The sequence below is a fragment of the Schistocerca americana genome, chromosome 2 (assembly GCF_021461395.2).
Source record: "Schistocerca americana isolate TAMUIC-IGC-003095 chromosome 2, iqSchAmer2.1, whole genome shotgun sequence".
Taxonomy (NCBI): Eukaryota; Metazoa; Arthropoda; class Insecta; order Orthoptera; family Acrididae; genus Schistocerca; species Schistocerca americana.
This window is the reverse complement of record NC_060120.1, coordinates 525,378,820-525,450,908: the sequence shown is the minus strand read 5'-3', so window position 1 is coordinate 525,450,908 and position 72,089 is coordinate 525,378,820. Positions and strand designations below refer to the sequence as shown.

Here is a 72,089-nt window from a genome sequence, read left to right as displayed (position 1 = left end):
ACAGCTATTCCACAGTTCCACTGTCGCTGTCTTCAGAAGCCAGGAAGCAGGTATATTGAAAGGTTGACTTAATTTCAGTTAAAAATTTGAAATGAAAGAGACATTCTGCTCAGCTTACTACCCGACAGCAACATCCTGCCCTCCATTCACCAAACACATTACAAGTCACATAGTAAGTTGACAGATCCGCTGTCACTGGAGAATACAAAAAGTATCGAGATGCAAAGATTAACTGTAGGAGGTAGAGACCTCATCAGTAATCACACAAAATCCTCTCTCGTGAATAGAAAAGACAACAACAGGCAAACATGATATACTGGTCCATTTGAAATAGGCATTCTTCTAAATGTTGGTGCTTACTTGTAAGTACATCCTGGATAAACAATATTAAAGACTATACACACACCACTATTTAATGAGCAGCATCTAAAATGGTTTTCAATGCTGATGTCCACATAATGAATTATGAATGAATTTAGATTCCACGTTTTGTAGATAAAAGTCCACGTAACTCGACGATTTACATTTAGTACGAAGCACATGTGTTCTTGGTACAAGTGTATGTATACGTAGAATAGTGTGTGTACATATGCATTATTAACCAGTTGCCATGTTGTGGAAGACACTTAGAATAATCTATAATGAGCTGTAAATACTTAGTGAAATTGAACTTTTATGTCACTTAATTAATTGTGTCCTGCGTACATGTAGGAATGGTTCCAGTCAAAAGGAGTCATCACACATATTAAGATGTTTATACCATTGTGTCAGCGGATGAACAGTTCCTGTTTCGTAAAATGTGGTCGGCCACTGACGAATTCACAAGCGCATTGTCAACTGTGCTTCCTTGACCGGCAGAAACGGACGTCTACACATGTTTTTCTTGAGGTAACCAAAGGTTCTGGCTGAACGGAGCATGTTGCAGTGTTCCTCAACCGAATTGTTGAAGATTAGGCTTAGTCCGATTGGCAGTGTGGGGGCTTGCGTTGCCGTGCAACAAGAGCTTTCCATCCGACTGTCCGAAGTCAAATGGAAAATCCTAGACTAGAAACCAACCACATCTTGTGATATCACACCTACATCATACCTGCCTCCAAGATCCTTTCCTCGGAGGAATGGAGGCTGCAGCTTTATCTATATGACATAATTAGTGGTGTGAGGTACCATTAGGTGATAGTGCCTTTTTGCGGTAAATATGGCAAAAAATTGTAGTCTCTCGATGTGATTGGCTGATGCATTCGAGGGCTGTGCCCTAAAACACCAGCTTCCTTTCAACAACACTTTTGGAAAGGTGCATTAAACTCATCTAACATTCTGGAATAAGTTTCTTTAAATAGAAGCTATCGCCTACTTCATTCGAACGTCGGAATTACAAGCATAACTAAAAACAAAAGGTAAACGAAAAGTAACTAAACGTGTTAATGTTTTGGGCCAATTTTATTTGAAGTTACAAGAGTAACATAGAAAAATCTATAATTTGAACAAAAGCAAGTAATCAGTAGTGTGTATTTTACCAAAGATTGGACCAAATATGCAAAAATAAGTGGAGGAGATGGTGATGGAATAGTTGATTATGTAAATTTTGATGTAACCTATATTTGTGTTTATCTCTTGGTAATGTCTTATCTTGCTGGAAGGTATAACAAAAATTTTGTTCATAGAGGAATAGAGTTTTACTGAAGAAACATTTCGTTAAGCTCATCCCTTCAGGAAGATTTAACGAAATGTGCGGCATATGTGAAGCCACCGTTAAAAATTAAATAAATTTTTCAATATTTTTTAACTTTGCTTTAGGGTACTGATACGTTGAAAGATCGATATTAGGTGCTATAGAGAGATGTAATGCGAGTCAGCAAATGAACGTGTAAAAGGGTTATGATTGTATGCAAAACTCTTTGACGTAAGCGAATTACTTCATACCCTATTGTAAATTAACGATAAGGAAAATGTTATCGCCATTCAATGAAAAAATTGTAATGACTGTTACTACCTCAGGGCTAATTTTCATGGTTACAATGATAAACAAATGTACAGAATAACATGAGGGGAAGTACAAAGGGTTTTATGTGACCAGTTGTGGAGGTGACGTTGGCAAGAGTAGCGCCGAGGGAAAAGATGGTGGAAAGAAAGGCAGATGCATGGGAGCCTTCACAGCGTGTGTAACGAGCTGTGATGGGTCCGCTAAGATGAGGCTTATTTGGTGCTGTTGTTGTTGTGGTCTTCGGTCCTGAGATCGGCACGATGCAGCCCTCCACGCTACCCTATCCTGTGCAAGCTTCTTCATCTCCCAGTACCTACTGCAGCCTACATCCTTCTGAATCTGCTTAGTGTATTCATCCCTTGGTCTCCCTCTACGATTTTTCCCTTCACGCTACCCTCCAATACTAAATTGGTGATCCCTCGATGTCTCAGAACATGTCCAACAAACCGATCCCTTCTTCTAGTCAACCTTTGCCACAAGTTCCTCTTCTCCCCAATTCTATTCAATACCTCCTCATTAGTTACGTGATCTACCCATCTAATCTTCAGCATTCTTCTGTAGCACCACATTTCGAAACCTTCTATTCTCTTCTTGCCCAAACTATTGATCGTCCATGTTTCACTTCCACACATGGCTACACTCCATACAAATACTTTCAGAAACGACTTCCTGACATTTAAATCTATACTCGATGTTAAAAAATTTTTCTTCTTCAGAAACGCTTTCCTTGCCATTGCCAGTCTACATTTTATATCCTCTCTACCTCGACCATCATCAGTTATTTCGCTCCCCAAATAGCAAAACTCCTTTACCACTTTAAGTGCCTCATTTCCTAATATAATTCCCTCAGCATTACCCGACATAATTCGACTACATTCCATTATCCTCGTTTTGCTTTTGTTGATGTTCATTTTATACCCTTCCTTCAAGACACTGTCCATTCCGTTCAACTGCTCTTCCAAGTCCTTTGCTGTCCCTGACAGAATTACAATGTCATTGGCAAACCTCAAAGTTTTCATTTCTTCTCCATGGATTTTAATACCTACTCCAAACTTTGCTTTTGTTTCCTGTATTGCTTGCTCAATATACAGATTGAATAACATCGGGGATAGGCTACAACCCTGTCTCGCTCCCTTCCCAACCACTGCTTCCCTTTCATATCCCTCGACTCCCATAACAGGCATCTGCTTTCTGTATAAATTGTAAATAGCCTTTCGCTCCCTGTATTTCACCCCTGCCACCTTCAGAATTTGAAAGAGAGAATTCCAATCAACATTGTCAAAAGCTTTCTCTAAGTCTACAAATACTACAAATGTAGGTTTGCCTTTCCTTAATCTATTTTCTAAGATGAGTCGTAGGGTCAGTATTGCCTCACGTGTTCCAAAATTTCTATGGATTCCAAACTGATCTTCCCTGAGGTCGACTTCAATCAGTTTTTCCATTCGTCTGTAAAGTATTCGCGTTAGTATTTTACAGCCGTGACTTATTAAATTGATAGTTCGGTAATTTTCACATCTGTCAACACCCGCTTTCTTTGGGATTGGAATTATTATATTCTTTATGAAGTCTGTGGGTATTTCGCCTGTCTCGTACATCTTCCTCACCAGATGGTAGAGTTTTGTCAGGACTGGCTCTCCCAAGGCCGTCAATAGTTCTAATGGAATGTTGTCTACTCCCGGGGCCTTGTTTCGACTCAGGTCTTTCAGTGCTCTGTCAAACTCTTCACGCAGTATCGTATCTCCCATTTCATCTTCATCTACATCCTCTTCCATTTCCACAATATTGTCCTCAAGTACATCGCCCTTGTAAAGACCCTCTATATACTCCTTCCCCCTTTCTGCTTTCCACTCTTTGCTTAGAACTGGTTTTCCATCTGAGCTCTTGATATTCATACCAGTCGTTCTCTTATCTCCAAAGGTCTCTTTAATTTTCCTTTAGGCTGTATCTAACTTACCCCTAGTGAGATAAGCCTCTACATCCTTACATTTGTCCTCTAGCCATCCCTGCTTAGCCATTTTGAACTTCCTGTCGATCTCATTTTTGAGACGTTTGTATTCCTTTTTGCCTGCTTCATTTACCGCATTTTTATATTTTCTCCTTTCATCAATTAAATTAAATATTTCTTCTGTTACCCAAGGGTTTCTACTAGCCCTCGTCTTTTTACCTATTTGATCCTCTGCTGCCTTCGCTATATCATCCCTCATAGCTACCCATTCTTGTTCTACTGTATTTCCTTCCCCCATTCCTGTCAATTGTTCTCTTATGCTCTCCCTGAAACTCTGTACAACCTCTTTCTCTTTCAGGTTATCTAGGTCTCATCTCCCTAAATTCCCACCTTTTTGCAGTTTCTTCAGTTTTAATCTACGGTTCATAACCAATAGGTTGTGGTCAGAGTCCACATCTGCCCCTGGAAATGTCTTACAATTTAAAACCTGGTTCCTAAATCTCCGTCTAACCATTATATAATCTATCTGATACCTTTTAGCATCTCCAGGGTTCTTCCATGTATACAACCTTCTTTCATGATTCTTAAACCACGAGTTAGCTATGATTAAGTTATGTACTGCGCAAAATTCTACCAGGCGGCTTCCTCTTTCATTCCTTAGCCCCAATCCATATTCACCTACTACGTTTTCTTCTCTCCCTTTTCCTACTCCCGAATTCCAGTCACCCATGACTATTAAATTTTCGTCTCCCTTCACTACCTGAATAATTTCTTTTATCTCATCATACATTTCATCAATTGCTTCGTCATCTGCGGAGCTAGTTGGCACATAAACTTGTACTACAGTAGTAAGCGTGGGGTTCGTGTCTATTTTGGCCACAATAATGCGTTCACTATACTGTTTGTAGTAGCTTACCCGTACTCCTATTTTTTTTTTCGTTATTAAACCGACTCCTGCATTACCCCTATTTGATTTTGTATTTATAGCCCTGTATTCACCTGACCAAAAGTCTTGTTCCTCCTGCCACCGAACTTCACTAATTCGCACAATATCTAACTTTAACCTATCCATTTCTCTTTTTAAATTTTCTAACCTACCTGCCTGATTAAGGGATCTTACATTCCACGCTCCGATCCGTAGAACGCCAGTTTTCTTTCTCCTGATAACAACGTCCTCTTGAGTAGTCCCCGCCCGGTGATCCGAATGGGGGACTATTTTACTTCCGGAATATTTTACCCAAGAGGACGCCATCATCATTTAATCATACAGTAAAGCTGCATGCCCTCGGGAAAAATTACGGCTGTAGTTGCCCCCTGCTTTCAGCCGTTCGCAGTACCAGAACAGCAAGGCCATTTTGGTTAGTGTTACAAGGCCAGATCAGTCAATCATCCAGACTGTTGCCCCTGCAACTACTGAAAAGACCGCTGCCCGTCTTCAGGAATCACACGTTTGTCTGGCCTCTCCCCTCCGTTGTGGTTGCACCTACGGTACGGCTATCTGTATCGTTGAGGCACGCAAGCCTCCCCACCAACGGCAAGGTCCATGGTTAATGGGGGGAGGGGGGGGGGGTATTTGGTGCTAAAGTTGTGAAAAAAGTGCTATCAAACATTCGGACGGCAGCGGCCTTTAAGCCCCAAAAACGTCTCCAGAATGCATCAGTTCGGAATTTTATGATGGAATTCGGCGTGTAAAGATGGAGAAAAGCAGCGGAAAGCTACCACAGAGACACTGTTAAAATTTTTCGCCCCGCTATCGAAGGGCGTTCACTCTAGTCTGGACAGCTGGCGTGGCACTTTCACTCAGCAGCAAACAACTTGCACCACCTGCCCGTGTTAAGCATAGGTCCCGAGTTCGAGTCTCGGTCCGGCACACAGTTTTAATCTGCCAGTGAGTTTCATATCAGCGCACACTTCGCTGCAGAGTGAAAATCTCCTTCTCAGCAAACAGCTAAGGTTATTATGTACACTGAAAATGTATTTATTTAAACAGAAATAGTAGAAAGAAATATGTAAGGAGAGACGTATGTAGCTAACAGTTTTTTTTTTCAGCTACGTTTTGTAAAGACAATACGATTTTGCTCGATTTCGTACGAGAATTATTTAATACTAAGAATCGGTCACACGCGGAATCGGCGGGTTCGGTCACATGACGACGGCCATCTTTGTGTTGGCACTACTGCTGACGGTGTGTGTGTTACCTTTGTGGACTTTCAGCGATAAAGGGATGAGTTGAAACGACAGATTCTGAGACATAAAGAGGCTCGGAGGGCTCCTTCAAACCGTAACATACACATCAACAACAACAACATCCACTGAGCAACACTTTTGTTTTGTAGCCGTTAGTAATTTCACTAATTGTTATTACATAATCTTGTTAGCTAACTTTCTTAAACAATATACGGGGTGACGAATAAATGCCAGCATGCGAATCTTTAACCAGATTCCAATCAAAAATTTATCTCTCATAATAAGATTGAGTGCGTTTAGAAAACTCATAGTTGGTGAAAACGAGGAGCTGTCAACACTGTCACATCTTGTAGGGCATCGCAATGTAAAGAGGACTGTGTGTCATCCCACATAACCGTGCCAGGCCTTGCAGGTCATTGAGTGGTCCGATGAAACAACAAACCTGCACCCCCACAGAGCAGTTGTTCAAATCCTTGTCAGGTTTCTTTTTCATTTCTTGGATTCCCGTTCCCTAGTTCTCATCGTTCGTAAGTTTGGCATCATTTCAACACAGGACTATGGACTATAAAATGATAGTGGCCTATGGCATTACAGTGGGATCCATTAAACTGCGTGTATGTGTCTACTGACTGCATAGTGGACAACCATGACTGCTCCTGTCAAGTTTATTTAGGGCAGCTCGAAAGAAGATTATCGTTAATGAAGTAAAATGTCCATGCAGCGGGCACCAAGTGAAAAGGTACTCCTTATGTTCCAGATCTAGACTGCAATAATAGAATGGGAAGGAACTGTTAATTAGAACTCAGGGAGAAGTTGTACTCTAATTGACATTCCATTTATTTATCTTAAACATGGCAAGACAACAAAATTATTAAAGAAACATTTCACAAACACTTCTATTTAACAAACGCCTTACTAACATTGGATCTATGGTGGACAGGTGATTTGCTGGGATCAACGCTTGACACTAACTTGAACACTAATCGCTCTGTCTGACTTCATACACGTGAATCCAGGTTATGGCACCAAACTATGCCAAAACCAAGTATCTATATTCTAACATACAAAAAAAAAAGAAAGATATGTTTTGAAAGAAAAGTGTGCTGAAAAATATATGTTATAGCCCTATGTCGCAGCAGTGAATACTCTATCCTCCTGCTGTTGAAAGCGCCACACCACGATGCGTTCGGCGACTGAAGTCATGGATGGCGGCAATCTGTTATTAAATGCACCTTCCCGAAAAATGCAAGTACACGGCCTCGAGTTCAGTTAATTCAGAGACACGGAAATTCAGATGGATTCCAATGTGCAGGTGGACCCATTTTCTGGTCTGCCAAACCAATTCGACTCCGTGCCACAACTGTGTGTGTTGCAATATGTCAAACGTTTAGACAGCCGACTCAAGACAAATAAGCACACGCACGCATCACTCGTTGTGACCATGATGATATAAGCAGTACCTCTGACGGTTCAGAAGGTGACGGGCACAGGCTCTAAGTTGCACACTAGCAATGGACGCAAGTCTCACTATTTAGGTAGAGACCTGCACTTCTTTACTACCGAAGCCCCAGTACAAGAGACTTGTACAAGAGTGATTCGTCTTCCTTTCTCTGCGCTTCCTGCTCAGCTCGGTTCGAAAAGCACATTTCTCATTGTTGACTTCCCCCACTTTCGTACAAGCCAATCATGACAATCAGAGACATTAAAGTTAATTGGCAGAAAACAGAAAAAAGATTCAGCTCCGCAGCCTCTTTCCCACATGTTTGCCATGTCACTCGCTAACAAAATACAGAGTGGAAACACAGCCATCCATAAACTGTTTGTCAACATCCCTGTTGCGTCCATTTCAAATTTTCTAAAGAATAGCCATAAACTCGCCAAAAGCCTCATGCTTTCACAAACAAGTTTGGAAGCAGAGTCTGGACATCTGGACGCCAGTTTCCCTGTCCCACGGAAATTCACAGAACGCTTACATTTCTTTTGGCGGCTTGGTCACTAACAGAAGCCCATTCCCTGCTTTATTCCCAGGCTACAATGCGCTGTCGACGACTCCTCGGCGCTCCCCCATATACCTGGACGCCAGCCTCCCATCTGGCACCAACGTAATGTGTTTTGCACAATGCGACCATAGCACGCAGCCGTCTGGAAGTGTCTCCTCACCATTCCCCAGAAAAACGCGCTTTGTCGGCCCACCAACGTCTTGCTTCCACTGCAGTCGTTTAAGTCGGCACCCTGTTCATTTGAACGCATGTAAAGGTTACCATATTACCTTCCCCAGAGCACGCAAACACGACTATTAACTACTGCCCTCCATTTCATAACGTATGGAGTCAAATCACACTAAATATCATATTCCCTATGAACACGAAGAGGCATAACACCGAATCAGAAGTGAGTATGCCCTGCAGTCTCTCAAGCTTCCTGAGGAAATGCAAAAAAGATAAATATCTTAACACGTTTTTGATGCTGAGTGTTTCCGATGAATGGCCTGCTGTGGCTCGTAGATATGGTACACATTACCACAGATGATGTCATCATGATGGGAACTGTTTTCGTCACTTCAAGCACAGCCTTTTGGGAAATGGGTAACCTTCGCATACAAGAAATGACCGCTGATAAGTGTGGTCGGATAGAAAGGGGGTGACTTACGTGTAAGCATGCAGAAAGAACTAGAAATTGTTTCGTTGACTTTACTGCATCCAAGTTAAACAGCGGGGCTTCCACTGATCCCACTGATGACGCCACATGGCGTTCATGAGTGGATCAGCATCAATACCAATGGTGAAACCTGCTGCATCGGCGTCCGCCAACCTGCTGTTGCAGACATAGCGCTCCTACTCACCTCACGGCTAAGGGGTCGCCGAGTATTTTGGCTGCATAGGTAGCTTGGGACGTGTCTGGCTGCTCCCTCAAACGCAACTTGTGGATACCACGTACAGCGCCAAAGGGAAAATATCTGGCCACCATAGTTACAGTAAGACTTAGCAGCCAGGGCATATTCGTGAGTGACCGCAGACTGCTCTTCACCCGGGAGGTCGCTAGTTGGCTCCTCTGACCCGCCCCAGCCAATGGCAGCTTGCAGTCCGCCGGACGATGTCACCAAGAGAGCGGAGGCTAGCGGTCCTCTCGCTTCTCGCGCCGGTGTAGCTCCAAGGTGCGGCCCGCCCCGCCACAGCTATAGCGCGTCCTTGCAGCGGAGGTTGGTAGTAGTTTCAGCAAGCCGGTTGGCCACCAAATTCATCACCAGAATCTCGTCGAGGTTGGTGTACAACGTAAACAATCGTTACTCACTCGGATTCTAAACATGGACACAGTGGCGACAAGACTACTCTGCATTTGAGCCTCCAGGCTACACCCATGACGTATTTTCTCTATAGTTACAACGTCAGGTCCACTCAGCCCTCGTCGGTCACTACACACAGTTCAATAGGTGCACTTCTATCTGCAATGTATCGGTTCTTCACAGCACGTCAGTTCTCTGTGCTGCCCTGAGTTCAACACACTTGTGTACAGCGCCCATCGTGCCTTGCCTTCACTCCTATGTGCAGTGTCATAAACCTGCGCCCCAGAATTATTTGCTAAATATCAACGTTACCCGAGAAAGCGATCTGATGTGACAGTCGGTATCTTAACTACCGTCTTCCAGCCACAGCTGCACGAAATTTAGAAGAAGTCTCAAAAAAACACACCTGCACGTGGCTTGTTTTTGTGGCGCAGCAACACAAATCTACAGGCTAGAATCGTGACAGAAGTGCTTTTGATCCCTTACCTATTACTGGAGAATTTGCATGTGCCCTTGCATCGTTAGTTCCTTTGCAATACATTCCATGATGCGTTCCAAAAGTTTCTCTCTGTGTTCAGTTACACCTTAGGTTTCGGAACGATGGTACACTGCCACACTATAGAATAGAAGCATTTCCAGGGAAGAGAATCGATCATGGATTTTCGATGTCCTGGACTCCACAATACCCGGACATTAATCCACTAGAGTCTAATTTCGTGTGTATGTCTGTGTGAGGGGAGCGGGAAGGGAAAGTTAACAAAAGTTGATGCAGACGTGTTTTGTATGGTCCAGCAATATATGATCCAGCTAGTTGCGTTGTCTTTGCAAATGCAAGGTAGTTGAACAACTTTCCTAAAGTGAAATTTGTTCTTGTGTCTACGTGCCAGCACTGTAAATATAAGCCTGGACGATGGATGTCTAGAATGGAAATATAATGTGTAACATAATGTGCAATTTAGTGTCCTCTACGTACTGCGTTTCTTTACCTCATAGGATACCCTCGATTTTATTGTGTGCACTACTATTTTCAACCGTTTTTAATTGTATCATAGACAAAGCAAAGCATACGTTTTGTATGTAAGAAGTATGTGTTACGTCTTTATGTTAAAAAGAAAAACACAACATACCACAATAGGAGGTGTCAACTGGATACTGTTTGATGCTTTAACTGAAAAAGAATGTTTGGCGCAAACTCAACTTGAACATCATTGAGTCTGAGTCTCCGATTCCCACGGCATTTTCTTGTCTCGCTGAGCTAACGGGAGAGCTCCACCTCAGCCAGAATTAGTGCTACTTGTTCTTAGCCCCGCTGCATGCAGTAACAGCATTACCAGAGCCTCATTTTCTGAATTGCATTTCTATTAACCAGTGAGTAGGACTAAGGTTAGGTATATACACTTTCGTCTTAAACTGGGCTGAGCAATCAAATGCCTACCGTGACGTGCGGCATTTTTTTTCATCGTGTATACTGTTGGCTACTTCTAACAAACAAATTACGTGTTTTGTGGCCATTTGGGATTTACATTTAATTTTAGTGCTGATTATGATTAATTTATGGTTTCCTTAATCGAACTGACAATAATTTTCTTACCCGTCTCGATTTATCTTTCTGCATGTGGATATAACACTATTTTGTATAATTAATTTGGTATTATGCTTTTTTCCTTGAATAACTGATGTACATAATAACTGATGTACATAGGGATCTGACGACAGCTGAGCGTGTCACCAAAGCTGGATGCATTCCAAAAAAGAGATTTAAACACAAGACTTCTGGTATTACCATAAATTCTCATACTCGTAAATTCATGTTTCTCTACTCAAAGAGTAATTGAACGGGTTGTACCAGACTTTAATCGACTACCAAAGAAAAGCAGTTTTCGGTAATCAATATTGGAATGTAAGACCGTGGTTACTAATAGATCATCGAACTTTCATATGTGTGAATAACAGTAATGTAACCGCTTAATCGTCTCGTGAGATAGGACGAAATTTGTCTGCTTTCCCGTGGAACTACACGGAAGGGAGCAGCAAAAGAAGAAATTAATCCATGGCACAATCTCAAATGCAAACAGATGAGTAGCAAGGTCAACATCGACGATGTTGCAAATTGTGTAATATATTCGTCCTCCAAATACGACTCTGTGAAAGGAACAATATTACTATTTCATGTCATAATACTTTAAATTACGGTAGTACTCAGTGTTGATGTACGCATAAAGAATTTAACGATAATCTTATCCTCTCATTCCTATATCAGTGAAAGATAATCACAATTCCCTCTGAAATAAAATATAACATATAATTTGGCAATGTGAAAGACAAACACAAAAAGAAAAACATTACCTTTTATTCAGAAAGTACAACCACAATGGCGATAGCTTTACTTACCTGGTAAACAATTTCTGTTAATACGTTAATACGGGATTCAGGATATTGTTTACCACTGTTAGCGATCGCATACGATTCCGTTAATGCTGTGAATGCATAATTTCATCTCTCTGTCGTTCTTCGCCTCCACTCGCTGGTTATAAGACTATAAAACTGAAATATAATAAGTTTTAATTCCCATTATATTGTTTTTGCTTCTTTCTTTGGCTTATTAAATTGACATATCTATTACCAAAATTCTTTGTTTCACTGAGTACCCTTGAGGTCATGAAGCCGCAAGTAATTTACAATGTTTTAATGAACAAACACGGAAACATAAATTAAAAACTGTTCTAGCATAAGGCATCATTATAATTGCAGAAATGCTGCATTCAAATGAAGAAAGGAAATTCATACAGCGCTCGTATTGACCCCAGCGTCCGTTAGTGAAAAGCTACACATAAATTTCGATGTTCTGTAAATATAAAACTGAACTGATCATGTCTAGATAAAACTTTCTTTGACGGAGAAAGTCATATGGTTTAAAACTAACAGTCATTAAAACAAAGGACTCTTTTTTACAGTTGACTTCTCTGGTACTAGGGAGGTTAAAATTGAAAGTATTTTTTCTTTCAATAAAAGACGTTACTAATTAAAATTCAAAAGTCAGAGTATATTAATAGGGAAATCATGTCATCCAATTGAATTAATAGTTATTGTGCAAAATGGCTTTGCATTTGATAAGGCGGCATGTATGTCTCCTAATTTTTCATTGTGTTAACAATGCAGGTTGGCCTATTACGCGTCGTGCATATTACTCGATTCCATAACGCATTTGCAACCCTCTGCCTATCGAGGGCTACGTACTGTAGCGTGTGACAAGGCGATGTGTGACGCAACCGTGACAGAGCTCGAGATACTCCTTGTTGTATTCCTTCAAGAAACCGAAAAGACGAATCGAAGAGTTCTTGCACAGATGGAGCTACCTTTCCTTCATCAAGACAACAACGCAGCATGCACAAGCGCTGCGACATGTGCAACAACCCGACACCTTGTACACGAGGCCACAGAGCATCTTCCATACACCCCGACTACGTCCCATCCGCCCGTCATCTCGTTCCAAAACACGAAGGAAACCTTTAGTGGGTTTCACTTTGATAGTGATGAAGCGGTGCAAGTAGAAGTATTGTGTTGGCCCCTTCAACTAAGTCAAACATTCTACAGTGAGGTTATCAGAAACTGTTCTCTCGTTTGGATGAACATCGTGACACGAAGAATAAGGGTGCAGAATGTTAATAAAGTTTATTTTATTCAAAAAGCTTTGTAAATTTTGACATATAAAAATTAAGAGACATTACTTTACAGTAAGCACTTCTACTTACCCTTCAATTGAGAAGATCTACTAATTGAGACGGTAAAGGTCAGTTTTACTACTTCGATAATGTGAACCCGCATCTTAGAGTAATATTTCAAAGTTTACTTTGCATAATAACTTGCAATAAATCCATATAGAACCGTGAGATATGCCATCATTTCCTCTGAATTACAAATGGTTCACGTATTTCTCAGGCCAGGTAAGGACCAGCCGTGGCGTCAGTCGTGAGTCCTTGCTGTGGCCGCCGGTGTCCACGTGGCAGTCAGTGTGTTACGATTGGAACTGGATATTGGGATTATAGGAGGTCAGCGTGAATAATGGATGAAATGCATTTGGTGATATTAATAATAAGCATTTATCTGTCAGTAGCCGGCCGGTGTGGCCAAGCGGTTAAAGGCGCTACAGTCTGGAACCGCGTGACCGCTACGGTCGCAGGTTCGAATCCTTCCTCGGGCATGGATGAGTGTGATGTCTTTAGGTTAGTTTGGTTTCAGTGGTTCTACGTTCTAGGGGACTGATGACCTTAGAAGTTAAGTCCCATAGTGCTCAGAGCCAATTGAACCATTTTTTGTTCGTCAGTATTTACGTGAACCTGTAGGTAGAGAAATATCTTTTGCTGGTTAAGTATAGGAGTTGACGTCATGAAACTACACTTTTATTGCGTCAGCATACAACTATTACAAAAACAACAGAAAGATAAAAAGAATACAAATGCAATGTTTTTAATACTGATCTTTACAGAAATGAAATTTACTGCATGTCGTGAAATAATCAGAAACTGACACAGAATAGGATGTGTAGATTCCATTGTTTATGTTTAAATAAATGTGTCAAGGTCTGACACTCTGGCAGTTTCTTTGCTCCTCTGGAAACAGCAGATGTCTTCAGTCAGCAGGTCAGCCATTTAGTCTCCACTCCCTCGCAGACGATTCAAGCTGAGGCAACGGACTGGCAATACTCCTAGTTCCTGGGACAATCTGACAGGTATGGTTTACACTGACTCTTTGGTTTCACCACGTAAACTGCAACGAAGAGAAATGCGCTTTACTAAAGATAGGAAGTACAAAAATAACATAGCAGTTTAATTTTACTAGTGATATGACAACGGTAAGCCTTCACCTTTTTTACATAGCGCGAATTTCACTGTCAGCATTGTGACAAGATTATGTTACGATCGTGTATGAGAGATAATGTGGGGTCACACAGCGTGCTATGTTACAGGGTTCCTATCCCTACTGGTACTATAGCAGACAGTTGGAAGATTGACGACGCGAATAAACCTGACTTATTAGCGTATTTCGAAAGTTTAAGGATGTCACTAGAACCACATTCCTCTAGGTGGGTAATGCTCCTGGCATGCGAAGCATTCAGTAAGAAACACATATATCCTGTGACGAGGCAAATGACGAGAACCTTAGGGATCTCGGTTTACTTTGCTGTGAACTGATCTGGCGACCCCTGAGTTTGTGATTTCGAAATGGTCAGAACTGCCGTTCCCCAGTAACCGTAAAGCATTGTCGCACGTGAGCTATCTCATTGGAAAGCTGCGCCTCACGAGACCATCTTAACCCTGGAACAATCCAACGTGACTAGAAGAAATGCGTTTACTCTGTCCTTCGTGTACACGTCAGCAACGGTATTCCGCCGTCCGAACGTTCGCCCAACCACTTGTAACAACCCGATTGTAGAACCCATAACGAACACCGTTTTGTTGCAAAAAGGAATAGAAAAGTCAGTTATCTTGACAGTGATGACAGCTACTGACAACATTATTTACTCTCTACGCAGTTTGATAAACAACAATTTTATGTAAATATTAATGCTTCTCATAAAGAAAGAAGTGAATGAAAGAATATCATATGATACTAAACAGAAACCGTAAGGAAGCAATTGAAGAAACTATTATTTACGAAGGTTAAATCCCAGACCATAAATTCACCAAAGATAACATTTATCCTAGAAAAGGGATGGAGCCGCATCAAGCTCTAAGTTCTCTGTGACTACAATGTAACTCGGCAATGGAAATGTTAGATTCAGTTCTCTCTTGTACTCTTGCAATAGTAGTACGCATCTTAAGCGTTACTAGATTGTTCTAAAACAGATCTGAAGATTAAAAGTTTTACGGTTGGAAGTATTAGTCAGAAGTCGGACAGAAGTAAAATCATCTTTCCCGTTTAGACAGATAACGGGATAGATGTTGCTGATTTGTGATGGGACTTAGCCTTAGTGATACTTAACAGTCACGAACATCAGAAAACACACAAAGACGCTCTTCGCTGACATAAACTCATTTATTAGAGTTGAACAGGCAACAGATAAACGCAATCACGAAGAACCTACAATTGCACCGTGTTGTCAGAAGCTATCGGCAAAGTCAGAACTTCGGATGCTAAACGACGAAATTACCCTGCAGAAACTCTGAATGAATTCTGTACCCTTATCCATCACACAGAATGCCAAGTGTGGAGAGCGCAAGATCACCAAAATGTTAATTGTTTTGAGACAGACCAAAAGTTTGTAGTAGTGAGACCTTTCATGTTCCCCAACTCTAGAAGATTCACATTTTGTTAGAGTTTGAAGAATTATTCTCTTGAAATTGCGCCTATGATACTCTGCACGATCCCTGTGAAGTTATGGGCTTCCGCTTTGTGCGAGATGAGAGGCAACTTTCTGTTTAATAATCGTCCGCAGTATTATTGCACCTGGGACTGGGGCATATCGGTCGGCTCATCATGAGTTTTAATTGTGCTATTTTGCTAGGACACGATGAGCAATTTCACAGTACAAGCACAGCTGTCCTGAAAACTTCGACCGAAGATGCGTTTTCCTTAACCACTGTTCTTGATGACTGCAATGTATCAGCCTGCTTACAACAGTGGCCACGAAAAGACAAACTAAATAATGTCGTGTTTGTGTAGTAACAAACTTACTACACATGTAGATTTTACCTCTTGTTTTGTAGACATGTCCATCTACAGATTCATTATTTACCTTTCATGTAACAGCTACTCTCGTGGTAACCAAAACACATGCAGGCACAATTTCTAATTCAGTTGAAATCTTAAGTAGTACTACCACAACGCCACTTCGCTATCCTTTTTTCTAGATACTTTGGTCTGGCCTAAGTAAAGTGCTTTTACCAGGTTCTTTTTTCACTGTTCATTGACTCCTAATTAAAATATGAGGCATGCTGCTATTTATAAATGCCTCAAATTTCGGACATTTTCAGCAATGGTTGTACTAGCGCAGTGTGTCATCGTCTATAAGTAGCATATAGTTCGTTCTGATATTACGTTGTACATGTTAACTTCGTGAATGAGTGTGTGCCATAATTTAATGCTAGCATGATGTTTCCGATTAGATGTAGTCCAGAACGTTCACTTATCACTGCCCATGTTCACCTAATCCTTCGTCTCTACATCAACGCGTCGCTAAATTTTAAACTTCGAAGCCTATTTCTACATGTTCCTAAACGTATGACGGGTATTGTTTATACGCACTAATCCACTTTTCGGCCTTCTACAGGGTACGACGAAAAGTGTACGTTACCTATCGATTTACAGTGTTTAACTTAGTGTAGGTTTGTGTACAACGCTGCCAACACATTGACTGTGAAAATTAAGCACACGCTATGGACCGCGGTAGAGATGGCAACTTCCGTCTCCTGTTAAAATGTCTTTTCGTAAAATGCTGAAACTATAGCCCATTTCGAACTTGACGTCGCGTTACACGACATAATCCTCGTAAAAAAATTCAAAGGTGTGTAGAAGTTAAAAACATGCAGTAGTTTTGCGGGGAAAGAAAGTTAGTGTAAAAGGTGGACTAAATATGAGCAGCAAATTCCTCTGAATGGTTTTGGTGGAGAATCATGAAGAGTTGTAATTTCGTAATTTCGGTAAGGGCGTCCCTGATCCTTGATGATTTGGTTTCATTCATGTTTTCACATTCACGGAAGAACCGTTGGCAAAATAAGATGCAAAACGGTCTAATGCTATCTTGTCAATCGTGCACAGAAAATAGTAGTATTTGAATTAACTTACCTTTCGGTAGCTGGTTGTAGCAAGAATACAGCTTCAAGGAATTAGCATACAAGTAGAACTTGTTGTCTGCTGCGACACAAATGGTATCATCGTCATCTTCCGTGTAGGACGACCTTCCCAGAAATATATTCTCAGCCGTGATATTGCCGGTGCTTAGTTCCTCATTCCCGATGCTGACGGTGGTCGTCCCTTCTGGTTGTCCGTAGACCTCCACCACTGCTACCAGTGCTGTAAAAGTCAATGATCGTAATCACAGATCTTTATATCGTCTAATGGCTGTTAGTGCAACTCACCCACTTAGCACTACAACACAGCTGTGAGTACCGGGCGTGCGTCGTGCTTCGGAAGCTCAGTTGTTAGAGCACTTGCCCGCGAAAGGCAAAGGTCCCGAGTTCGAGTCTCGGCCGGGCACACAGTTTTAATCTGCCAGGAAGTTTCATATCAGCGCAAACTCCGCTGCAGAGTGAAAATCTCATTCTGGAAACATCCCCCAGGCTGTGGCTATGCCATGTCTCCACAATATCCTTTCATCCAGGAGTGCTAGTTCTGCTAGCTTCGCAGGAGAGCTTCTGTAAAGTTTGGAAGGTAGGAGACGAGTTACTGGCAGAAGTAAAGCTGTGAGTACCGGGCGTGTGTCGTGCTTCAGCAGCTCAGTTGGTAGAGGACTTGCCCGCGAAAGGCAAAGGTATCGAGTTCGAGTCTCGGTCGGGCACACAGTTTTAATCTGCCAGGAAGTTTCATATCAGCGCACACTCCGCTGCAGAGTGATAATCTCATTCGGGATGTCATGGATTATTTGAACTACATAAGAGTAGTACCAATACATCGGAGCATGTACGTCACTCTAATCGTTAGTAACTTGAACTATCAAACGATAATTGTGTTTGGCACAGGAGACACATGGCCTAGGAGAATCTGGCAGTTGTAATCCGTTCGACGAAAGTAGAATACTCTTGCCACTCCAGCTGGTAGCGACAATGGCATAAGTGCAGTAGTACGATTGCCCCGAGTAATTTATCCCTTGTTCTGAGTGTACCCTACCAAAATTACATACTTTCATTGAATTATACTAAGTGCTCTCCTGGCTATAAGCTAAATGCTGTAATTGGAAGTCATTCCCCATAAGGTTGGTATTGGAATCCAATCTGTCCGCCTAACATCCCACACGTTAATTGGCTATGATGTATATGACAGAAAAGTGGGTCATCTCTTGAACAATCCGCTCGTCCCACAAAATAAAAAAGAAACAATCAACAGTGACATAGACGCTACGTTCATGTCGGACAAGTTCTCGCAATTAATTTCGTGCTCCATTATACAAATGCAATGGTCTTCCAAGTTCTTGTTGGATTGTTATTATCTCACAACTAAATTGACAATATTAGTACTTTACTCAATTATGTTTGCGAATGTTTCCCTTTCTAGTAAGGTTCTGCCCCACTAAAAGTTAGCCAGACATTTGGCTGAAAAAGTTGGGCTTTTCATTGGTTCTGACATCAAACAGCCCGCTCTACCGTTTGTAGTAAGGAATGAAGAGTATTGAAGGAGCTGGAAGCAATTCTCTTTACGATCATGTAGCTGATGTTTCACTGAAAAGCACAAATATCTCCAAGTGGAGGGCTCTCTAACAGTCTTTCACTCCTCATCAAGATAAAGAGCGTAACCCATTAAAACATTGCTCCTGTTACGTCTCCTCAAAATCACTTGCTTGAGAAGATTAATAGGTACCATTAGATTTTGTCTGTTTTTATGTTGCACTCAAATTAAATTTAGGTGCAAAGAAGTGACAGCCTTGCATGGAAAGTCTCACTTAACTTCTTGTGATGTTCCACATATTGTACGATTGAGACATCACAGCTCTTTCACTATTTACGTTAAGTCCAATTTACTAGTACTTACACGATTCCGTCACAGTAATGTGACCACCGCCTTTGTTCGGCATCAGCACGAGATAATCACTGACTGACGGTAGGGTGCAACATTAACAGTGGAGGCTGTGCCAGGTCGCCGCGGCGGACAGTGCAGTCTTTGTCATAATGCGGAAACAAAACTATTTATCTGACGTCCAAAAGGGTATGATAATTGCCTTCCCGGCCATAGGTGGATGCACGCCTCAGTTTGTAAACAGTTCAAGTGTCGCCCTGCTTAAAGTGTACTGCGTATTGCGAAACTGCACTATCCAAAACCGACAGTATGACCAGTGGGGCAGCATGGACCATAGATGGCAGAGGTGACAGGCAGCTGCGGAGATGTGTACGAATGAAACGGCATACAACAGTTGGGGAAAAGACGACCCTGATGAACTAAAGGGTTACCAACATGTCTGCTCAACAATCATCAAGCGAAAGCAAAGGGTTACCAACAGTGTCTGCTCAACAATCATCAAGCGAAAGTCGGTATTTTCCGGCGTCTACTGCAGGTGCCAGATTCGTACGCTTACGTCGACTGCTGTTCATTGGCGACGAAGGCTTGAAATTGCTGTCCAGTATCTTAACTGGACCTGTTTTGAGCGGCTGTATTAGGCGAAAGACGTTTTATGCTCGATCGGTATAAGGCGGGTGGTGTGTACGGTGTGAAACGTCTCAATGCAAACAACCTGCAATGAGTGAGGGAGTGCTATGGTCTGGGAATGTATTCGTGTCGGTGATTCTTTATAATAGATGCCATAATTGATCCAAACCACACTCCTGGAAATTGAAACAAGAACGCCGTGAATTCATTGTCCCAGGAAGGGGAAACTTTATTGACACATTCCTGGGGTCAGATACATCACATGATCACACTGACAGAACCACAGGCACATAGACACAGGCAACAGAGCATGCACAATGTCGGCACTAGTACAGTGTATATCCACCTTTCGCAGCAATGCAGGGTGCTATTCTCCCATGGAGACGATCGTAGAGATGCTGGATGTAGTCCTGTGGAACGGCTTGCCATGCCATTTCCACCTGGCGCCTCAGTTGGACCAGCGTTCGTGCTGGACGTGCAGACCGCGTGAGACGACGCTTCATCCAGTCCCAAACATCCTCAATGGGGGACAGATCCGGAGATCTTCCTGGCCAGGGTAGTTGACTTACACCTTCTAGAGCACGTTGGGTGGCACGGGATACTTGCGGACGTGCATTGTCCTGTTGGAACAGCAAGTTCCGTTGCCGGTCTAGGAATGGTAGAACGATGGGTTCGATGACGGTTTGGATGTACCGTGCACTATTCAGTGTCCCCTCGACGATCACCAGTGGTGTACGGCCGGTGTAGGAGATCGCTCCCCACACCATGATGCCGGGTGTTGGCCCTGTGTGCCTCGGTCGTATGCAGTCCTGATTGTGGCGCTCACCTGCACGGCGCCAAACACGCATACGACCATCATTGGCACCAAGGCAGAAGCGACTCTCATCGCTGAAGACGACACGTCCCCATTCGTCCCTCCATTCACGCCTGTCGCGACACCACTGGAGGCGGGCTGCACGTTGGGGCGTGAGCGGAAGACGGCCTAACGGTGTGCGGGACCGTAGCCCAGCTTCATGGAGACGGTTGCGAATGGTCCTCGCCGATACCCCAGGAGCAACAGTGTCCCTAATTTGCTGGGAAGTGGCGGTGCGGTCCCCTACGGCACTGCGTAGGATCCTACGGTCTTGGCGTGCATCCGTGCGTCGCTGCGGTCCGGTCCCAGGTCGACGGGCACGTGCACCTTCCGCCGACCACTGGCGACAACATCGATGTACTGTGGAGACCTCACGCCCCACGTGTTGAGCAATTCGGCGGTACGTCCACCCGGCCTCCCGCATGCCCACTATACGCCCTCGCTCAAAGTCCGTCAACTGCACATACGGTTCACGTCCACGCTGTCGCGGCATGCTACCAGTGCTAAAGACTGCGATGGAGCTCCGTATGCCACGGCAAACTGGGTGACACTGACGGCGGCGGTGCACAAATGCTGCGCAGCTAGCGCCATTCGACGGCCAACACCGCGGCTCCTGGTGTGTCCGCTGTGCCGTGCGTGTGATCATTGCTTGTACAGCCCTCTCGCAGTGTCCGGAGCAAGTATGGTGGGTCTGACACACCGGTGTCAATGTGTCCTTTTTTCCATTTCCAGGAGTGTAGTTAAAAGAAAAAAGGGTCCGTTAAATTGACAACTCATTTTGTATCATGTGGTCATTGTAATAGAAAGCTGTAGTAACTACGGTTCTATATGGTGCAGCACTGCTATGGTAACGCAGACAATCAGTTGAAACGAATAGTGATATAAGCGCAATACACGTTTGAGTGACAAAAGTAAACTGGCTATCTTGTAGTCTAAGCAATTTTTTCTGATTTTATGTTGTGTTCTGTAAATGACCTATCTCTACACAACATTAGTATTGGCAAGAGGTTGTTGCCATGAAGGATAGATTCTACGGCACTATTCGAATAGTATCTGATAAAGAATTAACTGCTTCCGGTCACGACTAAATATTTTCAAAGAGACCACATTCTCGTGGTTTGTGCGACGCATTACAGTTTCTATGCAGTGTTGCTGGTCGCAATTAAAATATTTATTAAAATAAATTGATCACAGATTAACATCTTTTGTGTTTATTTTACGCGTGTATTTTACATGTAACCTCGCGCGGGGGTGTCTGTTAATTTACCGCATTACCTTTTTTGTCCAGTATTTACGTGAATTCAGTGTCATTAGCTATTTACCAAATGTAGCTTTCAGTCGTTTTGGAGATGGGAAACCTTTTATTCTGATTTCTAAATTCGTTCAGACAACCTCCCACGGTAAGGCTGCCGCACGTTGCCTTCCTTTTTTAATTTATTTTTTGCTTTTCTATCGTTGTTGTCCACAGCAAACACTCATGCAGTAGCGATAGGGTTGTCGCTGTCAAAATTCCGTCGGTAAGCATCGATCTTCGATTTAGACGCTTTGTTAATCTTTATTCTGCAACAGTTTTATACACAGGAGAGTATACGTGAGTAATATGTTATGATACAACAAGAATGTAATGTGGTCGCACTGGATTACTCAGTTGCTTACTGCACTCTGATGATGATTCGATTCAGCAAACAGCTTACAGTAGACGAGTTAAGCTTCATAATAGTGAAGATTACGAAGTGCTCATTCTAAATAAGAAATGCATTATAAAGTCTATTGGATTTTTTTTTGTTTCAGTAATACAACCATCTTTCAAAACATTGAAAAATGTTTTTTCACCCTCTACGTAAATGATCCTTTGGTACCGACGAAACCTCTACAACATATCTCACGGACGGCACTGATGTCTGTAGCAAGGTTGCTGCGTTAAAACACTGTAGGGTAATGGAAATCTGCAGACGGTCCATTATTGTTTGAGGCGCTGGTAGTTGAAATTGAACGTAATTAAGAATAAAGCACTGCGCATAAACACGTGAAAAAACCCACAACACTTCATTTACACTACTGGCGAAAATTCACTGAAACCTGGAAATACCTAGGAGTAATTGCCCGAAGAGACCTCAAGTGGAACGACCAAATAAAACTGGCTGCAGAAAAAGCAGTTGCGAGTGTAAGAGTTATTGGAAACTTCTTAATCAAATGAAATTCATCCACGAAAGATAAGGTTCTCGAAGCACAATGTCTGTAGGTTCCTGTGTACTTCTCGTCCGCCTTGAATCGAAAGGACAGACTGAGAAGATAGAGAAGACGAAGAGTGATTCTTTTGTTTAGTAAGTGCGGGGGCTTTACGAATATGCTGAACGAGCTCAACCTCCTCATCGTCAAAGTGATGTTTCAAACTGTAACAAGATTACTACGGCTGTACCTACAATATATACATATTGTACTTATTTACGTGATATCGGTTATCAGCTTTTATCTGTAATTTTGTAAAATGTTTGTATGATTGTCTTTGCATCTATTATCTCGATACTCGCTACGATTCCTAGTTTGCTTCTCATGGGTGTATAAGAACTAGTCAGCCATACTGTACATTTGTAATTACTTGGGTCTTACTCTAAAATCATTCAAAATATTCATATAGGCAACACAAACACCTTTCGTCAACTATCTATGAAGTACCATTGCTCGCGAGCAAAGGATATCAAAAAATATTCTTAGAACACTCCCTACCCTTTAAGGTGTTTTCCATTCCGAACTTTACGTCGCCAATTGCTGCAATAAAATGTACTTCCTTGACTCTATAAATAACTTTTCACACTGATTAATACATGAGAAATCACCTAAAATGGAGGTAAGATAAAAATGTTTCACCTGAATGAAAGTTTATAAATTCTGTCAATACTTACCAGCAACAAGCAACAGAGCAGCTTTCATTGTACTCGACAGGACTATAACTGCTCGATGCGATATATTTTCGTTTATATATGTTTAGACACACGATGGCGTCATTGAATGTTATCCTTGAGTTTCCTTCTGATTTTCCGTTCCGTGAACTGTGGTTGCAGCAACTAGCAGCAGATTGACTTTCCTTGTACTTGAAACGATCTGTTATCGTTCGCTGTGTCATACTTACTATCAACATTACAACTATAGCATTCAATAAAACTGGTTACCATACTGAGTCGTTTACTTTGCTTCTTTTTCCTTTCCTTCTTTTTGCGTTGCGAGTCACTGTAGTAGAGGCGAGGAAACGAAACGACCGGTGTCCACTGCCACGGCTCAGCAACACAATTGAGTTGATATTTTCACACTCGTGTTATTGGCAATACTTGTCCAATCCGCAATGAGAAGACCAATTTCTATTAAAGCGAGTTTCTAGAAATTGCTTATAATACAATTTAACATTAGTACAACTCAGTTTAGGTACAGATTCGAAACGAATATATTTTTCTTTCAATAAAGCCTATTTTTTAATGGGGTACGGCTCGAATCCTGATGAAAGGAGGTGAACAAATGTTAGTGATCGTTTATACCGTTCATCGAGCAGTCTAAAGAGCTTTCCATTTTGAAGAGGAATCACTTGTACCTAGAGGTTTGTATACTTAGGAACTTAAGTACCTAGATACTACAGTCTAGTTACCAATCTCAGAATTACATGAGGGAGTGTACTCTAGAGACTACCAAAGCAGTTTCCACAATGTTCTAATTTTTTTTATTGTTCTTAGACGTAAGGTTGTGTTTTTGCAGCATTTGTAATTTTTTCGAGATCTACACATTTAAGTCCTATATAATACATTAAATCTATTTGAAATATATGGTCAATTCTTTAGTTACAGACCTTTATGCCAAGTTATACATACATATTGCACTAGATTAATTTTGGGAATACTATATCGCATGGGCACTTAAAATTCTCCTCCTTAAAAAATCATGTTGTGTTAACGGGTAACAAGCCGACGCCTTCTGTAGACACTAGCCGTCATATGAAACATCAGACGAGCATTATTTGTTAGGATTGAGTCTAGCTACACAATTAAAACGAAAATGGCAAATATTTGCTATAGCTCTAGAGAAAGGGCACACAAAGACTCTTAGGAAATACATCCTATATAAAGTATTGACGGTTACGGAATGCTGCGTCGGTCGTTCGCCTTAATAAGAAATAATTTAACAGAGGACAATGTTGTGACTTGGAAAATGGGAAATCCTTGAATGTGGCGGAGAAAATTTTGTAATGCAGGAAGAGACTGGAGCACAAGAAAGTGGATGAGTAATAAGAAAGTATTTTAAAGACCAAATACCCAGATGGCTAGAAGCGAAAGTGTGTAAATTGTTTCGAATTACAACCTTGTCCTTGGCTCTTCTGGTAGAGGGAAAGTCACACAAGGAACGACTTACAGAGAAAAAGAGATTCATCACTTCTCACTAACACCTCCTCAGAGGTACACAGACGTATTCAACATGAGAAATGTTTAATTGTTTTGGGTTTTAGTGTAAATGGCATATTAGTTACATATGTAGTACATTCTATCATGTGAAAAAATTATGTCACATTGTCCTGAGAACAATGAAGTGAAACAACTTTTTTAATGCATTTAACCTCTCATTTTGCAATAGAAGACATATTGTCTGGTGGGATACCGCAATCACTGGTTATACGATGTTACTTATAATCCGTCTTGATTGCAAAAATATTTATTCACATGACTGGTTAGAGAAGAAACTCGTCTATACACAGCAACCTTCACATGCTGCGTCCTGTAACCGAAATTTGCAGATCTGAAGATGGTTCTAGAGGCACCGAAGCCGGCCACGTGAATTAACATTTTTGCAATCAAGACGGATTATAAGTAACATAGATTGGAACCTCGTGCACAGAGATGTTGTGAGCCATACAGAGCTAAGATAATGATCAGTTTCAGTTGCACTGCATTTCCCCAAAGGTGTTGTAACAAGACAATTGTCCCTTCGCTCTTCCTATAACTAGCGAAGAAGTGTGAAGAACAGTTCACATAGCTTCACAGTGTAGAGATGCTGCAAACAGCAAACTACGATATCAGTTTATGGTTTCACGTATCCTGTTACCATTTACGTTCCTACTGCTTCTTTCGAATACTTATATACTTATTATCTTTTCATCAGTGGTCTCAGAAAGACTTTTGGAGAGATTTTCTCCGTTAGTAAGGCCATTTTTTTTTGAGTGACTTCACGAAGAAGATGAAATTAATAACATTGAAAATAAAGTAAACAAAACAGTTTGATGATAGTTTGACTGTTAACTGGAACTAATCATGAGAGACGACATTCTGTTAAGTGGTACTGAAGACATATCGTCATAAAGAACGGTAAAGCCTTTCTCACTTCGATTGGAGAAATACCAAATCTCATTCTATTACTCCTCTTTAAACATCGTGAAGATTTAGTTTATTGCTTTAGGCGCAAATCAGCATGGTTCCCTTAAAAAAAAGAAGCCTTTCATTTCCCACCACGTCCTTAATCCAGCTTGTGTTATAATTCTGATGACATAGTTATCTTTCCACATGACGTGCTTGCTGCTGCACGAAAATATACTTCGATATCGAGTTTTTTTCCTCTGCCGCCTTCTTTCTAATGGACAGATATCACGAGTGTATGAACGGTCGTAGACAAAATTAAATGTTGAATTTTGAGCTTCTACATATTTTTCAATCGTTAGCTGATTCGTGGCGGTGATACAGACAGATCAATTTATTTCATGACTAAAAATGTAGCCACCGATATCGTAGAACTGACTTCGGTTAGGAGTAAACCTGTTACAAGAACGAGGAAAACAAAAAGCCCGAAATAATGTGTGTAAATGATAATCTGTGAAGACAGCCGCTTGAAATCTGTTCCGTCGCCGGCGAGTCAGCCACTTCGGGCTCTTCCTCAAGCTGAAAATTCCGGTATGATCTCGAGTTCTCTGAACAGTCTGTCGCACCACACTGGCACTTCTCTTCTGGAACTACCTCGTACTCTGTAACAAATAAGTGGACAGATGTGTCAACAAAGATGAACTCTGTGAAAACTTCTGTAGAGGTCTTGTTATTTACTGTTGGTACAGCAAATGTCAGACTCTCCCTTTCCCACAGAGCACACGCAGTTCTACTCCTGCAGCCCCTGCAGAACATGAACAGGAAGTCACGAATGTAGACTTTATTTGACTGCGTCCCTATTACCAGTATAGTATCCATTTTGTTGATGAGCTTTAACTGCTTCCTCTTCGCCTGTTTAGTAAACAAAGTGACGTGCTACTTTTCTACTTTTTACTAACAAGGGACAGCTGTGACAACGAATTTTCGGAACCGCACGAAATCATGTATAAAATAACAAATGGTTCAAATGCCTCTGAGCACTATGGGACTTAACATCTCTGGTCATCAGTCCCCTAGAACCTAGAACTACTTAAACCTAACTAACCTAAGGACATCACACACATACACGCCCGAGGCAGGATTTGAACCTGCGACCGTAGCGGTCTCGCGGTTCAAGACTGAGGCGCCTAGAACCGCACGGCCACACTGGCCGGCTATAAAATGACACCCGATCACGGAAAAACCAGTGGTCTGTGTAATTTCCATGCAAAACGCTGCATTCTACAAAGAGTAGTATTTTAGTAGAGAGAAATAAAGTTGCATGATTTAAGTGAAAGGTAAACAGGGAACTGGAAGAATGTTAACACGTAATTCAATGACGACAGTATAACATGAATTTTCAGTCAACAGTGCAAAAATACTCTGCCTAAAGTAATCATATAGCTTCAAACACACATATCCTACACACCTGATAGTGCTTATACTAATCCTCATTCTGCAGATGCTGGAGTGGTTAAAACAATGCGGACCAGAACAAAGTCAACACCTGAAATAAATCCACGTTACTATATTCAATATCACTTACGTATTCAATCAGTCCAACAACAAAAGTGACATTAATTACTTAATTACATTTCTAAATGATGATGTGGGTATGTCAGTGTCAAACAGGCATTTCACCATGTATAGTGCAAGGTGATTGTACATAATAGAGCAAAGGTATATTGACAAACGTCTTTTGGAACATTGTAGTCTTACATAATCAGCAATCCTTCTGATGTAGAGCTTATATTGGTGAAAGATGTAACCACCAAGAGATGGTGGTCATTTGTGGATTTTAGTGGAATATCTTCAGCATAAGATCTTTGCTTGGAAAACTTGCACCTCGACGAGTGCGATGCGTCTACCCTCACCATCAATTATGCAGCAACACGTTCTTTCCACTTGCTGCGAGTTCGCCAAGGACTAAAGTTAGATATCGTTTCATGTTGATCCTTGGTCCTTATTCTACTTTTGCTTGCTTCCGCATGAATGTTTCGTGGGCAGGTTGTTTCAAGTTCCTTTGAATATATGGGACAATAGTGTCTTTTGTCTCTTGAAACCAGATGTAAAACTTGTTTACTAATCAGTCTCTCATTGATAATACCATATCAATTGTGTATCTGTGGGGAGAGCATGACAGTGTTGATGGTGAAGACATTACGTACTGGAATTGGCTCTGGTCATTGTTCCAAACATTTTCTCTCTCCACACTCTGCTCTCCCATAAACACGTTCACTTCATCCACAAACTTTTGTGCCATCTGACGTATACTATTAATGACTTCTTTGTCTTTCTGTGTGACAAATTTTGTAAAATGCCTAGATGAAATGCGATACTCAGCTTTAAGACGTCGCTAATGGCATTCGAAGCTTTGAAATTGTCCTAGTTATCCATTTTAGACGTTTCTAGTGCCCACATCTGCAGGTGCCAACAGTGAACTGTAGATCCATACGACCTGTCTCTATCAAATTGTGATACCACATGATCTTTCAGAGCTTCTAATTGGGACAGTCTGTTTTCTTTAAAACGATCTCTTTATCTGCCTTTCACTAGCCGCACAATTTACAATTTATCGGTAATTTGATTTACTTTTAATGCGCCTATAGTGTCTCACTGTCCGCCCCAGTAGCTGAGTGGTCAGCGTGACGGATTGCCGTCCTCTGGGCCCGGGTTCGATTCCCGGCTGGGTCGGAGATTTTCTCCGCTCAGGGACTGGGTGTTGTGTTGTGTTCATCATCATTTCATCCCCATCCGGCGTGCAGGTCGCCCAATGTGGCGCCGAATGTAATAAGACCTGCGATATGGCGGCCGGACCTGCCCCGCGAGGGGCCTCCCGGCCAATGACGCCAAACGCTCATCAGTGTCTCACTAGTGTGCTACAGGAATTAAAGACACGATTCCCACAGCCTTCTTTTGTGTTTTCTAGTAGGCTGTCATCAATATCATCTATGACGATTTCGACGGATTTCTTGTAAATAGATCACACTCACATTGACTACACTGTTGTTGTAGGTCTAGAGATGAACGTCGTATACTGTTCGAATAGCCACCTCAGGTTCAGGTTCTTCCTGTCCTTAAAAATCAGTATCCCTGTCTTTATATTTTATGTTTAACTTCTTTAACTCACATCCACTAGATTTATGCAGGTGTGGAATCGTTAAATTACTTAGCTCTCCCAGATTGTTTTAGATTTAATTTCTCTGTGATGTTTAATGGTGTGTGCAATAAAATAACGGACAACGCTATGAAAATACATACTGTACTAATTGAAATGAAATTCATATCACCAAGATTGTCATAACACGAAAGTCGATTGTAGTAAAACATAAAGTATCTGTAAAAACAGCGTGGTGGCATTAGATTCAATTATTATGGTATAATTTATTCTGGGCACTGAAACAAACTGTGTTTACTTGCTTTCCCATGTCACAATGAACTGGTACGCTAATGTGGAATGCTACAAATAAAATAAATAGAAGTTCCCTATTGATATTTCAATTTAACTTATTTTAGCTGTGACACAAAACGGATAAAAGTTTATCCTGCACTGAGACTGTAATCAGGAACCAAAGCAGGCACCCTTCCCTGGCAACCAACTTACTCATAGCTAGCGAAATTTTTACTGCATTGTCCTCTCTCTTACTCCTCCACTCCTGGCTTCGAAGGATAGTCTCAGAACGTAAAAGACGAGATTAATCGCAGTTTCCAATTCTCATGATTTCCAGGGGCTCAAAACCGTAAGTAGATAACATTATTTCACACATTATGTGAAAATCACTCGTATTATTTGATGCAATTCATACAAAAATATCAAGTGATATGTGTAGGCAAATTCTGTGTCATTCATGAAGTAACTTGTTGGTCACACGATTGCCAAACATATCCTGCATTGCTGTCCACAGTCAGTTAATCACTGCAGACCTGAAACCAAACTTTTAAATATAAGAATTGGAAAATTCCTAATATTTCACTTCTTAGCACCGCTAAGAGCCAATAATTTGAAAAAAAAAGTGTCATTAAATACGTGACCTACTGATCTATGCGTCATGTATTGCGTGTGTTACAGCAGGTCCCTATCAAGTAAAAGCAGCTGTAGCCCATGTATCAAATATGATACATCAGGTCTCTATGACCCAACAATATTCAAATACAAAACATCCCTATTTATTGTTGTTTACTGGAAGTTTAAGGAAATTTGTGTTAGAAAACATCAATTAACAGACGTCACAGCTTCTATACATCACCTATTTGTTCTTTCAAGGCATTTTATAAAACTGACATGAACATAATGTAAAAATATTCTTGTGTAATAATAGGTATGATACGTATATATGACGATTACGGACCTTAGGACTGTTACTTCCACATCTAACCTGTCTTATACTGTGTGGAAAGTTTTTAAGCAATAACTTTTTCGAGTAAAATACAGGAAGACATAACAGATGTGCTATGCTACGATCTTATGACTGGAGCAACCTTGCATGCTAGATCCAGATCTACATTTTATTCTCTCAGCCTAAATCTCTGGCAAATGGAATGCATTCCTTAATCTTTCGCATGCTAGTAGGATGGCTTGTATTGGTTTACGATTCTTCTATTCGTATCTTTCCCTGTCTTTCAATATATTTGGGTCGATGAGCTCCTGTAGCACCTCCAGAATTTGCTGAATCAATCAAACCTAGGAACCATGCACACTTACAGTCGGCGTTCTCTAACTACCTGCATAATGAACCGGACAAATGGAAATATTGCCTTATTAATTTTTGCATTTCCGCTGTTATTATGAAACCGGTTTCGGTTCCTCTAGAACCATCTTCTGATTTGCAAATTTCGGTTACAGGAGTAGCCCGTCCAAACAGAGCAACCTTCACATGCTGCGTCCTGTAACCGAAATTTGCAGATCTGAATATGGTTCAAGAGGCACCGAAACCGGCAACGTGAATAAACATTTATGCAATCAAGACAGATTATAAGTGACATAGATTTGAACCTCGTTCACAGAGATGTTGTGGGCCATACAGAGCTACGGTAATGATCCATTTCAGTTGCACTGCTCTTCCCCAAAGGTGTTGTAACAAGACGAATATCCGTTCGCTCTTCCTATAACTAGCAATGAAGTACGAATAACAATTCACAATGCTTCACAGCGTTCAGATCTTGCAAACAGCAAACTCCGATATCACTGTATGGTTTCACGTATCCTGTTACCATTTACGTTCTTACTGCTTCTTTCGAATACTTACATCCTCACTATCTTTTTATCAGTGGTTAGAGAAAGACTTTTGGGAGATTTTCTCGGTTAGAAAGTATTTTTTTTTCGGTGACATCACGAAGAAGACGAAATTAATAACATAAATATCAAGTGAACAAAACAGTTTGATGACATTTTGACTGTTACCTGGCAGTAATCACGGCAGAGACGACACTGTGTTAAGTGATACTGAAGACAAAACATCATAACCAACGATACAACCTTACTCACTTCGAGTAGAGAGATACCAAATCTCAATCGATTACTCCTCTTTAAACTTCGCGAGGATTTCGTTTTTGGCTTAAGGAGCATGTCAGAACGGTTCCTTTAAAAATAAAAAAGACGCCACTGATTTCCCACCACATCCTTATCCGAGCTTGTGTTGAATTTCTTATGACATCGTCATCTTTCCTCATCACGTGGTTGCTGCTGCACGAAAATATACTTCGATAATCATTTTTATTCGTCGCCACGATTATATCAAACGGTCTTGGACAATAATAAATGTAGATTTTTGAGATACTGCATTTTTTTCAATCATTAGCTGATTCGTGGCGGTGATAGAGACAGATCTATTTATTTCATGACTAAAAATGTAGCCACCAATATCGTAAAACTGACTTCGGTTAGGAGTATATCTTTTACAAAAACGTGGAAACCAAAAAAGCCCGTAACAGTGTCTGTAAATGATAATTTGTGAAGACAGCCGCTTGAACTCTGATCCGTCGCTGGGCAGTCAGCCACTTGGGGCTCTTCCTCTAGCTGAAAATTCCGGTGTGGTCTCGAGGGCTCAGGACAGTCTGTCGCACCACACTGGCACTTCTCATCTGGAACTACCTTGTACTCTGTAACAAATAAGTGGACGGATGTGCCAACAAAGATGAACTCTGAGAAATCTTTTGTAATCTTGTTATTTACAGTTGGTACAGCAAATGTCAGGCACCCCCTTTCCTACAAAGCACGAGTACTTCTGTTGCTGCAGCCGCTGCAGAACATGAAGTCACGAATGTAGACTTCCTTTGATTACATCCCCATTAACGGTATAGTATCCACCCTGTTGATGAGCTTTCAACTGCTTCATCTTCGCCTGATTGTTGAACAAAGTGACACGTTACTTTTGTACTTATTACTAACAATGAACAGCTTTGACAACGAACTTTCGGAACCGCACAAAACCATCTATAAAATAACACCCGATCATAGAAAAACCAGTCGTGTGTATAATTTCCATGCAAAACGTTGCAGTCTACCACAAGTAGCATTTTAATAGAGAGAAATAAAGTAACAGGATGTAAGTGAAAGGTAAGTAGGGAACTGGAAGAATATTAAGATGTAATTCAATGACGTCAGTGTAATATGCATTTTCAGTCAACAGTACAAACATACTCTGCCTAAAGCAATCATATAGATGAAAACACACATATCCTGCACGCTTGATAGTGTTTATACTAATTCTCATTCTGCTGCATATGCGGGAGTGGTTAAACCAATGCAGGCGAGAACAAAGCCAACACCTCACTAAATCCATGTTTCTATATTGAAAATCACTTCCATATTTTATCAGTCCAACAAACAACAGGACATTAATTACATTTTTAAATGATAATGTGGGTATGTCAGTGTCATAACAGGCCTTCCACCAAGTATGTTGCAAAATATGCATAAACTCTGTTGTGGAGACTTGATTGAATATCACAGAGTGAAGTGTATAATGTCAAAATTATGTGAATCTTCGCTTATGTTTTGGAACATTGTAGTCTTACATAATAAGCAATCCCTCTGATGTAGAGTTTATATGGGCGAAACACGTAACCACCAAGAGATGCTAATGTTTTGTGGATTTTAGTGGAATATCTTCAGCATAACATCTTTGCTTGGAAAACTTGGACCTAGACGAGTACGTTGCGTACACCCTCACCATCAATTACGCAGCAACACGTTCTTTTCACTTGCTGCGTGTTAGCCGAGGACTGAAGTTGTTCTTTCGTCATTGTTCTACTTTTGCTTGCCTCCGCATGAATGTTGTTTCAAATTCCTGTGTAATATTTGGGGCAATACTGTCTTTTGCCTCTTGAAAACAGATGTACTACTGTACTACTGTACAATCTGTCACTGATTAAGTGGCATCAATTGTGTATCTGTGGGTAGAGGTATGTAGAGACTACAACCCATCAGCTGTGGTTTTCTATCCTCTGTGGGACAGTGTTGATGGTGAAGATATTTCGTACTTGAATTGTCTCTGGTCACTGTTCAAAACATTTTCTTCTCCACATTCTGCTCTGTTATCAACACGTTCACTTCTTCCACAAACTGTTGTGCCATCTACCGTGTACTGTTGTTGTCTTCTGTGGATTTCTGTGTGACAAATATAGCAAAATGCTTAGATAAAACGAGATTCTCAGCTTTAAGACTGTCGATAAAGGAATTCGAAGCTTTGAAGTTGTCCAAGTCAACCATTTCAGACGCTTCTAGTGCCCACATCTGCAGATGCCAGCAGTGAACTGTGGATCCACACGACCTCTCTCTATCAAATTGTGATACCACATGCTCTTTTAGAGCTTGTAACTGGGACAGTCTGTTTTGTTTCAAACCATCTCCTGCTGCCTTTTACTAATTGCACAATTTACAGTTAATCAGTAATTTGATTTATTTTTAATGCGCTTATAGTGTCTCACTAGTTTGCTACAGGAATTGAAGCCACGACCGCCACAGCCTTCAATCAATATCTTCTATAACAATCGATTTCGACTGTTTGCTTGTAGATAGATCGTACTCACTTTGACTAGACTGTTGCTGTTGCTCTGGAGATGGACGTCGAGTACTGTTCGAATAGCCACCTCAGGTTTAGGTTCTTCCTCTCCTTCAAAATCAGTATCCCTATCTTTATATTTTAATGTTTAACGATAGTCATAAAACTAAAGTCGATTTTAGAAAAACATAAAGTAAAGTTTTAGGGGACTGATGACCTCAGATGTTAAGTCCCATAGTTCAGAGCCATTTGAACCTTGTGCAGCTGAGTAGGTAGAGACTACAAACGTTTTTTTCAGTGAGCATATGAAGAATGAGGACTTTCAGACTGGAAACTAGGGTAAGCCGCCTTGGTACTGGCAGAAAAGAATAATTTCGGCACGTAGAGATAATGAGGACAGGTTCACTGAATGTCTGGAACGAGTAGAAAAATAAGTTGCTGCTTAGGAGCAAATGGAATACAACAATAATAGTCGTTCTTACAGTCACGTAAACAACAGTAGTAATAACAGTGGGAACGTGACTGTTAGACGTATGGAGGTTCAGAATAGGAGATCTGATTGTCGTGGTCGATGCCGTGGTAGAGGAAGAGGGACTGGACAGCCGCCTTGCTTTCGCAATAATTATTATAACTAAAGCAGGAATGTAAATAATACGCCGTTGAGACAAGACGGAGAGCCGTATTTTGTATCGAAAACATTAGGCCGCGTGTGGGAAACTGGGTGCTGCCTATCAGAAAACTGGAGGTCACCAGTCAGCTATTTAACTGCGGCAAGCGCGCTCTGCTGGGGCTGGAGTTTCGGTATCAGTTGTGTCAGAGACAATGACGGGTGGCACTGTGGATGCATGCAGCGTGGCGAGTGGCCTAGTCGGTATGACGGAGGAGCGTGGGCAGCTGCTGCGGCGTGTTTAGCCGTTGGAAAGCAGATCCGCTGCCGACGGTGATTGGGATTTCCTTGAGATTTAAAGAACAGATTTCCTTCGCGTCTGTTACGTGTTACTCAAAGTGAATGAACTGGAGTCGTCTGATTGTTCCTTGGTGGGTTCTGTTCATGTTAACTGAATACCCGAGTGCACTGAAAACTCATGATTACTTCAGTTACTTGTCACTGTATTTGGTCTGGCCGCCTGATACGTTGACGGCATTTAAGGGAGTGCCAGCTACGCACAACAAATAGACATGAATCCGTGCTTAATGCGTAGCTATAGGTCATACCAACTAGTGCGTAAGTCTGTGCCTGCTGTTCGAGAACGGGCCGAAATAATTTTCCCTATTTCTTTTTTCTATGTCGTTATTTTATTTGTTTGTTCTTACTGGCATTGATAAATATCAAAGGGGACAGTTGAAAAATGTATTCCCCGACCGGGACTCGAACCAGGGACCTCTAACTTACGTAGCAGACGCTCTATCTTTTTTTAAATCTCATTTTGTTCTACATTGTTCACTGAATTTTTTCGTGGCGGATGCCGGGTTCGTGTCCCAGCCGGGCACACATTTTCAACTGTCCCGGTTGATATTTATCTACGCCTGTAAGCAGTGACACGTCTAGATTTAATTATAACCTCATTCTACAAGCGCTGCTATATCACCAAATATATCTGTACAGATACCAGGTACATATAGTTTCTATGTGAGTCATAAAGCATGTTTAAAAGTTTGCGTGATTCAGTTATGTCAGTTGAATTTGATTAAGGGTGCTTTTATAAACATTGTTTTAACTAGCGAAAACTGGTTGAGTAAATTTTACAGGATCTGTGTATATTGGACTTAAATGGATAGATGTTTTATTCTGAGTCCTGCTGGTGGTTCTGTAGGGCAGGTGCGGTTTATTATATTCGTTGTTACTGTTAATTTCATTAAGAGGGTGTGTTTGTAATTAAAAAAATGTATGGCAGCTACAAACTGGTTAAGTGTTCAATTTAGATGTGTCGAAAGGAATAGCACATCACATCTGTAGTGATAATTTTTAAGAAAGAGATTGCACACGTGTGGAAAATTTATTGTTGCCATGTGACTGGCTGCAAATGCATTGTCTGTTACACTCATGTCGTCCTTGGTGGAAATTTCGGCCATTCTGTGAGAGTAGGTTATTATGCATGGCATAAATTTGTGTGGGCATTATATGTGCCATGTTCAGTTGTAACTGGATCTTATGGAATAGGCACCATACTGCAATCTGTATGCTAGTGGTAAAATCATTAATTCGCTAAGCACTGTCTGGATATAATTATGAATTAAGTAACTCACAATAATACCAGTGTATGAAGAGCGGTTCTAATCGCAAAGTTAACTTCCGTAGATTTAATACCAAAGGCAACACCACAAAAGAATAAAGGCCTAAGCGCTTGACAGTTCAAGTAAAAATTAATGGCTATTGCTGTCTACTTAGCAATACTTTGCTCTAAGTTAAGAACCATTTGCTGCACACATGAAATATGTATTGGTTGTATTATAGCGCAGGAAATAATTGTGTCGCAGGAGCGCCGTGCATAGTGTAGGATGTAGATGAAACTCTCTGGAGACCGTGGGCGTAGCCAGGTCGCGGGCAGCCGAGACGCTGGAAATCGGTTCAGCTATGACTTATTCCTAGAAAATCGATCGCCAGTTGTGTTAGTCTATTGGTAGATTTTGGAATAGCCATGCTGGGAGGTAACCCAACAGCTAACACAGCGACTGGCATGAAATTTACCTAATGAGAAATAATTACCATTTGCAGTACTGGAAGCAAAGCATGGACTTTTGTTGAAACTAAAATTTTTCCATTAACGGTCTCCATCGCAGCGTAAGAAAAATATACTGCAAAGTACAAATACTGAAGGCGCAGAAATGAATAATGTATCTAGACTAATATCTCTTACTCTATCGACGTAGGTTTCTAGAATGACTGATTTTGCAGCAGACTTCGTGCTTAACAAAAAGTCAATTGTTCAATTACAACACATATAGGCATTTAATAGAAGTCACTGTTAAGTTAGGATTAAATCACTAATTTACCTCTAAATTTCTGTGGTTGCCTATCAGACAGTCCATGCACTAAATCTTGATGATGCGCACATATATATTTCAAGGTGTCTTGTAGGGTGGAAGAGATTACTGCCTTTTCATATGACTGCAGGCAAAACTCAGTCTTGTGAACGAATATTGGCGTAATAAATAAAAATATTCTTGCGGCTATGATAATTTTTAAAATGTATATTTATTGTATTTTTATATACACATAGCATTTATAACACACATTGTCGGTCATGAGTAAAAATTACACATCGCTTTTGTGTTAAATCTAAAACATAAGTACTCTCAAGAGAATCTGAAGGAAACAAAACTTGTTAAACAAAACTGAATATTCTCCAGACAATGCTCTTCTGTTACAAAGATAAAATTAAAAGCCTATCATTTCCATCTTCTGCGGCACTGTATAAATTTCTTATTACTAATTAGGAAAAGAAAATATTCATACGAATTAATATCGAGAGAAAAGGAAAAAAATAGTATTAGAAGCTAGTTGTTTAGATATTGCACAAACACAGTAGTAAACAGTGAAGTAGTAAGAATGAGTCTAGTAATTAAGGACTGAAGGATGAAATGACCTCAAAACTAAATATTTGAAGTTATAGAATTCATGCTAACCACCACAATCTCCAAGTCAAGGTGGGGCAATTGCTAAATAAATTGCTTAGTACTCTCAAAAACTAAGTTAAGCGAAGTTCGCAAAGATTTCAAAGTCGGAGGTCAACTAATGGAAGGGAGATATTAAGACAGTAAAATCTGATTCTGTGAAATTATATGAGGATGTTGATATAAGATTTTCTGACAGAATGGCAGCAGTAGAATTAAAAGTCGAAGAATTAAATACTAGTATCACTAACATAAAAAATAGAACAATCTCTGCTAGTTCTTGTGATGCTACTGTACAGCACGTTGCTCCTGTTGACGCCGCTTTTATCGGATGTCATCAGCTTTACGTTTTGATTAAAACACATTACAGGTTTGGAATGATTTTGAGGAGGTTTTGCCTAACGCATGGTCAGAGCGGGAGAAAATCGCTTTCATAAGAAGTCATCTGTCAGCAGATGCTCCGCGATGGTCATCTTACGTAATAATAAGAAAAAGTCTTTCTGAATTTAAAACTTCATTTCTTAATCAGTACTGGTAACACAACACAGAAATCAATGTCTTGAGGTAGGTTTAGAGTGTTAACAAGTTTGGTTCAGGTCATGAGTCAGTAAAAGATTTCGCTAGTAAGTGGGTTTGAACACTGTCGCATTTGACAAAAAAGGTGACATCTGAAATGATTATCATGGTGCTAGAAGGTAAGCTGCCTTTATTCTGGCAGAAAAGAATCATTTTCACACCTAGAGATAATATGGATAGATTCACTGAACTCTTGGAGCGATTAGAAAGAGTAGCTGCTGCTGAGGAGCAGGTGCAAAATAATAACAGTCATTCTAACAATCACGTAACCAAGAGAAATAATGACTGTGTGAACGTGAATGTTAGAAGTATGGAGGTACACTATACAAGATCTAATTATCGTGTTCGAGGCCGTGGTTCAGAAAGATTGGCTAGACGGCCACCTTGCTTTTCAATAACTATTATGACTAAAGTAGAAATGTAAATAATGCACCGTTGAGACTAGACAGAGAGCCTTACATTACCCTATCTGACTATTTATCGAATGAAGAAAACAGGCTGCGTTTGGGAAACTAGTTCCCATCCATGATGAAACTGTAGCTCACCAGGAGGGAACAGTAACACAGCCAGTAACCAAACGCAAATCACAGTCAGTCAGCACACGCAAACAGATAACTGGGATGATGAAAAAGGAACAGACAATACCAGTGATGTGCTAAACCACTCTCATTATATAGATAACAGCAATTTGGACACTTTAGAAAAGTGAGTCAAGGAGAAGAAAGGAATTGTTGTAGATAACAGGGAAAAAGAAATTTATGTGTTTGAACCTGACAAGGACGAAGATAAGGTATAGGCTTCCATCTTCGGCAATGATGGCAACATGAAGGCTAAAGTTTCGGTAGAAGAAATAGATTCTTTTTTACAGAGTTTTGAAGAGGAGAAGTTGATGGATGATCTGGTTATCAATAATAATGAGGTCAAGAAACCTAGTAGCTGTATTGACTTGCCACAAACAGTAAAATCCGACAACAGCGTTATAGATAGCAATGTTGTGCAGAGACGCAATTACTCAGAGGTAGAGAGTACTGGGGGTGAGTCGTGCTTCGGTATCTCAGATGGTAGAGCACTTGCCCGCGAAAGGCAAAGGTCCCGAGTTCGAGTCTCGGTCGGGCACACAGTTTTAATCTGCCAGGAAGTTTCAGGTAGGGAGTAGTTTAGCTGAAGTGCAGCAAATGAAAGTAGAGGGAGTCATCAAGTGCTTTTATTTAAAATCGGTGAACAGGTTGGAAAAGGAGCTGAGAATGCAGAGACTAATGACCCCGTGAATCTAAGTGTGAATGTACTTGCAACTGAACAAAACTACTTTTGCTGGAAGCAAATTGAATAAGATTTATTAGAAGATGTTTGTGAGTAACCTGTTCAGACAAGAATAATTCAACCTATTAAAAATCTAAATCTCAAGAGTAACAGTGAGTTCTCCTCTTGATAGCGCTAGTGAAGGAACTGGTTTGTCCCAAGAATTCTTTGATTCTATTCCTAATAAGAGAGATTTAATTGTCGTGAAAGTAAGTGGTTTAAGAATAATAGGTGCTTCTGGAAAACATTGTAGATCAGTAGAGCACGAAGCTTTGATTTCATTTGATATAGGTGACATAATAATAGATCATCCTTGTTTAATCATGTTCGGTTTAAGTGTTGAGATATTAATAGGCACAGTTATCTTAACAAATTATCAGGAAAGAACGGATTATGATCAGAAACAGTTAGTGTTAACGTTGACTGATTCTCAGGTAATTAAAGAATCTTTCATAGAAACTATGTAGGCAGTCCTATATAAGCATGGAATCTGCCTGTTAGAGTAATGAGGAATAATGGATGATTGAGGAAGATATTGAATTCGGTAATAGTGTGCATGATGCTAATGCGGAAAGGGACTATATCCTAAAAGGGACAGAAGCAAAAGGTACAGTCAACAAATAAAATTCCTGATAAACAGAGAGCAAAATTAAGGAAAGTATTAAGCACTCATCATAATGCATTTTCGAATACGCCTGGTGAAGTTAAAGGCAGGAATGTAAAGCCTGTGCATGCGTAGGTATCTTACATCTATGGACATAACTTGTGGATACTGCAATTTGCCTCTGGTGAAAGAATCACGTAAATATACAGCCATTTAATATGAAGGAGTGTCGTACCGATATAAAGTAATCGCATTTCGATTAAATATTTTCATGTGTGCCTTTCTAAGAATAACAGATCACGTATTGGGGTAGGATTTGTTATATGATAAGACTATTCATGTATATGTTATACTGTTAGCAGCTCCCACATGGAAAGAACGTATCAATCTACGAGACAGTGTGCTAGAAGCTATGGAAAAAATGGAAGAGACCAATCAAAATTCTTGGGTCCTGAAATTAGCAGCAGAACTACATTTCTGATCAAAAATCTCTGGCACTGAAAAGTTTTAAGCGATCAGAAATGAGAATCAGCTGATGTCAACGTTCGGTTTGTTCGGAATCTACAGCCGTTTTGTTACAGATCACTTGTTTCATGCACCTAGTTTACCCCATTTCAAGAATAGCACCATTTGGGTTTGGACTAAAGAATGACATCGCGTTTGATGAATTAGGAAACTGTTTGATGAGTAGTCCGCTTTTGCATCATCCAGATTTTCCGAATCCCTTTTGCAAGTCAGTTGACGCGAGTGGTCATAATATTGCGGTAGAGGTGTTTCAGATGGAAAGAGAAGGCGACCAAGAGGTGCATAAAACAATCGTGTTTGCGAGTCGTTCACTGAAACCTGGTGAGCGCAGTTGCGGAATTTCGAAATTAGACGAACTCGCCATCGTGTTTGCTGCAGAAAAGTTTGCGGATTATTTTTACGGCACATGGTGTTCATCTGTAGTTATCAAACGGCACTTACTTTATTAAAAACTTTCAAACTGATACATCCAAGACAAACCAGGTGGGCTTTGTACCTTCAGGAGTTCAATCTTGAGATTAAATACGTACAAGCGAGCAATGTGGTAGCAGATGGGCTATCAAGGTTACGCAGGAATCAGAAATTGCGTTAGCTCAAGTGGGATACTGCATTGAAGAAAGTATGCTAAAACGTAAAAAGGGAGGAGAATGAAGATTATCAGCTGAGGTTAGTCAAAAGCTATTTAGGAGTCCCCAATTATCCTAAAATAGCGCAGTATTTTTGCCTACATCAATTAATTTTATTCCGTAGAACAAAATTAGATTCGCCAAAATGGAAACTATTTCTTCCTTCAACACATGTCGATATGCTGATAGATTACATACATCTACGATATGGCCAATATTTGGCCGACAAATGCATTGCTAAATTAAGCGAGAAAGTCCTTTTCGATAACATGCATCGTAGAGTAGCTTGTCAGAAGGTACATTCAGTAAACAGAGCAGTTCAGGATGATATGTACAATGTAGTACCACGCGAACCTCTGAAATTACGTGCAGCCGATCATTTTCACCCTCTCCCGACATCAAAACGACGATGTTCCCATGTTTTTGCGGTGATGGTTTTAGATAGTATGTCAAAATATATCCAACGAAGAGAACTAATGCCAAATCGCTGGTAGACAAGCTCGAAAATATCTGTTTTGTAAAGGTTGGGGAGCCTTATCGGATAATAGCCCCCATGTGTATCAGAAACTTTTAAAGTGTGTGTAGAAAAGTCCGGAATTCGCCATAGATAATGCTCTCAGCGTATTTTTCACAGATAAATATGAGCGAGCGGGTTATTTGTGACCTAAACAGAACTGTATAGGACTTACTGTGTCCGGAAGCATTCGACTTGGGCCGTTCATATCAAAAAATTCGCAGAAATCATCAACAATCTTATGCATAATGCCAAAGGCTTTGCTCCTTGTGAACTAATGGTTAATCAGGAATTCCGCAACATGCTTTCAAGCGTGGTTTATTTTCCAGTCATGTCTCAGAGCTCTATGGACGGGAAGAAGGCACAGGATAGGACAAACATATGTAAAAGACTGTTGGATAGAAAAAGAAGGCACGACGCGAAAGCTTCTACCGCTAGTTATAGCACTGCTAATCTAGTGTAACTCAAAACTATAGATAAATCTAAGAAAATTTCAGCAGAAACAAAAAAGTTTATGAATGTTGATCAAGTACTATTGAGGATAATGGGCATCCCTAATGCACACTCATACCGTTTGGGATACCAGAAAAGTAAGAAAGAACATGGTATACGAAGAATTGTAGATTTGAAGTGATTCAGAAACGACAGCAGCTAGTTTCTGTAGCGAGACTGCCACTCTCTGGAAGATAAACAGTTTTGCGTCCTGTTGGTCCTAACTGGGTGAAAATTTATATACATTTTTAGTTTCATTCTCTTTTTCCGTCCTATTATAGTAAGAAAGGAATGTACGTATTCATGTTGAAAATATGCTACTAGTTTGTAATGACATCCTAGCGAGCAAGAATTATCTCGAAAATTGAGTATACACAAATAATGACTAACGAGAGAATATGAAAGATAGTTTACAATAGTAAATTCTGTCAAAGTACGGTGGCTGACTTTTGAGCTCCTATGACAGAAAAATAATGGCTCAAGTAAATCAATAATAAATTGGATTAGTAGCTCTGCTATACGGAATACTTTGCGTTAAGTGAAGTAATTGAAGCTGAAAACTTCTGAAATAATAAACTCTGCATCAATTAATAATTTTCAGTTGGGAATAAAGTTGTCTCGAATTGGGAAAGGTTAATAAAATGGAGCCACGTATCTCTCCCAACACTCCTGCTCCCGTCGTTTGATATGCTGGCGAACGCGGGCACGGAGCCTTTTAAAGGCTATTAGGTGCTCTAGGGAAGGGTGCCGCTTCTACCGCTGAAGAGTTCGCTGACGCTCCTTAATTTCCTCAGCGACTTCCGGTGACCATCAAGGGACTGTCTCTCACCTGGGGCACCCTAAAGAACGAGATGTCGCGTTTTCTGCCGAAGAAACGATCGTTGTAGTTACCTGCTCAATCCACATTGATATTACCATGGGGGGAGATTTAACGGTGACAGCAGAGGTAAGGGCTTCCCAGTCTGCCTCGTTTAAAGCCAATCTGGGCAGGCGTCCATAGGCCAAACTCTAGGGCAGTGACAGGAAGATGGAGAATTGGTCACTACCACATAGGTCGTCATGTACTCTCCAATGGACATATGGGAGAAGGTTCTGAGAACTAGGGGACTTAAAATCTGAGGTCATCAGTCCCCCCAGAACTTAGAACTACATAAACCTACTCAACCTAAGGACATCACACACATCCATGCCTGAGGCAGGATTCGAACCTGCGACCGTAGCGGTGGCGCGGTTCCAGACTGAAGCTCCTAGAACCGCTCGGTCACAGCGGCAGGCGGGAGAAAGAAGCTTCGAAATAAATGTATAAGGGAAAATGGACAGAAATAGGAGTAACGAAATCAGTAGGGTGGGAAATATGGTGAAAAGGTGGAAAATTGATGAATAATTCCCTCACGTCTCGTAAGAAGTGTTTGAAAAACGTGTAATCTTGCTTAAGGGAGATGGTCAATTAACAGATAAATACGGACAAGGAATTACAGGCAAACGAATGTGTTAAGAAATGCAGACAGTAGAGTATTCGTATGTAATAATAAAAATAGCTTTCTAATTATGTATGTGACAAAGCAAAGTACCTGCTATTGACAAATTATTTCTTTAGCAAAATAAAGCAACATATAAAGTAATAAAGTAAATTGCGATGCATCCCAAAATGTAACTAATAAAAAGAATCCTATGTTGGCTTTCACAACATAATAATGTAGCTACAGTAAAAAAAAAAAAAAATAAAAATAAAAATAAAAATAAAAATAAAAATAAATAAAAAAAGGTAACTGCGTAGTTTATAATTCAATAAATAAGTAAAAAGATAGGATTTTATTAAGTAACGCTTTCCCAATAACAGTTGCTATAGCGTTAATAACTATTTTCCAGATACTAAATAAAAAAGAACACCGACGTGTAAAACAGTGGTTACTAATAAATCATCGAGCTTTCAACTATGTGAATAATATTAATGTAGTCAATTAAGCCTCTCGTCAGATTGGACGTATTTTCTCTGGTTTCCCATGGAACTTCACCAAATAAGGGGGGAAAATAAGAAACTAATTCAGGGTGCCATATAAAATACAAAATAGTGAGTAGCAAAACCAACATTGACGATGATCCATATTGTGTACTGTGAAAAACCTTACTGATTGCCAGTAATATAATCGTCCTCGTAATACTATTCTGTAAAAAAAAAAAAAAAATTATGTTTCATGTCATAACATTGTAAATTAAGTCGATACTCAGTGTTGATAAACGCATAAAGAAAAACAACAACCAGGTCCGAATTCAACGATAATCTTATTCCCAAATTTTTATATCAGTGAAAGATAATCAAAATTCCCTCTGAAATGAAATATAAACATAACTTGGCAATATGAAAGAAAAAGAAAGCAAGGAAGACATTACCTGTAATGCAGAGAGTAGAATCACAATGGCGATAGCCCTACTTACCTGGTAAACAGTTTTTGTTAATACATTGTTTCGTGTTAGCGCGATTCACGATGACGTTCATCTCTGTCAGCGATCGTATACGACACTGTTAGTGCTATGCATGCGTAATTTCAACTCTCTGTCGTTCTTCGGCTCCACTCGATGGTTATAAGACTTTAAAACGAAAATATGTTCATTTTAATTCACACTTTTTTTTGTTTCTTTCTGTGGTTTAGTCGACTTGACCCCCCTAATAGAATTATTTTTTGTTTCGTTGACTGTCCGTCGGGTCATCAAGAATCCAAGTAATGTACAAAGGATAACCGACAGTATTGTAATGAACTAACACGAAAACTGTTCCAGATAAGTAAACGTTCTGACTGCAGAAATGCTACATTCAAGGAACGAAAAAAAAATGCAGACTGGGATCATATTGACCACAGCGGTCCTCAGTGCGAAAACTATGCATAAATTTTGATGTGCTGTAAATATAAAACTGAACAAAGGTTCCCTGTATTAAACTTACTTAGAGGGCGAAAGTAACATGGTTTAGAAATAATAGTTTTGAAAACTAGGAATATTTGTTTCCAGTTGCTTACAGGATTATATTGACTTCAGTGGTACTAGGGAGGTTAAAAGTGTATGTATTTTTTCATTGAATAAATGCCGTTAATAACTGAAATTCAAAAGTCAGTGTCTGTTAATCGGAAAATCATGGCATCAAATGGAATTAAAAATTATTGAGCAACGTGTGTAACTACCCGACACCTTATATACGAGGTCATAGGTCATCTTCCATTTAATCCCGATTTGGCCTCATCCGCCCTTCATCGGGTTCCAAACTCGAAGGAAACTTTCGAGAATTTCACTTTGATAGTGATGAAGCAGTTGAAAATTGTTCAAACGGCTCTAAACACTATGGGACGTAACATCTGAGGTTATCAGCCCCCTAGAAGCGGCGAAAGTACAAGTAAGATTGCAGCCTTTTCAGCTAAGTCAGACATTCTACACTGACGATATCAAGAAACTGTTATCTCGTTGGTATAAACAAGGTGCCTATGATCAGAAATAAACATATACACGTAAATAATAAGGGTGTAGATGTTAATTAAAATTTATTTTAATTAAAAAGATTTTTAAGTTTCCACATACAATAATTCGGAGACATTACTTTTCGGCACGCCCTTGTATTTAAGTATCAATCAAGAAGGGCTAGTAACTGAGACGGTACATGATCACTTTTACCACATCGACAATCTTAACCCGCATCTTGGAGTGATATTTCACAGTTCACTTTGCCTTATTACTTGCAATAAAACCAGACACTATAGTCAGATATGCCACAGTTTCCTCTGGATTACGGATGTTTCAGGTATTAACCAGGCGAGGCAAGGACAAGCCAGGGCGTCAGTCATAAGTCTTACCTGTGGCCGCCGGTGTCCTCGTGGCAGTCAATGTGTTAAGGCTGGAATTGAGTATTGGGATTATAGGAGGTCAGCGTGAATGAAGGATGAATTGGATTTGATGTTATTAATAATAAGCCACAGTTTGACAGTAATCATGTCAACCTATAGATAGAGAATATCTTCTGCAGTTTGAATATAACAGTTGACGTCATGAAACTACACTTTTAATGCGTCAGTATACAACTGTTACAGAAAGAAGCGAAAGATGTTGAGTAAACTAGCTAAGCTCTGATGCTCTTGTAGTTTCTTGGCTCCTCTGGAAACAGCAGATGTCTTCAGTCAGCAGGACAGCCATTTAGTCCTCACTCACTCGCAGACGAATCAGTCTCTTCAAGCTGAACCCACATAGTTGCAATACTCCTAGTGCCTGGGACAATCTGACAGGTGTGGTTCACACTGGCTCCTTGGTCTCACCACGTAAACTGCAAAGAATGGAAATATTTATCATTAACAGTAGCATGTATGAAAATACCGCAGCACGTTTAAATTTACTATTCATACGACAACGGAAAGTCTTCCCCTTTTCTTACATAGCATGAATTTCACTTTCAGCACTGTGAGAAGATTATGTTATGGTCGTATATCAGTGATAAAATGTGGTTCCTCCTGTATTTTTCTCAGTCCTACATTTTACAAATACATGCTTAATAGGCGGTGAATGTTATTACGAGTGCCGTAATAATGGCGCAACCGCCGTAACCGTTGACCAGTGTGCAATGTTACCTCATTCCTGTCCTTACTTGCACGATAGCAGAAAGTTGGAAGATGGACAACGGAAGTGCACATGACGCCTGGCTCATTTCGCGAGTTTGAGGATGTCACTAGAACCAAGTTCCTCTAGGAGGGTAACGCTCCTGGCGTGCGAAGCATTCAATAAGCAACACATGTATCCTGTAACATGCCAAACGACGATAACCACAGGTACATCAGTTTCGTATGCTGGGAACTGATCTGGCGATCCCTGAGTTTGTGATTTGGGGAGTGGTGAGCACTGCCGGTCGCCGGCAACCGTATATTCAAAACACTTACTGAAGAAACAGCCTCGGCGGCAAAGTTGTGAGCCCAGTATTATATATTTGAATATTATTGTTTAGCGTGAAATTATTGTTTTGCTTATTTATTTGCTTATGAGTAAGATCGGTTTTCACACCAAGGATACCATTAATTTCATGTAAGTTATCTTGCTTTGAGCTCAGTAGCACATTTAACTTCTCACTTCACATTCCCAGGTTTGTATTTAATATAACACACACACAAGTAAAGACTATCCACTTGCCACCTCCACCCCACCCACGCTATTAATCTCTCTGCACCAAATTTCTTCTTAGAAGCGTTCAATATGAATCCAACAATCCGAGATCGATAGGCTCCAATGACACCATAAACTATTGAAATGGAAGCTTCTGCATCATTTTAGTGCTTCCTCCTCCATTCCACGCGTATTTAGATACTCAGGAGATATCAGGAATGATCATTAGGGAACATGAGCTAAACAGGTATTAAGTTCCTTTCCGAATGAAACTGTCAAAGGTGAACTTAATAACTGGCGCTACCTCAGACTCTCATTAAAAATAAAACTTCGATTCTGTTTTAAGACAGTGTCCGGTTAAAAAGTACAGGGTGATTCAAAAAGAATACCACAACTTTAAAAATGTGTATTTAATGAAAGAAACATAATATAACCTTCTGTTATACATCATTACAAAGAGTATTTAAAAAAATTTTTTTTCACTCAAAAACAAGTTCAGAGATGTTCAATATGGCCGCCTCCAGACACACGAGCAATAACAACCCGATACTCCAACTCGTTCCACACTCTCTATAGCATATCAGGGGTAACAGTTTAGATAGCTGCTGTTATTTCTCGTTTCAAATCATCAATGATGGCTGGGAGAGGTGGCCGAAACACCATATCCTTAACATACCCCCATAAGAAAAAATCGCAGGGGGTAAGATCAGGGCTCCTTGGAGGCTAGTGATGAAGTCCAGAACTTTTCCCTTTGCACAAACACCAATTCTCTGTAAACTGTTTATACCAACGTATAATACACCACCTATCAGGAGGTTTAACACCATACTTCGTTCTAAATGCACGCTGAACAACTGTCGTCGATTCACTTCTGCCGTACTCAATAACACAAAAAGCTTTCTGTTGAGCGGTCGCCATCTTAGCATCAACTGACGCTGACGACTAGTCAACAGTACCTCAAGCGAAGAAATGTACAACTTAATGAAACTTTATAGCTCCCTCAATTTGCCGACAGATAGTGCTTAGCTCTGCCTTTTGTCGTTACAGAGTTTTAAATTCCTAAAGTTGTGGTATTCTTTTTGAATCACCCTGTATATCTACTCCAACTGCGTACCATGTTAGCAGATGTCAGGTGTATTCAGATTACCAGCAGTGGCAAGAGACACGACCATGCAAATTCTTACGATACTATCAGCATTTCGTTCTGTTTCAGGGTGACAGCTCCTCTACGTTTTCTGCTCAGTGATTCTTTATCGCCTCTTGCAGTACTAAAAACTTTTGAACCTGTTAACCCATAAACCATTTATATAAATGATTATTGAAGTGTTGGAATAGATGAGCTATCGCTTGGCTGAAATAACACTGTGCGATCACTGGCAATGAAGCTGTCGACCGCTTAGCCTAAGAGACTGCGTGACGGAAATTTCCACCTGGACTGCAATCTCCAATACGGATTACCGACATGTAATTACATTCAGTGGTGAGCTTGCCTTCAGTGAATGCCAGACTGTCTCATAACCGCTGCCACTCTACTTGACTCATCTGAAAACTTCTACGCTACTGCACATTTTCAAGCACGATAACGTTTATGTACAATTTGTACGGTGCCATAGTACTTCTTTTTACGATTTCGTCATCCATTGTTGTATTTGATCACGAAAGGTACCTGCTCAGTGCCCTCAATACGTTGCAATTGTCTGTCCAGTGTTCTAAGTGTGTAGCTGTGAGTGCTTTACGACGGAGCTTACTGAGATCGATAAGCAAATAAGCTGAAGTGTTCTGGTATTTCAAGAAGCGTCGCATTGAATATTAATACCAATTACAGAGAAAGCATAATCTGTTAGGGTCTTGCTTATAAAAATAACTCTCAGTTGAGAGTTCTCATACTGCTATCCGTTTTTGATCATGTAGGTTTTACTCGCTTTGCATATCGCTAAAAATGGTAGTAGTTTTTTCCTCAGTTACACAGCTGCCTTATGTTAAGGGGAAGCTGGCGCAGAACTGCCAGATTCGTGACATCAGAGACATATCATTAAGGGCAGATTCTTCTATTTTGAGGGAACAGTGCCATCCCAAAGGGACAATGGCGACCTCCTAGGGGAATGGTAGCTACTTACGGCAATGGTACTCACTTAGCACTTAGTCAAGGGTGATGATACATTATGTCCCATGTGTGTCTGTGAGTATTGACCAAAAACGAGACAGGAAATAGTTGAACTTTGTCGCAAAAAGATGTGAGAGGCGACAGTCAATAGTGAGATGAGTGTGAACTTATACATGCGTGAGGTGAATTTAATGATGTAAATTAAATGACGAGACAGTAAAGAGAGTAATTTAATGAGAAATTTGTTACAATTTCAGGAAAAATTGATCGCTAATGACGTGAGTACTTAAGGCGTAGGTATTATATTTGACACATGAAATACACAGGTGTGTGTGTGTGTGTGTGTGTGTGTGTGTGTGTGTGTGTGTGTGTGTGTGTGTATGTTTTTATGCTAAGAGTTTCCATCGTTTCTTAACTCACATGAGCAGCAATTAACTGACCCACTTGAAAATTTCAAAGATTCTGTGAGGTTTGTGGCCCTCGTATTCTAGTCAAAGTAATAATGTGCGTCCATAATGAGCCTATGTGGCTGTCACAGTGTATGTTGCTTGACTTTGTGTGCTGCAAGTCAAAATCCGACTCCTTCCATCGGTGGTTGAAACAGTAATATCGGGATATGGGCGTGGGGATCCAGGGGTTCTCGAGATGGGTGCTAGTCAACATCGCCAGCCATCGGTTGCTGTAATTTGTGTGCTCAACCAGTACTATTGGGCTGCAAAGGAGACACATTTTATGACACAGGAGATGGAGATATTCGCTTAACGGCGTGTATTGTGAGGTACGCACAAGCTATTTTAAACAAAATAAGGGATAACTTCTGAAGGCTTGTACGTGTGAATGCTGAAGCGAAACAGTTGACCTCTGGAGAACATGTTGTACGCCAATTCTTCAGTAGCAAATCGGGATTCTCTTCTGGTGTGTTTTATCGAACTAACGGTACCCGCTATAATAAAACCCACTTCGTTTCTGAATCTAGCAATTCTCACTGTGGGCTGTGTCTGCCGGAAGGGACAAAAATACTAAAATGAAAGAGCGGAGGTAGAACGTTCGCCCGATCAAGCATCTCTGAGAGAAAGTATAAGGAAACGTCAATTAATACAGAAAATTTTTAAAGTAACATAATAATAATTTTATAATGTGTCAGTGATCTGTGTACGTAAAGGTTTTAATAGTTCGGATAGGACACTTATATGCGTTAAACGCCTAAGAAAGATACTCTTCCCGTCGTCATGTAAATGGCGCACCAAGTGCCAAACATAAGAAGAAGTACGAAAAATTGAGAAAATCCAATATAGGCGACCTGCACTAAATTAAATTCATGATTCAAGTAAAAATGTGGCGGCATGTTGAGATACAATGAACATAGAGATAGAAAAATTGCAGAGAAATGACTATTAGGCAGGTTTGCGCCTTGTAATGGTAGAAGTTGATCGAGTTCTGGAGAAAATAGCCAGAGACCACATTAGAAAATGCGCCAGTGTGTGGTTGGACGGGCACTTTTCCAATAGATCTTGCTCTATTAGACGGCCTCACACACTCTTCTAGCTGCTGATATTACAGGGCACTCTCTTAAAATTCTCCTCTGTGTCCGTAGTACTTTGTCACTAGAAAGACATAGTCTCGTTGAAAACAAGGAAGACATCTTTATGGAAGGCACTAACAGCGCATTTGAGCTCTTTAAAACAGACATCAGCTGTATTATGCTGTTACATTGCATGTAATAATCGAAACCTTTGGCGTCGGTGTTAGCCTATCGTTCAATTACATTACATGGCCTCAGAATCAGACGGGGTGATTTTTTCCACCGTGTACAAACTCTAGGGATTGATCGATAAGAGGATACGGACCAAAAACGTCTAATTAATTTATTTCCGGTAATGCATGGTTCTCATGCTAAAGACCATTAATTCAATCGTACATTCTTACAGAGACTGCTGTACCACCTAGTGACAGTTACAGTAAGCACGGTTTCCTCCTAGAGGGCGGCATTGTTCCTCATACGTCATGTCTTAGCACACTCTCCTGTCATAGTAATTGGTAATTCTGAGCGCGATGCACTTCTGTTGCTTACTCACCTTTTTGTGGACATGATACAGCGTTGTACATAATGGCTCCGTATTCGAATCTAGAGCTTGCCGACAAAATGGTTCAAATGGCTCTCAGCACTATGGGACTTAACTTCTGAGGTCATCATTCACCTAGAACTTAGAAATACTTAAACCTAACTTACCTAAGGACATCACACACATCCATGTCCGAGGCAGGATTCGAACCTGTGACCGAGGCCTGCCCGTTCACCTGATATTAACCCGTGCGATTTCTGTTTATTGGACCATCTGAAAAGTATCGTGTATGCAGAGCCCATTCCAGTCGTGGAGATACTAGAGCAGAGTATTCATGCTGCCTTTGACACTGTTCGGAAGCAGTCTGGCTGATGTCAACGTGTGAGACATAACATGCTACGACACGTACATGCATGCGTTAATGGCACATGAAAACAATCTTCAGCAATACTGTAACAGTGGCTGCATGGTACAGCGCGTATTAGACTGCAGTTTCTGTAACAATATATAAATAAACTGTCATCAGCAAGGAAACCACTACCAGGCAAAAGTTCATTAGACCTTCTTTGTTCCGTATCCGCCCATCGATCAAATTGTAGAGTTCGACCACGATGGAAAAAATCACCCCGTGGACACACCACATGAATCCGGTACCTTCATCCATGACTGAGAATGCCAAGGGTGAAGAGAGCAAGATGACCAAAATGTCAATTGTTCTGACAGAGACCAAAAGTTTGTAGTAGTGAGTCTTTTCATTTTCCCCAACTCTAGAGGATTCATATTGAGCCAGTGTTGCGCTGTACGATCCCTGCCGAAGTTAATGGACTTCACCTCTGTGCTAGAAACGTGGCAATCTTCTGTTTGTTAATCGGCCAAATATTATTGCACCTCGGACTGGGGGCATTTCCGTCGGCTAATCGTCAGTTTTTTTCGTGATACTTCGCGAGAACACGATGAACAGCTTGATAGTATAAGCATAGCTGCCCTGAAAGCTTCGACTGAAGAAGCGTTTTCCTTAACCACTGTACTTGATGACTGCAGTGTCTCAGCCTGCTTCCAATAGCGGCCACGAGAAGCAAAACGCAATAATATCGTAATTGTGTATTAACAAACTTACTATGAATGTAGATTTTACAGCTTGTTTTGTAGACATGTTAATTGCTGCTACAACTACATCATTAACGTTAAGGCGACGGTGAATCTGCACAGTTGCACACTTACACTTTATTTTTGTTTGTCTCCATCTGTTCTTCGACGCTTTTACAGAAAAGTTTCAGAATTATTTAGCAAGTTGCTGGTATTATTAAGACTATTGGGATGGTTTAAATACACGACACAACTTTGAAGGACTGTACACTTGAGCTAAAGCTTTCTTCTAAACTTACTACAACAGATGAATCTGAAAGCCATTACAAGGATATACTTAAATTTTTTACCTTTTATGTAAAAGTTGCGCTTGTGCCAACTAGTACGAAGTATGAAGACTAGTATGAAGTATGAACTAGTATGAAGACTATGAACTAGTATGAAGACTACGTTATTTCCCTCTCCTTCTTTCTCGATATTTTGGTCTGGCGTAAGTAGCGTGCTTTTACGACATTCTTTATTCAACCTTCACTGGCTCCTAAATAACACGTGAGGCATGTTGCTATTTAGAAACGCCTCAGATTTGGGTAATTTATGCACGGCTTATACGGTTGATTACTAGTACAGTGTATCATCGTCTATAGGTAGCATACATTTCGGTCTGATGGTAGATTGTAGGTGTCTGTCACTAGGAAAGTGAATGAGTGTGTGCACTAATTTAATGTCAACATGATCATTCCGACAAGGTGTAATCCAGTACGTTCACTTACCATTCCCCAATTCATCTAATTCTTCGTCTCTACGTCAACGCATCGCTAAATTTAAAACTTATTGTAAGCCTGTTTCTACTTGTTCCTAAGCGTGTGACGGGTATTGTTTATATACACTAATTGCGTTGTTGGCCTTCTACAGGGTACGACGAAAAGGGTGCCTTGCCTACAACCTTCGAGTGTTTAACTTAGTATAGGTTTGTGTTCAATGCTGCAAACACATTCACTGTGGAAATTAACCAAACGTTATTACCACGTCACTCGTAGCAACTTCCGTCGCCTGTTAAAATATCTCTTTTCTTAAATTTTGAAACTTGACGTCGCGTTACACAACATACCACTCATAAAAGAATTGCATAAGATTTAAATAATGCAGCAGATTTAAGGGGAACGCAGATTACTCCAAAAAGTGATTTAAATACGCGCAGCACTTTTCTGTGAATGGTTTTGGTGGAGATTCATGAGGAGTTGCACTTTCATGAAGTGGAGATTCTTGCGTTGCGCACTGTAACGTAAGGGCAGCCACTCTTCCTTGATGATTTGATTTCACTCATATTTTCACATTCACTGTGGAACCCTTCGCGAAATGTTATACTCAACAATCTGATTTTAACTTGTCCATTTTGAATAGAGAACACCATGTTGTTTGATGTAATTTACCTTTCCGTAGCTGGTGGTAGCAAGAATAGAGCTTCAACACATTAACATACAAGTAGAAGTTGTTGTCTGACTCTACACAAATGGTATCGTCATCTCCCGTGTACGATGACTTCGCCAAAAATGTTCTCTCCGCTGTGATGTTGCTGGTGGTTAGATTGTCACTCGAAATGGTGACGGTGGTAGACTCTTCTGGTTGCCCGTGGACCTCCGCCACTGCTACCAGCGCTGTAAAAATCGATGAACATAATTACAGGCCGCTATTTCGTCAAATGACTGTTAGTGCAACTCTACCACTTAGCACTGAAACACTACAGTATGCTATGTACGTACCAGCTGCTAGCATAACAATACTGAGGTGTAGTGCAACTCTACTGACACGTAGCACGAACTCTGCCACTTGCTAACATATCTCCACTGTGTGGTAAAGATACTGATGTTGTCTGGTAGTGTGAGTCTGAGAATGATGGTCTTTAAGACATACATGAAAACCACCCTACTACAATCAGGGAAGTTACAGTATGAGAATAACGGATCTTTTTTCCAATTATATAGAATATCTGAAGACGTACTGTACCGCAACACGAAGAGCATGCAGGCTTTAGTGCAAATAATACAGACTTAGCTATGAAAAGAATTACAGAGCCAGGCTAACTGAAGTAGTGAATAATAAAATCAATTGACTGCCTTGGTGAGACTTCTTTTGCCCAGTGAATTGTTTTCAAGGAGCAGGATATCATTGAAAGTACGTATAATAAAATCTGTTACCTGCTTCATTTCTAGTATTTTCGTTCGTCTAATTCATTCGCAGTGTCACATAGCGCATATGCTGGCGAGCTTCTCAGCCACCCAAAGTCATTTTATCCTGGGAGTTGAACGCTTTGACTTGGCTGAGAGGCCGACACTTGTACATGCGACTAAGCCACATTCGGTAGCCACTTGGCTGCCGGCAAGCTAGCGGCTAGTGACAGGATATCGGTGGTTTTCTTCCATGCGTGGAACGGGTGAGCTGAGAGCTAAATTATGCGGAAGGCAGGCGATATTACCTGTAAAATCACTATCTCTATGTATCTTTAACACTGAAGAAAAATTATAATGTTTTACATATTTTCATTTATGTAAACCTGCCAGATCACCATATTCTCCGCACCTACACCATGCATGACTGCAGGATGACGTTCTCCATGCCTTACCTTCGGTAAACTGGTGACATATGTAACATGAATCGCACACTGATCGTGTATATGTGATCTTGTAAACCAGACCACATCTCTCACAACTGTATAATGTAAGTAGTCATTAGGTGCAGGATTTCTTTCGGGCGGAAGGGGAACTTGTTGTGACATCACAGCTACGACGCTTAGACCTATTGTGATATTGTTGACTTCGACAGTTAGTTCCACTGAATTTGTGATGTGAATGAGTTTGCCTTATTGGATCTACAATTTTAGGTTATGATGTCATAGTGTTGGCCATACTGGACTTCATGTATCTGAGGGAACCAGGAGGATAACTACACTTGACTTTGATTGACTGTAGATGGACAGGGAAGGGGAATGCAATCATGGGATCGTAAAATGTCCGATAAGAGTCAAATAATCCTTGCCCAGAGGTGTAGCGTGGTATGACTCAGAGGAGAGGGTGAGAAGCTCTTTGAGCATCTATTGCTGAGGTGACAAGTGGTGAAGGGGAGCTCACTAATCATCCCTTTCTTCTGGGTGACGGGTGGGGCAGTGCGTCTAAAATGATATGGTCCCCGATGCTGACGACGTAGATGATGTGAAAAGTGGGATATAACTGGTACTGTATCACAACTAATTTGTAATTATCATTATTATTAATATTATCACATCTACTCGTGATTACATGAATTCTGATATGTTGAACTCTGTAGTGAACTATAATTATATACGAACTGAGGAGTATTTTGTGTTTAATCGATGACAGGAGACTATGTGTTCCACTGACCATCGCCTTTTAGTAAATAAATGGGAAATTACGAACTCTAAAGTACAGAACCATGCAAACTTTAGGGGATTGGATAATGTTTGTAATTTGGTTTCATGGTTAAGCACTACTTGAAGGATCCCCGTATAGCTATTTAACTGACCGAATAAATTATCATTTAGTTGTAGTGTAAGCGTTTTTAAGTTTGCTACATCAGTTATTCAGGACACTAACGTTCTTTCACCATGTTTAAATAATTATTTTAATACATGTTGTATTTGTTTTAAATTCACGTTACTCAGTGATGCATAGGTAAATTTGGCAAATATATTTTTTATAGAGCTTAGCTAACGGTAAAAAAAAATGAAGGATGTACGACTCGACCCTAGAATATCGACCCAATATTGCAACCTTGTTCACTGTCTAATCGAATCTCATGGATTATTTTAATTACAGGGAATTAGAACCATTACATCGGAGCATATTCTGGGTGATCAAAAAGTCAGTATAAATTTTAAAACTGAATAAATCACGGAATAATGTGGATAGAGAGGTACAAATTGACACACATGCTTGGAATGACATGGGGTTTTATTAGAACCACAAAAAAAGTTCAAAAAATGTCCGACAGATGGCGCTTCATCTGATCAGAATAGCAATATTTACCGTAAAAAAGTAAGACAAAGCAAAGATGATGTTCTCTACAGGAAATGCTCTATATGTCCACCATAACTCCTCAACAATAGCTGTAGTCGAGGAATAATGTTTTGAACAGCACTGTAAAGCATGTCCGCAGTTATCGTGAGGCAATGGCGTCGGATGTTGTCTTTCAGCATCCCTAGAGATGCCGGTCGATCACGATACACTTGCAACTTCAGGTAACCCCAAAGCCAATAATCGCACGGACTGAGGTCTGGGGACTTGGGAGGTCAAGCATGACGAAAGTGGCGGCTGAGCACACGAGCATCACCAAACGACACGCGCAAGATATCTCTAGCAATATGAGGTGTCTTTTTTTTTTGTTCTAATTAAACCTCATGTCATTCCAAGCACGTGTATCAATTTTTACCTCTCTATCTACATTATTCGGTGGTTTACTAAGTTTTCAAATTTATACTGACTTTTTGATCACCCGGTACGTCACTCTAGTCGTCATTAACTTGACCTGTCATACAATAGTGGCGTGCACCACAGAGTCCCCATGGCCAAGGCGAATCTCGCAGATGAAATCCGTTCGACGAAAGTAGAATACTCTTGTCACTGCGACTGGGAGTGTGAATCTCGAGCGAATTATCGCCTGCATCGCCTGAACCTGCAACAAACGACACTTCCTCACCAGTAGAGAAAATCTTTCGTAAGCTTCTTGGCTGAATTCAAATGCTGGAACTGGAAATCACCCCCCAAATGCTCGGTATTGGAAGTCCGTCCGCCCGCCCAACATCTCGTCTGGTAATTGGTAATGCTGTATATGACAAAAATGGATCACTACTTGAACAGTCTGCAATTCCCTGAAATTAAAAAAGAGAGCATCAACAGCGACAAGCACGGTTTGATCATGTCGGAAAAGTTTTCGATATTAACTTCCTGGGTAAATAAGCAAATACAGTAGCCTCTCCAGTTCTTGTTGGATTGTTGTTATCTCACCGTTAAATGGAAAATATTTGCTCTTGCCTCACTTGTGTTTTTGAAGGGGTTCCCTTCTAGCAAGGCAAATGCTGGAGATGCAAATTGTCTCCTAGAAATATGTAGTTGCGACTGTCTCTTCCCCACTAAAACCTAGCCAGATATTTGGCTGAAAAAGTTAGGCTCTTCTTTGGTTCTGACAGCAAACAGACCGCTCTCTCCTTTCTAGTAGAGAATGAAAGTGTTGAAAAATCTGTAAGCCCTTCTCCTTATGATCATGTAACTGGTATTTGACTGAAAAGAACTAATACCTCTAATTGGATGACTCTGTAACAGTTTTCCCTCCTCGTCAAGGTAAACAACGGAACCTATTGTAACACAGTTCCTGTAACGTCCTCTGAAAATCACTTGTGTGAAAAGATTTATAGGTACCGTTATCGTTTGTTGGGTTTTCTGTTATATTTCTTACTATAGTTAGGGGCAAAGTAGTAACAGCCTTGCGTGGATAGCCTCACTTGTTTGTTATGATCTTCCACATATTATACGATGGGGACAGAGTTATTTCACTACCTAGGTTAAGTTGATGATACTAGTACATACGCGATTCCATCACATTAATGTGACCGCCGCCGTTGGTCGGTGTCAACGTCTGATAACCACCCACAGACGGTAGGGCTCAGTATTAGCCGTGGAGGCTCTATAAAGTGTGCCAGGGAGACGCGGAGGATAGTGGATGTGAACGACAGCTATGGAGATGTGTATGGGTGAACAGACATGCAACTGTTGAGCAACTGACCGCTCAGATGAACCAAGGGGCTACCAACAGTGTCTGCTCAACGATGTTCCAGTGAAAGTTGCTATGTATCATCGTCCTCAGTAGGTGCCTAATTCCTGCGCTCACGAAGGCATCGGCGACGAAGGCTTGAATTTGCGCTCCAGCACCGTAACTTGACCTACTTTGAGCGGCCGTTTCAGATGAATGACGTTTTATGTTCCATCGGTTATATGGCGGTCGGCGTGCACGGCGTGGGACGTCTCAAGGCCAACACCCTGCTACGAGAGTGAGGGAGCGTTATGGTCTGGGAAATGTATTCTCATGGGTGATTTCGTCATTCTGGAAGGAATAATTATCAACACCAGCATGTTTTGTTGCTTGGCGACCACGTCCACCCCTCCACACATTTTATTCCTCTTTGGCATCATAGCGTCTACCAAAAAGGCAATGCAACCTTTCACGGTTGGATCTGTAGCTTGTTCTTGATACGACTGGACATGAATCCTCGTGTTTTCTGCGATGAGAACTTAATATGGTAGCTTTAGGGCTCATGTACTTCTCTTTATACACTGTGATCAAGAAATGTGTTCCGTGTAAATGCAGCTTGATTTTATTTCTCAACTGTTTCTTTCAGTACTTGTTGTCAATTAAATTACGTTCTGTAAATAATATAAGAGTTTTTTCATTGTGCTCGCTTTCTACCACAGCGTCTATTATGTGGTCTGCATTTGCCTTTGTAATTGTTACATGATTCTCCTTAGTCCTTTCGTTTATGCTACTTATTGTTTATCATAGTTTTGTATGGTCCTACCTGCGGTTATCTCCGCCTTTCTTTAATGCTTTTGGAAGCACTTTATTTAGTGACTTGAAATGCATCATTCATTGCGGTTCATTATTGCAGTACCTATTACGTTTCTAAGTGACTCTTATAGTTTTTAAAAAACATCTGAAACATAACACATAAAAAAATTTGTCAATCAACACACCAAAACATTTCGTAGTGGCAAAGAAGAACTCGAAGTCTTATGTTACGATTTAAGTTACACAAACACTGTGAATGCAGAGTTAGGTACGTGTCAATCTCTGGATTTTGAAAGTGACATGATATGCATAAGAAGGTATTCCGAAAACATTATCTTAGGACCGCAGACCATACATTCGAAAATTATTTGATTGCAATGAAGACATAAAAAGACGACCGCATGGGAAAAGCCACAGAATAACACACACGAAGACAGATGATCTAAAACTTACGTTCCTTCCTACAACAGCCTAAGGCGGAAAAAAATCCCGAAATATGTAGTGCTACGTCAGCAAAACGTAGTTGGTGTAGTAACTTTATTGATAGTAATTAAAGCGGGATTACTCTTTTTACCATTTCTACAAGAGGTGTAGCGTGCGCGTCCCAGTGTGTACCACTCAGCGTAATATTTACATACTTCTCAAGTGTAAAAGAATTGCAACGCCGTTCACTAACTATCAAAATTCATATAGCTATTAAATGGTTGAGTCATGCGATTAAAACAGTTGCTACAGGCAGGATTTGCGTGAGACTGTTCTGGACGACGTTTCTGAGAAATACCTCCAGCAGTTTAGTTAACAGAAGCGATTCATAGGGAAATTCTATCATGATCTGGTAACAGACCTAAAGTTCGCGAATCGGTTAACATGGAAGAGAAGATCAGTGAACATACGGCTGTTACAAATTCAATGAAAACTGGTGTCAAAAGACCGTTACTGGAGCAATAATATCAGGAAATAAACTGCAGAGTATTTCGGCTGTCAAGATCGAATATTCAGCTTCACTATTTACAAAGATGTGAGACACAAAATGGTCAACCGTACAACCATTGGAAAAGGTACCGTAGAACTGTACGTGCCGAGTAAGGTTTCAGTGAAATGCAAAGACCCGTCATGGTTCGAGTGATATGTTACTAAGTTTCTGTCAATACAATAAGAGCTTCGATACACATTTATGTGACTTCGGTGCCTTGTTAAAAAACAAGAGCTGAAAGGAGCCATGAGATTACAGTCACTAGCCGATCTTACCAAAAATCTTAACAATTATTGGTACAGTATATAAATCTATAACACTTATTCAGTCACTCATTCACCGTACTGGCACCATCAAGACAGATCATGGAGAGAAGGTCAATTACTGATATAGATTTTGAGAAACTGTTTCACCACGGAAGGATGTTTCGCTCAGTTGCTTCAGAATACCCAGCTGGTCGACGTTGATGTAACTGACAGAACAATATAAACTAAAATTATTCAGTAGTGGAAAGGTATCCGTATCTGAGAGATGTCGATAAGTTCCTGTATTTCTCTCCTACTAGCAGCAGTTAATGGTAGGTCAAAGGAGCGACGAAGCATTCAAAACGATTTGAAATAGCACACATGATTGAAAGCCTGCTCGTTGACTTTGCAGAATAAATGAACCCCCTTTATACACACGGATGATGACATTTTTAAAGGAGGAACGTCTCATCCACTAAAAACCAAATGGATTCTGCAAACAGAAATCTTGCGATACTCATCAGCTCTGAATCATAGTGTGCCCAATGTAGCCCACATCGATGCCTTGTTCCATGAATTATTCCGAACGTAATTCGATACGGTTCCGAAATGGCATTTAGCGGATAATTTACGAGAATACTGTGCATAGGACCAGATTTATGATTTTATTCACTAATTCACTGCCGATATAACTCAACACATCTCTGTCAATAAAACAAAGTTTATAGTCGGAAAGATAACTTCAAGGGAACCACAGCGAGCTGTGATATGTCTGTATCTGTTCACAATATACACGATGTAAAATTAGGATTCCATACTCTGGGAGGTGATAGTTTGCATGAAAACGTAAGCAAAATGTCCGGAAGACATGGGCTCTAAGAAGTATACTTTCAGCTCGACCACTTCTTGACACTATAAGCCGTATACACATTTTAGGGTAGGTGCATCAGCGAGAAAATGGAAGCCTACTATTTCACAAGGGAAATACCAAACTTCATTTTGATCGCCTCCTTTATAGATGGGACACTAATGCAGGTCGTACGTAATACCTTGACAAAGTACAACACATTGCCTCACGTACTTGGCAGCCACTTTATTTCATGACTTGAAAAACCATTTCTGAAACAATATGCGTTTATGTATTTTCTCATAAATCAGATGGTATGGAAATGTAATACATGTTGGAAGAATAAATAAGAAATAATTATGTCAAGTCGTTGTAGTATATACTCTGGCAATGTCAGGGATATTATATTTGCACGGAACAAGGCATACATATCATGAAACAATAATGTCGTTGGATGAGAGAGCCGGCAGAGATTACTTGTGAAGCATCTGTCCTGTGTTGCAGACGCATGTGTTGGCGCACAAATGCCAAATGGATATTGTGGTGTAAATGGCGTTATAATAAGTGGGAAGACAAAATAAAAGTGAGCGAGCACATATACAAGCATAGTACATGGACGCAAGAGGGCTTTTAGGATTAATGAAGAGAGTCGTGTGGCCCACGTTTATCCAAGCTCATCGCTAATCAAGAAGAGCCTACCGTCAATACTGATATTTATTATAAGAATTACATCGTGCCACAAGCAGCTCATAGCAAATTAAGATCTGGACAGTATTTGTATTGTAGTGTGATAGGCATGCCATTGTAATAGTAGTTTTCTTGGAACATTAGACTGGTCTAGTCAAAGCAAACCCTATTGATCCAACCCATTAACCATCAATGTCGTCCTATCCCCTCACCGTAATTTCCGAGAAAGTCATAAGCGAAAAATATAGTGAAAAGAAAAAAGAATCCGTTAAATTAACAACTCATTTTCAATGAAGTAATATTGTAATAGAAAGCTGTAGTAACTATAGTTGTTCATATAATGCAGCACTGCTATGATAACGCAGACACTCAGTTCAAACTAAGCGTGATACAAGTGCAATACATGTTTCGGTGACAAAAGTATGCTTGCCTGGCCATCTTGCAGCCAATGTAATTTTATGATTTTATTTGGTTTTCTCTAATGACGTAACTCTTCGTAACATCAGTATTCACAAATAGTTGTTGCTTTGAAAGAAAGTTTCTATGGCATTATTGTAACAGTAACTGATAACAATAATAACCACTTCTGGTCACCACATTTTCAGATAGACAGCATTACCGTGACACAGTATAGTTCTATGAAGTGTTGCAAGTCCTAATTAAACTTACTATTAAAATTATTGCGCCACAAATGAACGGCTTTAGTGTTCACTTTACGGGTATTTTCTACATCTAAGTTCGCGCAAGTGTATTTTGTTTATTTGCCGCTTTAACTTTCATGTCGAGTATTTGTGTGAATTCAGTGACATTAGCTATTTACCAAATGTAACTTTCCCTCCTTTTGGAGTAGGTGAAACTTTTCTTCTGATTTCTACATTCATTCAAACAATTCTGGGATACATAATTCCTGATAACTACAGTAAGACTATAACTTTTCGCCATTATTTTCCATTTCTATCGTCATTGGACACAGTAAACGTTAGTCCGGTAACAATTGGTTTGTAACTGTCTAAATTCTATTGGTATGCGTTATCGGTATGCATTGGTGTTCGTATTAGATGTCTTGTTTCTGTTAATTGTGGAACAGCAGTTTTACACATAGATGAGTATATGTCAGTTGTGTGTTGTTACTCAACAACAATGTATGGTGGTCCCATTTGTTTACCCAAATGTTTACTGCATTCTGTGAATGATGCGATTCAACAAACAGCTTACAGTAGACGAGATAAGCTTCAGAATAGCGGAGATGAACAAGTGTTCATTCCTAATGAGGTATGCATTTTAGATAGTTACTGTATCTTTTCCTTTCTTTGTTTCGAACCATACAATAGTTTCTCAAAACATGGAACACTTTCTTTAACACTCTGTATATAGATGATCTTGTGATGACGACGGAAGGTCCATAAGATATATCGCGGACGACACTGTTGTCTGTAGCGAGGTTGCTACGTCAGAAGACTGCAGGAAATTGGAAATCTGCAGAGGATCGTTGATGGGTGGGGGTGCTGGAAGTCTACCCTGAACGTAATTAATTATAAAGCACTGCGCTTAAACACGTGAGGAAACCCACAACAGTCAAGTTAAACTATTGGCGAAGATTCACTGGAACGAGGAAATACCAAGGATTAATTGTCCGAAGCGATAAGTGGAACAACTGCACAAAACAGACTGCAGGATAAGCAGTTGCATGTCTTGAGATTTATTGGAAAGTTCTTAAGGAATAAAATTCGTCAATGAAAGAGATGGCTAACATTCTGTAGATTCCTGTGTACTGCTCGCCCGTCTTGAATCTGTAGGACAGACTGAGAAGATAGAGAAAATACAATGAAGAGTGATCCTTTTGTTCAGTGAGTGTGAGAGTTTTACGAAGGTGCTGGACGAGATCAGCCTGCTTATCGTCAAATCAATATTTAGCGACAGTAACAAAATTGCTACGGCTGTGCCTAACACTGATATATCTTTTTATTGAAGTTGGTGAATTATAGACCATTTACAACCTAAGTCGAGGGTAAAATCTTTGTCTTTTTATCTCCCAGAACTTCTTCGTGCATTCGATGATGAGCTGCCTCTGTTTATTTGACATGATCTGCATCTACATCTACATCTACATTGATACTCCGCAAGCCACCCAACGGTGTGTGGCGGAGGGCACTTTACGTGCCACTGTCATTACCTCCCTTTCCTGTTCCAGTCGCGTATGGTTCGCGGGAAGAACGACTGTCTGAAAGCCTCCGTGGGCGCTCTAATCTCTCTAATTTTACATTCGTGATCTCCTCGGGAGGTATAAGTAGGGGGAAGCATTATATTCGATACCTCATCCAGAAACGCACCCTCTCGAAACCTGGCGAGCAAGCTACACCGCGATGCAGAGCGCCTCTCTTGCAGAGTCTGCCACTTGAGTTTATTAAACATCTCCGTAACGCTATCACGGTTACCAAATAACCCTGTGACGAAACGCGCCGCTCTTCTTTGGATCTTCTCTATCTCCTCCGTCAGACCGATCTGGTACGGATCCCACACTGATGAGCAACACTCAAGTATAGGTCGAACGAGTGTTTTGTAAGCCACCTCCTTTGTTGATGGACTACATTTTCTAAGCACTCTCCCAATGAATGTCAACCTGGTACCCGCCTTACCAACAATTAATTTTATATGATCATTCCACTTCATATCGTTCCGCACGCATACTCCCAGATATTTTACAGAAGTAACTGCTACCAGTGTTTGTTCCGCTGTCATATAATCATACAATAAAGGATCCTTCTTTCTATGTATTCGCAATTCATTACATTTGTCTATGTTAAGGGTCAGTTGCCACTCCCTGCACCAAGTGCCTATCCGCTGCAGATCTTCCTGCATTTCGCTACAATTTTCTAATGCTGCAACGTCTCTGTATACTACAGCATCATCCGCGAAAAGCCGCATGGAACTTCCGACACTATCTACTAGGTCACTTATATATATTGTGAAAAGCAATGGTCCCATAACACTCCCCTGTGGCACGCCAGAGGTTACTTTAACGTCTGTAGACGTCTCTCCATTGATAACAACATGCTGTGTTCTGTTTGCTAAAAACTCTTCAATCCAGCCACACAGCTGGTCTGATATTCCATAGGCTCTTACTTTGTTTATCAGGCGACAGTGCGGAACTGTATCGAACGCCTTCTGGAAGTCAAGAAAAATAGCATCTACCTGGGAGCCTGTATCTAATATTTTCTGGGTCTCATGAACAAATAAAGCGAGTTGGGTCTCACACGATCGCTGTTTCCGGAATCCATGTTGATTCCTACGTAGTAGATTCTGGGTTTCCAAAAACGACATGATACTCGAGCAAAAAACATGTTCTAAAATTCTACAACAGATCGACGTCAGAGATATAGGTCTATAGTTTTGCGCATCTGCTCGACGACCCTTCTTGAAGACTGGGACTACCTGTGCTCTTTTCCAATCATTTGGAACCCTCCGTTCCTCTAGAGACTTGCGGTACACGGCTGTTAGAAGGGGGGCAAGTTCTTTTGCGTACTCTGTGTAGAATCGAATTGGTATCCCATCAGGTCCAGTGGACTTTCCTCTATTGAGTGATTCCAGTTGCTTTTCTTATTCCTTGGACCCTTATTTCGATGTCAGCCATTTTTTCGTTTGTGCGAGGATTTAGAGAAGGAACTGCAGTGCGGTCTTCCTCTGTGAAACAGCTTTGAAAAAAGGTGTTTAGTATTTCAGCTTTACGCGTGTCATCCTCTGTTTCAATGCCATCATCATCCCGTAGTGTCTGGATATGCTGTTTCGAGCCACTTACTGATTTAACGTAAGACCAGAACTTCCTAGGATTTTCTGTCAAGTCGGTACATAAAATTTTACTTTCGAATTCAATGAACGCTTCACGCATAGCCCTCCTTACGCTAACTTTGACATCGTTTAGCTTCTGTTTGTCTGAGAGGTTTTGGCTGCGTTTAAACTTGGAGTGGAGCTCTCTTTGCTTTCGCAGTAGTTTCCTAACTTTGTTGTTGTACCACGGTGGGTTTTTCCCGTTCCTCACAGTTTTACTCGGCACGTACCTGTCTAAAACGCATTTTACGATTGCCTTGAACTTTTCCCATAAACACTCAACATTGTCAGTGTCGGAACAGAAATTTTCGTTTTGATCTGTTAGGTAGTCTGAAATCTGCCTTCTATTACTCTTGCTAAACAGATAAACCTTCCTCCCTTTTTTTATATTCCTATTAACTTCCATATTCAGGGATGCTGCAACGGCCTTATGATCACTGATTCCCTGTTCTGTACATACAGAGTCGAAAAGTTCGGGTCTGTTTGTTATCAGTAGGTCCAAGATGTTATCTCCACGAGTCGGTTCTCTGTTTAATTGCTGGAGGTAATTTTCGGATAGTGCACTCAGTATAATGTCACTCGATGCTCTGTCCCTACCACCCGTCCTAAACATCTGAGTGTCCCAGTCTATATCTGTAAAATTGAAATCTCCACCTAAGACTATAACATGCTGAGAAAATTTATGTGAAATGTATTCCAAATTTTCTCTCAGTTGTTCTGCCACTAAAGCTGCTGAGTCGGGAGGTCGGTAAAAGGAGCCAATTACTAACCTAGTTCGGTTGTTTAGTGTAACCTCCACCCATAATAATTCACAGGAACTATCCACTTCTACTTCACTACAGGATAAACTACTACTAACAGCGACGAACACTCCACCACCGGTTGCATGCACTCTATCCTTTCTAAACACCGTCTGTACCTTTGTAAAAATTTCGGCAGAATTTATCTCTGGCTTAAGCCAGCTTTCTGTACCTATAACGATTTCAGCTTCGGTGCTTTCTATCAGCGCGTGAAGTTCCGGTACTTTACCAACGCAGCTTCGACAGTTGACAATTACAATACCGATTGCTGCTTGGTCCCCGCATGTCCTGACTTTGCCCCGCACCCGTTGAGACTGTAGCCCTTTCTGTACTTGCCCAAGGCCATCTAACCTAAAAAACCGCCCAGCCCACGCCACACAACCCCTGCTACCCGTGTAGCCGCTTGTTGCGTGTAGTGGACTCCTGACCTATCCAGCGGAACCCGAAACCCCACCACCCTATGGCGCAAGTCGAGGAATCTGCAGCCCACACGGTCGCAGAACCGTCTCAGCCTCTGATTCAGACCCTCCACTCGGCTCTGTACCAAAGGTCCGCAGTCAGTCCTGTCCTGATCCTTTGAGGAAGTGAATTTCGTCGTTGGACAGGATATTTTGCAGTATTGATTAGGAGTCTGGATCTTTCCGTAGTCTGGTAACTTCTAGAGACTTTTCTTGTCTCCTCCAACCATCTAGTGGCGTCTTTTAACTTGTAAGTGAAATAAAAGCCTTTTTCGCTATCGTATTTTCATTCATTCTCTAAATATGATCGCAAGACTTTAATCTCCTTCTTATTGTATGTGTGAATGTTTCTATGTTTCTGTATTCATCTTATCGTCTTCATCCGGTTGTTATCCTTGTTCTTGCGTGTTCCTAAAAGATTTCTGTGTGTTCATATCCGGAATTCAGATTCGTAAAGTTTTTACAGTATAATTGATGTAGCGTAGCTTTTAATTTTTGCCTGGAATGATACTGATCTTTTATTATACCAGATTTGGGTGAATGTACGCTAACTCCATTTTCTTTAATCTTTCTTTACCTTTTGTCTTACCGACCCATTCGATAGTGTCCATTCTCACAAATACTGAAACATATCAGCTACTTTGATGTTTCCGTGTTTTGCTTGTAGTTATTTTTCTACGCCGTGTCTATATTCAATGTATTCGGTTTTCTGATACAATATTATCTATCAGGTATAATCTGCAATTTTGTGAAGTGTTTCCCTCATTATCTTTGCATCTGTTTTCTCCTTTGAAACATCGTCAGCAAAAGGGAGATATTTAATCTCAAAACTTTCTCTGCCATGTCCTAGATGGACTCCTTCCATGTTTTTCTCTTGCCGTTCTTTATCCCACTCCCTGATACCTTGTCTAAGACCAGAATGAAGTCAATCTGTGAGAACCCATCGTCTTGCCGGACTCCTGTGTTAATTCTACAAATTTAACTTCCTAAGATGTGTCTGTGTGTGTCTGTCTGTCTGAGTAACTGTTTGGGCCGCCCGCTGTGGCCGAGCGGTTCTAGGCGCTTCAGTCCGGAACCACGCGGCTGCTACGTTCGCAGGTTTGAATCCCGCCTCGGGAATGGATGTGTGTGCGGTCCTTAGGTTAGTTAGGTTTACGTAGTTCGAAGTCTAGGAGACTGATGACCTCAGATGTTAAGTCCCATAGTGGTTACAAGGGAACCTCCCAATCGCACCCCCTGCAGATTTAGATATAAGTTGGCACAGTGGATAGGCCTTGAAAAACTGAACACAGATCAATCGAGAAAACAGGAAGAAGTTGTGTGGAAGTACGAAAAAAGTAAGCAAAATATACAAACTGAGTAGTCCATGCACAAGATAGGCAACATCAAGGATAATCTGTGCTCAGGGGCGCCGTGGTCCCGTGGTTAGCGTGAGCAGCTGAGGGATGAGAGGTCCTTGGTTCAAGTCTTCCCTCCAGTGAAAAGTGTACTTTCTTTATTTTCGCAAAGTTATCATCTGTCCGTTCGTTCATTGACGTCTCTGTTCACTGTAATAAGTTTAGTTTCTGTGTTTTGCAACCGCACCGCAAAACCCCGCGAATAGTAGACGAAAGGACGTGCCTCCCAAATGGGAACCGATAACATTAGATCGCAAGGTCATAGGTCAACCGATTCCTCCACAGGAAAACACGTTTGATATATTCTATACGACACTTGTGACAGCATGTGCGTCACATGACAGGAATATGTTGTCGACCCACCTAACTTGTACACTTGGCGAATGAGTAAAAAGATTCTTCTACCTTGCCCGATTTAGGTTTTCTTGTGGATGTGATAATCACTCTCAAAAAAGTGATGAAAACATAAGAGTGTCACATAAACTGCAACAAATGAATGCATCAGTTTCACAGTTTTCCCTGTGCTCTGTCAAAACATATGTTTTTAAAGTTTTTAAATTTTTCAGTGTGTAGACCGTCACATCCTGCATATGTCCAAGCAAATCTGAACATGTCCTGGAATTTTGGAGACGGACGGACGGACAGAAAATTGTCTGAAAATAAAAAATTAAACTCTTCACTCGAGGGAAGACTGGAACCAAGGACCACTCATTCCGCAGCTACTCACGCTAACCGCAGGACCACGGCGCTCCTCAGCTCGCACTATCCTTGATGTTGCCCATCTTGGGCATGGACAACTCAGATGGTATATTTTGCTATTTTTTTCATAGTTCCACACAACTTCTTCCTGTTATCTCGATAGATCTGTGTTCAGTTTTTCATGGTCTATCCACGGTGGTGGGGGGGGGGGGGGGGGTGCGATGGGGAGGTTCCTTTGTTAGAGCCATTTTTTAATTGTCTGGTGGTTTTGCCGATATCATCATCTTCCATTGTTAGGAACATTGTCTGTGCCCCCAAGAATTACGCCTTGCCCTGGAGTGGGGCTCATCATTCAATGCTCCAGACTACAAATGCAGTACAGTCCAATTCTAATAGCTGGTCGCTTGGTAATAGGATAGAGGCACCCGAACTCGTCAGCAACGTGGGAGCTGAGGTGAAGATAGTCAGCGGTTTCTGGGGCGAATGAAGATGTTGTTCTCAAGGGCAAAAAAAAAGGCTGACGTGTCATTTTCACCGACAGTGACACCTCAACGTTAGTAAAACTGGAGAGGACGTACCTCAGTACGACGGATCTAGCGGAAAAAATTCACGTCGTGCTTGACTTGGAACAAGCGGCAACGTAGTCAGCGACTCTCTACATGCTGACGACGGCTGCAAAAATGAGCAGCGTCTGTTACCAAAGTGGTCGGCTATGAAAGACGTCTGTTGCCCTGTTGGGAGGCCTGTTAAGAACCATCTGGCTGATCTAAGAAAAATGTAGCATCCTGCGGAGGGGCTAACACAACTTACTAACTTACTTTCAACAAAGAAATTATGTGAAACACTGAACGGAAAAATACTCCATTAGGTAAATAATATATAATCACTAGAAACGGGGCATCAGGTTTTGCAGAGCCTAGAACATCATGCAAGGAAGAGTCTGGGCTTACTGGAACTTCTCATTTACAGTGTAAGATAAAACATTGTGATAAAATATGGTGCCTTTAGTTTTCAAAAATTGGTTCAAATTCCTCTACGCACTATGGGATTTAACATCTGAGGTCTTCAGTGCCCTAGACTTAGAACTACTTAAACCTAACTAACCTAAAGACATCACACACATTCATGCCCGAGGCAGGATTCAACCCTGCGACCGTAGCAGCCACGTGGTTCCAGACAGTTTCGTTTTCCACAACTGCTTTCTGCTTACCAGTTTTTAAGGCAAGGTGCTAGTTCTTCCAGAAAGCGAATTTTTTATGTCAGTAGTATATTATCTACAGGTATTATTTGTTACAAACTACTAATCCCTCAGCATACAATAAGAGATTACTACTCACATTGTCTAATAGTCGTAGTTATATTCCACATTCACGGCTCAGTCATTCCACTGGTTTGACATTCTTCATCCCTTCCTAACTTACGTTACCCTCTTCTTTTGCGAACTTGTAAAATCCACCATCCTTTGTAGTATGTTTCGCATTATTTTCATCTGCAAGTGGCACTACAAATCTTCGCTTCGATTGCTCACCAGAATTCCCAGTTTGCTTCTCATGGGTATATAAGAACTAGTCAGCGAACATTAACACTTGTAACTGCTTGGGTCTTACTCTCAACCACTGAAATTTTTCAAATGGACAATACGAACACCGTTCGTCACGTATCTGTGAACTACCATCGTTCGCGAGCGCAAGGAAATGAAAAATCTTCCTAGAGCACTCTCAACACACTAAGCTGTTTTGCATTCTGACCTTTACTTCGTGAATTGCGGCAATTAACTGTTCTTTGACGACCGTAGAAGTTTTTTCAAGTGGATTAATACACCTTAAATTATGTAAAATGTAGGTAAGGGAAAAGAGGTTTACTTTGAACGAAAGTTTATAAATTCTGCCGATACTTACCAGCAACAAGCAACAGAGCAGCCTTCATTGTACTCGACAAGAGCTATAACTGCTCTCTGCGTTATATTTTCATTTATATATGTTTAAGCACCCGATGGCATCATCGATTGTTATCGTAAGTTCCCTTCTGATTTTCCGTTCCATGAACTGTGGTTGCAGCAACTAGCAGCACATTGACTTTCCTTGTACTTGAAAGGGTCTGTTATCGTTCGCTGCGTCAAAGTTATCACCACTACATTAACAGCGGTCAAAAACACTGATGACCATACTGGTCGTGTTTTTGCTCTTTTTCCTTTCTTTTGACTTGTGTATCGCTGTAGTAGAGACGAGCAAACGAAAAGGCATGTGTCCACGGAAATCAACTGCCACGGCTCAGCAACGCGACTGAATTGATATTTCATACACGTGTTAAGGGCTGCACTCGTCATATCCGCAGTGAGAAGAGAAATTTTTGCTAAAGTGAGTTTCTGGAAATTGCTAATAATGCTGTTTAATATTAATAAAACTCAATTATAAATTTTTTATTGTTTGTAGACGCAAGGTTCCGTTTTGTGCTGCATTTATAATTGTTTCGCGTTCTACACGTTTAAGTCGTGTATAATATAGACATATATCGCACTGGACTAAATTTAGGATCGTACTATCGTTCGTTAAAAAATAATTCTGCTTGTAAAGGGTAACAAACCCACGCCTACTGTAGACACTAGCCGTCATATGAAAGACCAGCCGAGCATCATTTGTTAGAATTGAGTCCAGCTACACAATGCAAAACAGAAATTGTAGATATCTTCTGTAACTCTAGAGAAAGAGCACGTAATGACGCTTAGGAGAGACATCCGGTATAACGTATGGAATACCGCGTCGGTCGTGCGCCATAATAAGTAATAATTTAACAGAATACCATGTTGTGAGTGGGAAAATAAGAAAACCTTAACCTAGCGGAGCAAATTTTGTAATGTAGAAAAAGACTGTAGCACATAAAAAGTGGATAAGAACTAAGGAAGTATTTTAAACATAAAATATCCAACTGGCTAGAAGAGTAATTGTGTAATTTGTTTTCGAATTACAACCCTGTCCGCTATCAATTACATAGAGCGGAAGCCACACAAGGAACGGCTTTCAGATATAGTGCCGAT

At 40.7% G+C, this 72,089-nt stretch overlaps 2 protein-coding genes across 2 annotated transcripts; both read right to left on the bottom strand.

Moving 5' to 3' along the window:
* Positions 1-13,780: 13,780 nt before the first annotated feature.
* On the bottom strand, positions 13,781-23,479 carry LOC124596312. Its single transcript, XM_047135414.1, has 3 exons — positions 23,449-23,479; positions 17,182-17,409; positions 13,781-14,163 (listed from the first exon to the last, which is right to left on the bottom strand). Exons 1-3 carry the CDS (start codon positions 23,474-23,476, stop codon positions 14,102-14,104), a joined length of 318 nt encoding a protein of 105 aa, XP_046991370.1. The 5' UTR covers positions 23,477-23,479; the 3' UTR covers positions 13,781-14,101.
* A 22,194-nt stretch (positions 23,480-45,673) lies between these two features.
* On the bottom strand, positions 45,674-71,109 carry LOC124596311. The gene is made up of 3 exons (XM_047135413.1): positions 70,954-71,109; positions 53,982-54,206; positions 45,674-46,471 (listed from the first exon to the last, which is right to left on the bottom strand). The coding sequence occupies exons 1-3, from the start codon at positions 70,979-70,981 to the stop codon at positions 46,410-46,412; spliced, it is 315 nt and encodes a 104-aa protein (XP_046991369.1). The 5' UTR covers positions 70,982-71,109; the 3' UTR covers positions 45,674-46,409.
* Between the last annotated feature and the right edge of the window lie 980 nt (positions 71,110-72,089).

Coding starts and splice junctions, on each gene's coding strand:
- LOC124596312 (XM_047135414.1), bottom strand. CDS start 23,476: ATGAAAGCTGCTCTGTTGCTTGTTGCTG. Junction 17,410..23,448: donor TGCTCTGTTGCTTGTTGCTG/GTAAGTATTGAC, acceptor TGACTTTTACAG/CACTGGTAGCAGTGGTGGAG. Junction 14,164..17,181: donor CTACAACCAGCTACCGAAAG/GTAAGTTAATTC, acceptor TCTTCGTTGCAG/TTTACGTGGTGAAACCAAAG.
- LOC124596311 (XM_047135413.1), bottom strand. CDS start 70,981: ATGAAGGCTGCTCTGTTGCTTGTTGCTG. Junction 54,207..70,953: donor TGCTCTGTTGCTTGTTGCTG/GTAAGTATCGGC, acceptor CGATTTTTACAG/CGCTGGTAGCAGTGGCGGAG. Junction 46,472..53,981: donor CTACCACCAGCTACGGAAAG/GTAAATTACATC, acceptor CATTCTTTGCAG/TTTACGTGGTGAGACCAAGG.